Below are 72,089 nucleotides of genomic sequence, written 5' to 3' on the forward strand. Positions count from 1 at the left end.
TGGGGCTTCTTTGAGAGGCTATTTGGGGCCTCTCCCAGGCCTACCTGGGAATTCCTCTGGAGGTGATTTGGGGTCCCTGTAGAGTCCAATTGGGAATTCCTCCACTGGTCATCTAGGCACTTAAGTGAGAAGACATCTGGGAGCTGTTCCATGGGTCAGGTTAGGCCTGCTCAACAGGTCATTTCAGATGTCCCCAGTACATTAATAGAAACCTCATCATGAGGCCATCTGGGACCTCCTCTGGAGGTCAACTTGAGACTTCAAGAGGTCACCTGGAGGGTCCTTTTAAGCCATCTGAGACCTCTTTGAGTGGTCTTTTGTAGCCTCCTTGAAAGTCCATCTGGAACCTCTCCAGATGTCATCTAGATTCTCCTCAGTAGCCCTTATGGGATCTCCTCCAGAGGTCATCTTATACCTCCTCAAGAGGGCATCACTGAGAGATATGGGACATGTGGTTTTAGGGTTTATGGCTATTTTTGTGTGTTGATAGTTCTGTTTCCTGTATATACCTCTGCTTACTCCTTTTTTTTCCAGTATGGGAGTACAAAATGTTAAAGATCCTGTAACTGAAATATCTTCCTTCTGGTGCTATAGGATCCCCCAGAAAAAGACACATCCTCCTAATCTGTGCCATCAGCATCTCTGATGTTCAGTCCCTCCATACCAGAATTAGTTTCTTGAACCAGCCTGAGGTGGTACACAACAGGCACACTGGGGAGATGGTGGGCAAACCAACTTTCTAATACATGTTGCCTTTACAATTAGTGTCATGTATAAGGGGAAATAGCAAAATCCGTCCTTTTCTGAAAAAGCCCAGGGCCTGATCTCTTTACATCAGCTCACCTGGGATGACTGAGGGCAACTTTTATAGCTGCTTTCCAACTGGGAGGAAGGGAGCGAATCTGGCACAGTGGCTTGAAGGTGGTCCTTGGACCAGATCATTCCCCCACTGAATCCACTTTCCTATTGGAGCAAATCTTTCCCCAGACTCAACCAAGCTGGAAGTAGAACAGCAATCAAGGTAAGGATGTGCTTAGCAATATTGCAAGCCTGTTAACAGGGTAAGGGCAGCGGCTAGGAGGCCAACTATTTGAATTAAGATGAATGAGATTATAGTTCCCCAATGAATCCCTAAATATTTTTCTAGAAAGCCTCCAAGAGGCCTATAGGAACTATATGCCTATAGATCCTGAGGCCCAGGATAATTGAAGAACCCTAAATATGGCTTTCACTACAAAGTCACCCCAGATATTAGGAAAAAAGCTTCACAATTTAGAAGAATTTGAGAAAAGGTATTATTTGAGTTGGTAGCAGTTGCCCATCCGGTGTTTCATAACAGTTATACAGTGGAAGACAAAACAGTCTAAGAAAGGGTTTCACATAGCAGCACCAGGACAGGGTCAAGAGACTCAGGGTAAAGACAGTTTAATTCATTTGCAAATATCAATAGGGAAGCTCTAGGACTAGACCTGTGTGCTTACTGGAAGTAAACAGCAAGGGAAAAAGGAAATTCCAAGGAAGAGAAGGATTAAAAAATTACATGTTAAATAGGCAGTTTGCCACTGGCAAACTGTGATTATATCACCTGAGAACAAGGCAAATGAGCTCGGGAGTCTGAAATCCAACTGTGGTAACTTAAAAATCAGCCCACTAAACTTAAGAATAAATGTGGTGATGAAAATTTGAGACATTTCTGTTTGAAAACACAGGCTAAAAAATATTCTAAATCTCAAATACATGCCAATCAAAACCCACAAATAGATTAAAAATGCATTAAACAGCACAGTGGAGAAAACAAAGAATTATCAGATGTGAAGACAAGATTTGAAGACATAAATCATAAAATTGTGAGTCAAAAATAAAACAAAAATTCACAAAATGAAACAGAGAGAAACGCAGAATCAAATGAAATCGAAGTACACAAATCCACAAATCCACAGGTCACAGGCTGAGGAAGAGAAGGACAAAAATGCTTCCATCCTTGCTGACTACAAGCAAGGCAGGGAGAAGATCCTGACACTGTACTTGAAATCAAGGACAGGTAAAAGGAGGTCATGATAAAAAAGTGCATTAAACTTTTACCTTTGAAGGGTGTGAGCAAAAATTCAAAGCACCAGAGGAAGAACTGAAAGGCCAGTTAGAAGAATAGACCCAAAATTTTTGTGTCATTGAGAAGAGGCCAATAAAACTAAGCAGAATAGTAAATGGGTCAAAATACGGATTGTTACTCTTTAGAAAGAGTCAAGAACACTCATATTTTGATGGGAAATACCCGGGAAAAACAGCATTAGGCACAAAAATACAAGAGTTAAACAGTTGAAAGACTTGTCATAAAAATACGAGGAAGTGTAAATCAAGAAAGAGGAACTACTCGAGGAAAACCCAAAGACAATGACAAGGTCCTCACAATAAATGTAATGCAGAAGTAGCATGTCCCAATGAAGCAGATAGTGGTGAAAAAAAAAAACCCTCTCAATAGCTCCTCTGTGAATTGAACGGAGGAGATGAAGAGCAAGCAAAGGGGCTGCTGAAAGAGCAGCAGTTGAAAAGTCAAAGGAACTTTCCTGTGACTCTGACAGAACACTTGCAAGGTCAGGAGGAATTTAAAAAGCAGAATGGGAACATAAAAGCAAGCTTTAAAGAGTGAAAAGGAGGAGGATAAATGGAAGAAGTCTCCAACCTCCAAACAGGTTCAGACTAATAAAAAGGAGTTAAAGAATCTAGAGAACACATAGGTGCAGGGAAACAACTAGGCTGATCAGGTAGTTCAGGAGACCACTCTAAAATCAGGGTGTTTCTAGAGCTACTACTCGTTAAGATTAAAGAATGAAGCAAAAAAGAGTGGTAAAAAGTGTGTAAATGTGGATACTGATCTTGTGAAAAGAATTACATGCTCAAACCTTCTGTCTGTATCTGGTTATTTGACATGCTGGAAATTTTCCACCAGCCACTGCCAAAACTATCTTGAAAATCATTGGGGCCGCTGCCTGACAAACTTGTATATAGAAAGTTTCCAACAGGTAAATTCTGGAAAGCTCCAACATGTAGTTCTCAGAAGGAACTTCAAGTAACTATCTGATCATGATGTCACATCAGTAATTATATATCACAGTGCTGATGAGGTCCCAATGGATTTGGGATGTCACAATGAGCTTGTAATATAACAATGATATGTCCGACTTCAGTTGCTACTAGTTCACAATGAATTCAATGTTCAAAATGTTCAAGGAAGGAGTATGATATCTAAAATATGAGGTCATGATGAAGTATGGAGGTCAGTCTGGCCATCACCTTATTGGCCACATGGTTGATTGTGGGGTCTACCATTTTGCTTTCATGCTGGGGGAAGAAAACCCCTGCATATCACCTAAATCCAAGGTAATGTGCATGACCATATCCCTGGAGACAGGTGTGGGTACTTGGCTGATAGGTAACTGAATTTGATTGGACTGGGAATTTCGTGATGATCTGAACTCTGCACCGACCTACTTAGGTCTGAACCAGCTTAGACATCATTATGTCATGCCAATTGTCTCACTTATCTTGCCCTGTGTCTTGTCTCAATTGTCTGTAATTCACAATGAATATATGGGTATACTAGAGACTATTGTGTCACAAAGGACATGTGTTTTTTAGAAGTGCTTAGTGGTCCTAATAGTTTTAATCAACATCTCTCATAGAAAAAAGTTTTATTTTTTCAATGCAAAGTCCAAGACTTTAGACTCACATGATGTACCATAATATTAAAGAGAGCTTGGTCAGATGTGAAAAATACACGCAGCTTGGTTATGGAGACAGACCTGAGCTCTCAAAATTGTCCTTAGCAGTAGCTACAGCAGCTGCTACCATTGCCACCTCATCAACAAATACAGCCCAGAACACAGTCACCAGAAGTGGTGTGTGTGCAGATTATAGTCACCACCAGCAAAAACTGACAAGGAGCAAACATCTTCATCCTGCTCACCACAGACATTTGCAGACCATAGATGGCCTGGAAACCCATGGAAAGATGTGAGTACCACACAAGGAAGACTTTCTTAATCCTTTCCACAGAGCAAGAGTGAGAAAGTAGATACTCCCCAACCACAGGAGGAGAAATCCACCATTGATACTGACAAGGACATGGCAGAACACCCGATACTAAGACCTTTGAAGAAACCAGTATGAGCCATTTAACAGATCAAAGGAAACTGACATGTCAGATTCAGATCCAGGCAAGGAGAAAGATATACTTTCCAGGCAGAGGAATCTCTGCCCGTAGATGACTGACTTTCATCACTGGATAAGAGGCTATCCCACCACAATGTAGCACAGTAAGTAGACCTAGATGCCTGAGAGTAAAAGAAAAAAAAAATTGGAAAGTCTAAATAAAAATCCTGACAATGGCTCCAGGCTGGGCTCTATGAGTGTCTCAGGAGCTAGCCCTCAGGGAAAAACTATACATTCTGACAAGCCTCAAAAATTACCCTGAGCCTAGCACCATCAGAGCAACCCCAAGCTAGAAGAAACAGCCATCTCTCTCTTTTGTGATACTCAAAGGAAATCACCATTCCATTGCACTAACCTGGGAAGGTGTTATAAAATCTCTAGTAAGGAAGAGTTTGTTTTGCCTGCTGAAACAAACTGACTTAAGAAATCAATGAAGCCTCAGGAAAATCAAAAACTGTAAGCAAACCAGAGCACCAATAAACTGGTTAAGGTCTCAGGGGAGATAGAATATCCTGCCCCCCCCAAAAAAAATGGAAGAACACTTTTGTCCATCTATTTTTAGAATTTTTAAAAAATTGTTTTCTAATTTTTCATCATTTCTAGTTTTTTATTGTTTTTATTTTTTTATCTTGGTACTTTTGTGCTTCCTTTGCTATATTTAATAGCTGTTCAATTCATCTTCAGATATATATCCATATGCAATTATTTGACCTTATTCTTAATTGTGCACATACTAATTAATGTATTGATTACTTAATTCACAAACATTCATTAACTCCCTCAGTTGTACTATTCCTTTATACATTTTAAGTGTTTCATTTTAAAATGTTTCCTTTTTCCTTTTTCCTTTTCCTGTATCTCCCTTCTCCTTTACTTCTATCCATTTCCTCTCTCACATTTTAGGTATTGTGTTTTCTTTCTCCCTTTCCATCCCCATATGTCTCTAATTTTATTTTCTCCTCACAATTCTCCCTGAACTTACTAATTTCTGGTCATCTGACTTCTTCTTTGATTTTCTTAGTCTTTGTATCCCTAGTTGTTTGTTGGGAACTAGATTGTATCTAATGAACTGGATTGTATATGTCCTTATTTTGACTGTGTTAAACAATTTGTGCAACTATAGAGCTTAGTTTGATGATTTCCTAAAGCAGTGTGCTAGCACAGTATTGGTTTGCCTTCATACAAAATTTGGCAGAACACGGTGGAGAAAGACAAGAAAAATGGTATGGCCAGGTATCTCTACTCCCACTAACAATGAGTGGGAGTCCTTATATTGGGGTTCATTTCGCCTAACATCAACTTATCTGACCGTTTCAGCTTGTTTCAGAAGTATACTAGTTAATGCAAATAAGGAAAACCATGAGACCTATTTTTCTTTGAGCCTGGCTTGCTTCACTTAATATAATTTTTTCCAAAGTCTTCTATTTCCTAACAAATGGGGCAATGACATTCTTTCTGAGGGAGGCAGAGAATTCCATTGTGTCTATATTTCACATTTTCTTGATCCATTCATCTATTAAGGGGCATCTGAGGTGGTTCTATATCGTAGTTATCATAAATAATGCTGTAATAAAAATAGTTGTGCTAGTAACTTTAATATGGTCTTGGTCTTGTTTGTGATTCTTCAGGTAAATGCCCAAAAGTGGGATTGCTGGGTCAAGGGGAGGTCTATATGGAGGCTTTTGTGGAACATCAAGTACTACTTTCCAAATTGGTTGAACAAATTTACAAGTCAAGCTCTCATATATTTTTTCTAATATATTTATGATTTTTTTGTTGATTTGCATGCCGCCCTCATTGAAAAACCCCTGTTTTCATTGTATTTGTTCAGGGGAAGGGAAAAATCAATTGTTTAAACAGGGATACAGGTGGACCCATTGCAACAATGAGATGTACAAGACCTAATGTTGAAAAACGAATTTTAAAACATTAGTGCAGAAGTGGTGGTGGGATAGGAAAATATGGGAAGATGAAACAAAGGAGGAGGCAATAATGAGTGATAAGAAATATAATCATTAATTGCTTATGTAATTTTAACCACTCTGTATAATATTTTCACAATAAAAATAATTTAATAAATAAATATAATAATCCAGAGAAGAATTCCCCAAATCCTCTACAAACACTACTGATACATATGTTGAATGAAAAGTTTGAAAGCCTGCAAAAGACTCTAGATGAACGTGATAAGAAAATGCAAGAGCATGATGAGGCCAAGGAAAGAATAATACAAGAGTTAATGAGCCTGAGAGGCTGATCAAAGAGTAATTGAGGAATTGCATGAGCAAGATGAGAAAAAAATGATTAATAGATGCATTAATGGAATCCATAAACAGAAAGTTTGGGCAATCCCTAGAGGCTACAAAGGAAATGCTGGGTGAAGCCCAATGAAAGGAAAGTTTGTCCAATTAACTTATAACCAATCAAGAGATTTTAGAGTACATACTGAAAACATTATTAAGAAGATAAAGAAGTCCATACAAGACGTAAAACAAAGCTCCAACAAAGAATCTGAAGCCATCAAATCTGACCAATTAGAAGAAAAGGAAATAAGAATTCAATAAAAAAAAGTCTAGAGAGTAGGTTAGTCTGTGAAGGGGATTCATTCTCTGGGACTGAAGACAGCCTTGACACTATAAAAAAAAGTACAAATCTAAGAAATATGATAGATCTATTCAATAGTTAGAAGAGACCACTAAAAGGCCTAATTTAAAGCTAATGGTTGTAGAGGAAGGCTAAGAGAAGTGAAACATCTAGGACATTTATTTAACAGGATCCTAGCAGAGAACTTCCCAAACATGCAAAATGATAGGTTCATTAAACACAAGAAGACTTTAGAACACCAGATAGAACAGACCAGAATGAACATCCCTCTGTCACATTGTAATCCACACAGGATGAATTGAGACAAAGGAAAGGCTGATTAAAGCTTTCAGGGAGAAAAATTAATCACCTATAAAGGGAAACCAATCAGAATAATTTCAGAATTCTCAGCAGAGTCAATGAAAGTAAAAGTGGCTCAGGCTCTGGGTTTGATTCCCTAGCACCACATAAACAAAAAGAAAAATACTGGAAGGGGCCCTGTGGCTCAAGTGGTAGAGCACTAGCCTTGAGCTGAAGAGCTGAGAGACAGTGCCAAGGCCCAGAATTCAGCCACCATAAACAGGTGGGAGTTGAAATCCAAATGTCAGGTACAAGGGACTTCAAGTTAAAATTAGCAAGAATAGATAAAGAATATCATTACATATTCATTAAGGGATCTCTCCTTCAGAAGTATATTACAATTTGAAATGTCTGTTCACCAAAAAACAGAGGACCCAAATTAATCCAAGGAACACTACTTGCCCTAAAATCTCATATAAATTGAAAGACATTAATTATTGGGGACTTTTAATCACCACTATCCTAGCTGGATAGAACAACACAGCAAAACTCAAGAGAGAAACCTCAGATATAAAGAACTGCATAGCTCAACTAGACTTAACAGACATGTACAGAATATAGCACCCATCAGCATCTGAATACTTATTCTTCTCAGCAGCTCATGGAACATTCTCCAAAATAGATCACATTTTAGGTTACAAAGAAAATTTGTCCAAATTCAGAGAGATTGAAATTATCCCCTGCATTCTCTCAAACCACAATGGAATAAAAGGAGAATTCAACACCAAAAGCCATCCAAGAAAATCCTGTAACACATGAAGGCTGAACAACACCTTCTTGAACCACCAGTCGGTCATGGAACACATTATAATGGACATTTAAATGCTCATGATATTTAACAAAAATGAACACACAAATTACCAGCTCCTCTGGGACACAGCAAAGGTAGTACTCAGATGCAAGTGTATTGCTGAGTCCATATACCAACAAAGTGGAGAGATTTGAAAACCAATAATTTGACAATTCTGCCAAGGGCTATCTACAAATTTAAGGCCTATCAATATTTCCACATCATTCATCAATGAAATAGAAGAAGCAATCCCCAAATTCACATGCAACACTAAATAACAAAAGCAATCTTTTGCAGAAATAACAGTGCTGGGAGAATATCAATACAAAGTTTCAAATTCCAATACAAAGCTATAGTAATCAAAGCAGCTTTTTTCCTGGCACAAGAATAGACCTGAGGTACAATGGTATTGAACTGAAGACCCAGAAATGAACCCCCAGAACTGTAGCTGCCTAAACTTATATTAGGGAGCTAAAACAATATAATGGATGAAAGACAGCCTCTTCTGTAAATGCTGCTTTCCAAATTTAGTAAACAAAAAAACTGAACCTAAATTCTCATATATCACCCTGTACCAGAATCAACTCCAAATGGATCAAAGACTTCACCATGAAAGCAGACACATGAAAACATTAGAGGAAGGAATAGGAGTTATTCTAGGGTTCCTTGACAATGGACAAATTTTTCTGAAGAAAGACCCAGAAACACAAATACTCAAAGAAAAGGTTGGACAAAAGGGATTTCGTGCAACAGCATACTTCTGCAGGAGAAAGTACATAGCTACCAAAATCAAAGGAAAGCCCAGAGATTGTGAACAAATCTTCATTACCCATCCAACAGACAAGGATCTCTTACCTAAAATATAATTAGAATTCACAAAATTGAAGCCAACACCAACAAATTCTCAAAGAAACAGCCGCCCCACTAATAAATGGGTTAAAGACTTGCAGAGAAACTATAACAAGTAAGAAAAAAACCACTTGTTTCGCTACCTTGGTGTTGATTTCACTTAAAATCATCTTATCTGGTCAATATGTACATAGCATTTGACTTTTTCTGCTTGCTCAGACATACACCAGTTATAGCAAATAAATTGTTTCTTTCTTTTTTTTCTTTTCTTTTTCTTTGTATGTTCCTCCCCTACAGTATAACCCCTGTTTTCACTGTATATAATGTCGGTGCCCTGCATCTTCACTAATTTGGGGAGAGAAAAATAGTTTATATAGGGATACAGTTGCCCATTGTAACAATGACATCTACAAGGCACTTTGTTGAAAAAGGAACTTTACAATAGGTGTGTGGTCGGGGGAGAATGTAGTTGTGGAGGCGGAAGGGATGGTAGGAGAAAAACAAAGGAAGAGGCAATGTTTGGTAGGAAATATACTCATTACCTTGCTCAGGTAACTGTTACCCCTCTGTACAGTATTCTTTCTTTATTGTGAAAATAACGTACAAAAGGTTTACAATTACATGGGCAATGAAATGAGTGCATTTCTACTTAAGCATTGTTGCATCCTTCTTTGTTTCCCCTTCCTATCCCTTCCCATTTCCTCCCACAAAACTCATTCACCCTGCATACCTCTCTGACAAAGTTGAAAACTTCGTTTTTCGACATATCTTGTACATCTCGTTGTTGCAATGGGCCCACGTGTAGTCCAATTTAAACAATTTGTTTTTCCCTTCCCCTCCACAAATTATACTAACATCAAATACAGTGAAAACAGGGGTGATACCGTCTTCAAGAGTCCAACAAAACAACAAAAAATATCTATAAAATATGTTAGAAACAATAGCAAGAAAGAAAAAAAAAACATTTAGGTCCTTATCTTGGAGTTCATTTCGCCTCACATCAACTTGTCTTAACATATCTGCTTGTTTCAGACATACTACATACTACAAATGTGGGAAACAATGGAACCTATTTTTCTTTTATTTTTTTGAATCTATTTTTCTTTGTGCCTGGCTTACTTCACTTAATATAATTTTTTTCCAAGTCTTTGCATTTCTAGCAAATGGAGCAATGTCATTTTTTCTGATGGAAGAATTGAATTCCATTGTATATATATATACCACATTTTCTTGATCCATTCTTCTAATGAGGATCATCTACTTTAGAATACTGTATGGAGGTTCCTCAAAAGACTCCACGTAGAACTCCTCTATGACCCAGCAATCCCACTTTTGGGCATTTACCCAAATGATCACAATCAAGACAATAGTAAATCTACCATCACAACTATGTTTACTGCAGCATTATTTACCCTAGCTAAGATATATACAGTATTCTTACAATAAAAAAAAAAAAAACTTATGGCCAACAGACACGTGAAGAAATGCTCAACTTCTCTAGCCACAAAAGACATGCAAATCAACACAACATTGAGATTCCACATCACCTATGATCAAGAAATCTAATCAAAGATCCTGGAATGGATGTGGTCAAATGTATACCTTATTTCATTTTTGGTGGGAGCATTAACTTGTTCAACTACCTTTGAAAGGAGGATGGAAGCTACTCAAAGACAATGCATAGAGCTCACACATCATCTAGAAATCCCATGTTTGGCCATTGGCACAAATGAACACAAACAAGGCCATAAAACAGCTATCAGCATAAGAATGTTTATCACAGCATTATTCATCCCCAAAACCTCAGTAGATGAACTGATCAAAAAAGTGTGATAGATAGATAGAGAGAGGGAGAATATATTTTATTGAATATATATTTCAAATGTGTAAACATGTGTATATATATATATATATATGTGTTTATATATATATATAAACACATATTTATATATGTATATATGTAAATGTATGTATATAGATGCATATATATGTATATTGAATACATTATTCATATAGTAGATGTGTATATATATTCATATATTGTATATATTGTATATGTAGTGTATATGCATATATAGTGTATATAATATATACTTCTATATATTTGTATATATAATATATACAATATTTGAATATATACATATATTTATATATACAATATGTAGTACATATTATATAATTATAAATGATAATATGACATAAAATATATCAAATATATTATATAAAATACATAATAAACATACTATCATTTCTATATATACATATTTATAGATATAAATATATGTTATATATAATATGTAATACATAATATAATACATAGGTATATATAGATATATACATATAATACATAAGCATATATATTATATATAATATGTATTTGTATATTATATATAAATATGTCATATAATTATATACTTAGATGATATATATTTTATTTAATATATAATATGTAATATATTCTGTATATTTATATAAAATATATATACCTATGTATATATATCTGCCTATATTTATATACCTAAATTTTATAGGTATATATCTGTATATATTCCTTTATATTAACATATATACCTAAATATTATATGTATATGTCTGTATATATACCTATATATTATATATGACATATGTAATATATGTATATATACATATTATATGTATTCATATTATGTATATATCTATATATACGTGTTATATATATTAAATATTTCATAATTGACATTACATATTTATGAATTATATATAATATATTTTATATATAACTATATAATTTTTATTATATAGGTACCTACATGTATATACCTATATATATGCATATAGATATATTTTATAGAATATTTATTATATAGGTTTACATATATTATATATATAATATATAGGTACATATGTATATATTTATATTATCGTAATAATTCTTAATAGTGTACTCATTATTTTACTCATGTAACTCAAACATCTTTGGTTTATTGTTTTTTGAGGTCTAGAAAGAATGTCAATGCCACATTTGTTAGGAAATAAAAAGACTTAGAATAAATTATATAAAGTAATGTAAGCCAGGGCCAAAAAATATAGGTCCCATGGTTTCCCTTATGTGCAATAACTAGTATATTTCTAAGAGAAACAGAAACGGTCAAATAAGTTGATGATAGGTGAAATGAAGTGCAAGATAGGGACCCAAACGTTTTTTTTTTCTTTTTTGCGATTGTTTCTAACACATTTATAAGATGATTTTTTTTTTTTTTTGCTTTGTATGTCCCTCCTCCATAACATCATCCCTGTTTTCATTGTATTTGCTGTTGGTATACTTTGTGGAGGAGAAAGAAAAAAAAATGTTTAAATAGGAATACAGGTGGAAATAGGATATGCAAGATGTTATGTCGAAAATGAACTTTACGACTTGGGACAGGCGTGGGGGTGCGGGTGGGGGATTGGAAAGGGGTAAGCGAGGCAGGCGAGCAGAGTCAGGGAGTGGGGTAAGAAATGGGAAGGGATGGGAAGTTGAAACAAAGGAGGAAGCAACAATGCTTGATAAGAAAGGTACTCATTACCTTGCCCATGTAATTGTAATTCCTGTGTACAGAATTTTCAAAGTAAAAATAAATAAATAGAATAAATATCTTTGGACAATATCTTTACAATGAAGTATATAATGAAATAAGTTAGAACTTCATAACATTGCTTACAACCCATGACTTTGGAGAAATCACAGCCCTTTTGTAAACATTTGTGCATTAATGACAATTGAGTTTTGGCATTCCATTGTGACATCACCTACCAATTGTGGCTTCACATATGTATTGTGATTTCAACATGCTTGTGACACCACCAACTAATTGTGACATTAAAACATTATTATATCATATTTTTACATCACGTTGCCATTATGTTATATCTGCCCATTGTGTTATCACAAACCTAGTATGTTCTCATAATATTTTAAAAATTCCTGGCCTTTGGGACTCCCAGCTCTTTCCTTGAACTCCTGTACTCCTGTACTAGGAGCAAATAAAATTGAAGAAGTACTTGTGTTATGTCAATCTCACTTTTTTAAAATGAAAACACAATTTGACCTAATCACCCGCTCATATAACAAACCCATTATGATGTTACATTGCCATTTTGAAATCATGATCACATTGTGATGATTATAGGTTTGTGAAAACCCCATGGGACAGTAATATCACCCTGACAATGTGATGTCACAATATCATGTCATGATTACTTCTTAGCATATGAATATTTCTTAGCTCCTTGGAATAAACATAAGTCCTCCTTGTCATTGTGAACTAGTGACAATTGAGATCAGATATGCCAGGGTAATATCACAAACCCCTTGTTACATCATCAATATTTGGACATCACATTCCTGGTATGACACCATCAGCTCATTTTGACCTCACAATACTACAATTTCATGATAGTATTATGATATTACATATGCATTGTTGCATCATACATCCAATATGGATGTGTATCATATGAAATCCTATTATTTCAAATGTGACATGTGTCTTGTTATCAGAAACCCATTGTGACTGCATAACCATTGTGGTATCAATAATCCATTGTGACATCACAAACTCCTGTTCTCATAATTTTGGTAAAATGTTACCTTTGTGATATCTTAGGCCATTTGTAAGCTCATTATCTGTTTTCGACTTCCTAACATTTCATGTGTGACATGTCATAGAAAACGACTGTGACACCATGACCTCTAACATCACACTGCCAGATGTCATGAACATTGTGTCACATAGACACATCACAAACCTCTTTGGACTTTATCGCATTTGTGTTGAGACCTGCATTTGGAGATATCTCAATCCCTTTTTGAACTTATGTATTTATTTAGAATAAATGACAATAGAGATCTACCATGACATTTTGATTTCAGCATCCCATTGTGACCTCAGAAACCTGCTGTGACCTCATCACAATTATGGCATCAACAACTATTTATGACATCAAAACAATATGTCATGGTATGGTGACATCACATTTTATTGTGATATCATTGCCCCATTTTGTTTTCACAAACCTATTTTAACTCCATTACATGTTAGAAAACTGATGTACTTTGGGACTTCTAACTCCTTCCTTGAAAGCAGATAATCATTGTAAAATAGTAGCAATTGAAATCAGACCTGTGATTGAAATATTACAAGTGTGGTCACATCATTATCCTATTGTTGATGTCATAACCACTGTGACATCACAAAAACATTTTGACATCATATTGTAATTGTGACATGATTATCACATTGAGACATCCCAACCTGTTAAGACCTCTCAGAACCATTGAAAAAAACACAAGGCCTCCTTTGTGACATCAAAGTCCCTTTATTTACTTATTTCCTCATTGTGGATTAAGGACAATACACCTTCCATTGCAACATCAGAAACCTATAGTGACCTCATCACCAGTATGGCATCACAAGCTTGTCCCCTCATCATAACTTTTGAAATGCTGCCAGTGTGATACTTAGGCCCTTTGTGAGCTCATATTCTGTTTTCAAGCACATAATATTTATGACATGTGATACTGTAAAAACACTGTGACATCATGAAAATTGTGACATAACGTTGTCAGAGGTCATGACCAATTTGCCTCATGTTGACCATCATAAGCTTGTTAGGAATTCATCACATTCCTGCCAACACATGCCTTTGGAGACCTCACAAATCCTTTCTGATCTCATATAAACATTGGCAGTTGACAACCCATAGGGACATCACAAAATTCTTGTGACATCTTCAACATTATGACATCAACAAATAATTGTGACATTACATAATCATGACACATCATATTGCCATTGTGATATTTCTGTTCCATTGGGTTTTCACAAACATTATGACTTTACAACACTTTAGAAAATTCATAGGCTTTGGGACTTTAAGTTCCATATGTACTTGTATGTTATGACCCATAAAATCAAGACAATCCTTGCAGACACCTTTAAGATAACAAATTTATTTACAATAGAATAGGACCTGCAGCTACCTTGTACTGGACTAGATACCCAGAGACATGAGCAGCTGCGACCACCTCAGACCACCAATGGGAAGCTCTTTATTAATTGGTCTTCAAAACAAGAACCGCCCAAATTAAAATCTCCAAAGCTCCAAACTTCAAAGGGCAAGGCTTTTTTCTTTTCCCTTCCTCCCACCTTTTCTACACACCTTTCCTATCTTCCAGGTTCTTCTCCTTTCCCCTTCCACCACTTCCTTCTCTTCACGCCCCTCTACCCTCCACACGATTGACCTGTTCTACCCTAGTGGCCAATTGTCATGCTTCCCTTCCTACTCTCTCTCAACTCTCTTTCCTCCCAGGGCTTTCCCATCCTGCTGTCTCAACAATATCTTCGGATATTTGTGTATTTACAGGTGCTAATAGGTCATAATAGATTTAGGATATCACAATGGGATCATGATGTCATAACAACAACCTGATGTCACAATGCGTTTGTGATGTCACAAATAACTTTGAAATATCACAATTCCATGTCCAAATTCAATTGCTATGAGGATACAAGTTCAAAGAAGGACTGTAAAGTTCCAATGGCGAATTTTCTAAAAGATTATAAGGTCATAATTCATGAAATCACAAAGGGACAGTGATATCATGATGGAAAGTTGTCAAAATACCATTTCATAATAACGTTTTTATGTCACAATGAGTTGGCAATGCCCTAATGGTGATGAAGTTACAATAGGTTTATGAAGTAACAATGTGTTGATGTCACAATGGCATTCTGGATCTCAATTTTCATTAATTCACAATTAGTATATGGGCTCAAAAATGGACTCTGATGGCTCTAAAGACATGTTTTGTTACAAATGTGATGAAGTCCTAACAAGTGTGTGATGCACTAGGTTGCACAGTGATGTCTGACAGTGTGGAGTCACAGTGGGCATGTTACAGTGGATTTCTGAAATCACATATATCAGAAATATTATGAGGCTGAAAATAGATTATGAGCTCACAAAGGCCTAAGATATCATAATGGAACCATTTCAACAAAAATATTGGGATAGGACAGGTTTATGACATCACAGTGTGTTAGTGATATCACAATAGCTTGTAATATCACAAAGAGATTTTGATGTCACAATGGTTATGAGGTTACAGTTGGTTTCTAATATCAACCAATATGCATTACATTTAAAACAGAATGAAATTACTGAATAGGTATTCATAATTAGTCTATGGTCTTACAATGACAACTAGATGTCATCATGGTATGATCTCATTAGAGTTTGACGATATTACAATGAGTTGATGATGTCATAATGACAATGCAATTTGGCACTGATAATGATGTCACAAAAGATTTATGATATTACAATGGCATGTCCTTAGATCACGATGAATATATGGGTAAACAAAGTTACTAAGATATCACAAAGAAGGTGTGTTTGTTCAAAGTTGCTCAGAGGTCATATAAAGTTTGGAGTGTCACAATTTAGTTGTGGTGTCCCAAAGGCAATGTGATTTCAAAATGGGTTTATGAGGTCAGTTTTGGTGAGGTGTTAATGGGTTAGTCACAACTAGTGCTATTACAAACTTTTTATGACATTTGTAATATCACAATGACACGTCCAAATTCAATACATTCTAGTTCAAAACGAGGACACCATGATAACCAAGGTAGTATCTAAATCTGCAGAAACTGAAAATCATCATGGCATTTTGCTCTAGCTGTCTGGAGGGGGCAGGACATGTTGCCACAGGTAGATGGGCATTCTGCTGGAGGGGGTGGGATATCAAGCCCCACATGTTTCGCAATCAAGTAGTGATTGGGCAGTGGGCAGTTTGGGAAGTGACCATTGAAATACCTTAGAAAGGAGATTGGTTGTTGTTGGGTAGGGGTACAGGCTATGTGTTCTGAGCAACTGAATAGGAATAAATGCGGGGAAATACCTGGAAGGAAGGACATGGGGAGACAGCAGGAGGGGAAAGACCTGGGAGGAGAGGAATTGAAGGAAAGCCGTAGGGCAAAAATGGCAACTGGCCACTGGGCCAGAAGGGCAATCCTGTGAAATATGGAAAGTCCTAAAGAGAAGAAGGAAGTGGTAGATATGAAAAAGGGAAAGACCTTAGAATGAAGAACAAGTCAGGAGAGGGAGGGAGGAAGAGAAAAGTAAAAAGCCTTGCCTTTTGAAGTATGGAGATTTGGAGATCATAATTGTGGGGGGCGGTGATTTGCAGACCAATAAACAAAGGGTGGGGCTGCACATTGGAAGTTAGAGATTTGTTGGTCAAGGCTGCTTTTGTCTCACAATCAGGCATTCTCAGGCCCTTTTTGTGTAAATAAATTTGTTTATTCTCTTAAATGTGCCTCTATGCACTGTTTTGTGCTTTAGAGGTTATAATTTTTGGAGGCTCAAGTGAGATGGCTGTGGGGTTGGACTCAAGGAAACCCTCTTAGTTAAGTTTCTCAGGCCTCAGAACTGAAAGTGTCCCTTGAGTGTTTGTTTCCCAAGGACCAACAAAGTTGAGACTTATATAGAAATCCTCTAATGTTGAGTCTTGGTAAGGATGATAGCCTGTTTTGCGGACCTTTCTGGAGGTCATTTGTGGCTTCCTTGAGATGCCATCTGGAACCTCGTCGAGAGGTCATTTGGGCTTCCTTGGGAAGCCATCACTGTGATATCTTAGGATATCATAATCTGATTATCTGTTTTACGCCTTATAATGTTTCAGTTATAACATTGCTTGTGATATTGATATTGGAAATATCATTGTGATATTACAAACTCATGGAGACATCACTAAACCAATGGGAGCCTACCGTCATTCACAAACCCACTGTGAAATCACACTGACATTTTGACATCATGATCACATTGTGACACACCAAACTTATTTTGACCTCCTAGCACTTTTGAAAAAACACATAGTCTTTGTGACTTTATGGTCTGTGTATCCATATCTTCATTTTGACCGGACTTAAGATCACATTTTTAGAGAAGTTTCTCTTTAAATCATTAGCCCACTTATTTATAGGGCAGTTGTTTCTTTGAGGATTTGTTGTTGGGGGATTTAATTTTTTGAGTTCCAAGTATATTTTAGATATGAGACCTTTATCCATTGTATGGCTAGTTAAGATCTTCTCCCAATCCTAGGGCTTTCTATTGATCCTGCTAGCTATGTCCCTTGCCATGCAGAAGCTCTGCAACTTCATGCAATCCCATTTGTCCAACCTTTCTTTGATTTGTTGTGTTTCCAGGTCTGTATTAAGAAAATTTAGGCCGGCGCCAAGGAGACCTAGGGTTTCTCCTATTCCAACCTGTAATGTTTTCAGAGTGTCTGCTTTGACTCCGAGGTCTTTGATTCTGGTGCATAGTGGTATAGAAGGATCTAGCTTTAGTTTTCTACAAGTAGTTAACCAATTTTGCCAGAACCTTTTACTGAAGAGGGTGTCTTTCTTCAATTCTATTTTTTTAGTTCCCTTATCGAATATTAGATGGCTATAGGTCCGTAGGTTCATTTCTGGGTTTTCAATTCTATTCCATTAGTCCTGAGGTCTGGCCAATAGACACATGAAGAAAGGCTCAACCTCCCTATCCATTAAAGAAATGCAAATCATAACAGCATTGAGATACCACCACACCCCAGTTAGGATGGCAAAAATCAAGAACTCTAATAACAGATGCTGGAGGGGATGTGGACAGAAGGGAACCTTACTTCATTGTTGGTGGGAGTGTAAACTTGTTCAAACATTTTGGAAAGACGTCTGGAGGTTCCTCAAAAGCTTCCACATAGAGCTCCACTAAGACCCAGCAGTCCCACTTTTGGGCATTTACTCAAATGTTTACAAACAAGACCACACTAAATTTACCAGCACAACTATGTTTATTGCAGCATTATTTACCATAACTAAGATCTGGAACCAACCTAGTAGATGAATGGATCAAGAAAATGTGGTATATATAAACAATGGATTTCTATGCCTCCATCCGAAAGAATGACATTTCCCCATTTGTTAGGAAATGGAAAGACTTGGAAAAAATTATTTTAAGTGAAGTAAGCCAAGCCCAAAGAAACATAAGTACCATGATTTCCCTTATTTGCAATATCTAGTACATGTATGAGTCAAGCAGGAAAGGTCAGATAATGTGATGTTAGGAAAATTAACCCTAAGATATGTATTTAAATGTTATTTTTCTTTCATTCATTTGTTTCTAACGCAATTATAAGATTATTTCTTTTTTGCTTTGTATGTCCCTTCCCCACAGTATAACCCTTGCTTTCACTGTATTTGATGTCGATATAATTTGTGGAGGGGAAGGGGCAAAACAAGTCGTTTAAATAAGGATACAGGTGGACCTGTTGCAACAATGAGAAGTACAAGTTGTCATGTCAAAAACAAACTTTATAACTTGGTGGGGGGAAGGAGTGGGTGAGGGGAGAGGAAGGATGGGAAGGGTTGGGAAGAGTAAACAAAGGAGAAGGCTACAATGCTTGATAAGATATGTACTCACTATCTGGCCCATGTAATTGAAAACCCTGTGTACAGTATTTTCGCAATAAAAAAAGATCATATTTTTAAAGTTATCATCACAAACCCTTTGTGAAATCATCTCCAGAGTGACGTCAAATTGTTAATATGCTATCAACAGGTCATTGTGACATCACTTAACTACTGTGACAGCATTATCACATCATATTTTTGTTGGGCTGTGATAGACACATTGTGAGTTCATATTCTGTGATTTCATTTCATTTCACATTTCCATGTGGGTTGATCGCAGAAACGCATTGTGTCCCCATAATCATTGTCACATCACAATTTCTTTTTGATATCCCCATTGCATCAGCACTGTAACATTTCAACACATTGTGAAATCACATTGCCATTGTGCTTTCTCAATCACATTGTGACATTGCAAACCCTACTATGAACTGTTAGGTTCTTTGAAAAAACACATTGCCTTTTTGACATCACAATCCCTATCTTTATCATTATCCTCTTTGTGATCTAATAATAATTGAGATGTCATGGTAACATCACAACCCATTTGTGTTATCATCACCAGTATAAAATCACATTTTTGTTATGACAAAATCAGCTTATTGGGACATCAAAAAATTACTGTGACATCATTGCATTCTCATATCACAGTGTCATTATGATGCCATAGACATATTGGGCATGCCTATTCTGGGATTTCATGCTATTTCAAATGTGGCATGTGTTTTGATATCAGAAGTGCAGTGTGACATCAAAACTATTGTGATATCACAGTGCAATTGTGTTAAAACTGACACACTCTGACATCACAAACCTGTCTCTCCTCATAACTTTTATGACATGCTGTTGATGCGATATCAGAAATCCACTGAGATGTCATGACCACACTCACATTACACTGCCAGATTTCATGACCATTGTATCACATGGTGATATCACAAACCTCATAGGACTTCATCACAGTTGTGACAACACATGTATTTTAAGACATCATGATCCCTATGTGAATTCATATATTTATTGATACTACAAATACATTGTGACCTCACAGACATTGTCAATGCATCATCACTGTGGCATGACAAACCCATTGAGACATCACATTGCCGTTGTTATATCAGAAGCACATTGTGACATCCTAAACCTCGTATGACCTCTTAGAGACACAATATCTCCCCAAAAAGGTTTATGTGATTTTTTAAAATTAAATTGCTTTCAAGTTTTTTCATCATTTTCATTGAATTTTTGAATTCTTTTTACTTTATTTCCTATTGGTACTTTTTGTTTTTTGGCTTTACATAATTGCTGTATTCATTCCCAAGTAAACACACATCTTATATAAGACCATTTCCTTCATTGTGTATGCATGCTTAATTCAGATATCTATTACTGAATTCACAAACCCTCAGCCGTGACTCCTTTAACTGTAGTATTATGTCCTTATACTTATATAATTTTTATGTTCCAATGTCGATTTTTTTTTATTAATACGATTTTTTAATTGTGAAAACACAGATTAGTTACAATTACATGAACAATGTAAGGACTCATATTTTTTTCCTTTCTTGCTATTGTTTAACAATTTATGTAATTTTTGTTTCATTTTTAAATTTTTTTTCATTTTCCTTCCTCTGTATCTCTCTTCTTTCCTTCTATTCTTTGTCTCTCTCTGCATATATCTTGGTTATAGTCCCTCTCTCCCATTCCATCTCCACATACGTCTAATCTTATTTTCTTCACACAATTCTCCCTAAGCCTATTAATTTCTGGTCTGCTGACTCCTTCTTTGATTTTCTTAGTCCCTAGTTATTTGTTGTTGAACTAGATGTATCCACTGAACTTGAATATACATGTATTCGTTTTGACTGTTTCAAAAAATCTGTGCCACTAGGGAACTCTGATTACCGAATGCCATAAAATAGTGTCCTTGAATGGTATTGGTTTTGCTTTAATACCCGAAGTGGAAGGAAAAGTGGAGAAACACAAGAAAAATGGCAACTCCAGGCATCTCAACTCCCACTCATGATAATTAGGCAATAGAGCAGTTAATAATCCAAGGGGCCTTCCACAAATGGTCAACAACACTGATTAAAAACTAATAAAAATGCTAAATAAAAAGATTAAACACCTGCAAAAGTCTCTGTATAAAGGTGATAGGAAAAGGCGTGAGTCTGATAGGAAAATTCATGAGCATGATAAGGCTAATCAAAGAATAATTGAATTTTTCAGGTAGAATGGGAATAAATACAAGTTAATAGAGCATTCATGGAGTCCACAAACAGAAATCTGGAAGAATCCGAGGCCAGAAAAGGTATGCTGAATGAAACCCAGCAGATGGAAAGAGAGTCCTTGCATTCACGTGAGATATACATAGTAATTGTCAGACATATTTGCAGATCATCAACAATCCATGCAATATAAGCATATTTATAAAAGCTCAAGCAATACTTCTATCAGAAAATACTCACTGATAGTGCTATTGACTATAGTATTTCACCAAATCTGAAATTAGAAAACAGATAATTCCGTTGAAAACTATCAGAAATCCACATAGAACATCAAATTGCACTCATTTTGTGGAAAGAAATTTAAAAGGTATTTGAATAGATGCATATTCTGCATATTCTGCTAATTGCTTTCATATAAAGGCTTGCTCTCTCACGTCTTTCTTGATCCACCAAGATACTTTTATTTCATGGAACAGCAAACTGAGATGGAAAAAAATAGTTAACTGGCAATCATGTGAGGGCCAACAATAGAACTTAGGTTTGTAGAACCACTAAAATCAAGTTTTTTACGTTGCGAGGGTTAGGCAAGGGTAACAATCATGGGTAGAAAGATTTGGCTTCTTTTTTAAGCAACTCTAAATTCTATTGCTTGTATAATAATGAAAAAGGCTATGTTTCATAAAACCTTATACATCTCAATCAGTGTAGATTTTAAGTCTTGGCAGCCAGCTCCCATGAATGTCAGAGATAATTTGCTCAAATTATATGACTTTTTATGCAATGCTCTGAATATTCTTTTTCCTCTTTCAGAAACAACACCTGTCTTTTCCTGTTTGGATTCTTTTATTCAGAGGTTAATTTTCTTGATCAGGAATCTGCAAATAGTAGTCTATTATCTTTATATCCTGCTTTGATCTGGAGCTAAGAATATTTTTCTACGGTTTTAAGTGATGGAAAAAATAGACAAATAACTGAAAGTACTAATTATTGTAAACTATAGGGAATCTGTATCTTTTATTACATTTTACCATGCCTAACTTTATCCTCTTTCAGGTTGTCTGTAGCTGCTTTAGCACCACAATGTTCGAGACTGAGGTGCAGGTAAGGGACTATGTGGCCTGCCATCCCTAGATTTTTTACAATCTGCATCCTCTATAAAAAGTTCATTGGCTCTGCACTCTGTTCTCTTCTCTTCACATCATGCAATTCCAGAATAACTACTTGACGTAGGTTCTTGTCTCTCTATATGTAATTACTTGAGTTTTCGCTTTGAAACTTCACCAACAGAAGTCCAGAATAGATCAAATCTGTGCTGAAACCTTTTTCACATAATTCAAAAAATTATGACTTTTGAAATAACTTCCCAATTTGGTAAAAATTCATTCACTTTCCTATTTAAAATATAGTAGCTACTTTGTAAGTAAAACATGCTTCCCAAAAAAATTATACCCTTATATGATATTGTTGAAAAATCTGTGTTGGTCTGGGAGCTGACTTGATCATCTCCTGTTCTAACTTTACTCACCTATATTATTTCTATTTTTTTTCTTTTTGAATTTTATTTTTTATTTTTTTATTGTGAAAATACTGTTCAGAGGGGTTACAATTACATGGGCAAGATAGTGAGTACATTTCTTATCAAGCATTGTAGCCTCCTCCTTTGTTTACCTTTCCCATCCTTTCCCATCCTCCCTCCACCCCCACTGTTTTAGACGTGACAACTTGTATTTGTCATTTTTGCAACAGGTCCATCTGTATCCTTATTTAAACGACTTGTTTATGCCCTTCCCCTCCACAAATTATACAGACATCAAATACAGTGAAAGCAGGGGTTATACTGTGTGGGAGGGACATACAAAGCAACCAAGAAATAATGTATATAATTGCGTTAGAAACAAGTTCAAGAAAGAAAAAAAACATTTAAAATACCTATCTTACGGTTAATTTTCCTGACATCACCTTATCTGACCTTTTCTGCTTGACTCATACATATACTAGATATTGCAAAAAATGGAAATCATGAGAAACTTATGTTTCTTTGGGCTTGGCTTACTTCACATATTGCAAAAAATGGAAATCATGAGAAACTTATGTTTATTTGGGCTTGGCTTACTTCACATAATATAATTTTTTCAAGTCTTTCCATTTCCTAACAAATGGGACAATGTCATTCTTTCTGATAGAGACATAGAATTCCATTATGTATATATACCACATTTTTCTTGATCCATTCATCTACTGAAGGGCATGTGGGTTGGTTCTAGATCTTAGCTATGGTTAATAATGCTGCAATAGACATACTTGTGCTGGTAGCTTTCGTGTGGTCTTGTTTGTAAACATTTGGGTAAGTGCCCAAAAGTGGGATTGCTGGGTCATAAGGGAGTTCTTTTTAGTGAAGTCTTTTGAGGAACCTAAAGCCATGGAGAAAATAAAGTGTTTGTGTAGCACAGCTTACTAGGGAGCAAACCTACACATGAGAGCCTCGGCCAAGGCTAAAACTTTACTGGCTTTTATAACTATGATATTTATAGTGGGTTTACATGAACAGAACAGTTTTCCGGCGGGTAATAGTAAGAAAATAATTGATGGTAAGACATAGATAGCATGTGAAATGATTTGAAGTAGGAGAAAGGAGAGATTAAGGCAGGGGCTGAAGCTCGAAGCCTTGCTAGGTGCCAGCTAAGGAAGGTATAGTTACACAAGAGAAGGGCAGTAAATCAGGCATGTTTATGAACAAAAGCACTGGTCTGAAGCCTCAAAATGAGGACCTCTGTCTATGTGGACTGAACAGTCTCTAACATGATGTTTCATTTAAATTAAGAAGCACGATTTCAGATTTTTGCAGAATGGGATTGTGCATAGTCACAGGCAATCTCTGGTATGCCAGCTAATCCAATCTACTCATTCGTGTGTAACCTAATAGCCAGGTTTCAACACAAACCAATACAATGAGATTGTACAAAAGAAATTTTAACTTTTCTCTCCGCTGAATGAAAATTCTGCGAAATAATTTATCTTCCATATATTTACAAAACATTTCTCATCATCTTTTCTACTATTTTGGCTTCATTACTGATGTTCATAGTACTTTTATTTGGCGGCATGTCCGATCGTGGGGCTTGTACTGGGCCTGGACCATGTCCCTCATCTCTTCATCTCAAGGCTAGAGCTCTACCCCTTTAACCACATCGCCACTTCTGGCTTTTTTCTTTCTGCTTATTTGGTGTTGAGAAATAGAACCCAGGGCTTCATGCATGCAAGGCAAGTGCTCTACCACTGAGCCACATTTCTGGGACTTAAACTCAGTGTTTCATGGTCTCCTTAGATTTTTTTGCTAATGAATGATGACACTCTATTCTTTGAGCCATATCCTCACATTCTTCTTCTTGCGGGATAATTGGAGATGTTTTCACATTTTTGTCTGTTTAGGCTGACATTGAACCAAAATCTTCAGGTCTTATCCTCCTGATTTTCTAGGATTCTACACAGGAGGCCACTAACATCAAGCTTTGTGTTACTGTTATTTAAATTATGTAGTAGAAGAATGTGGAATTTTATTTGTGTTAAGTATGTAATTTTCAAAAACAAGTTTGAATCACCTTGTTATAATGTAACTGAGATCAATTTTAACTGTTAAACCAATTAATGTTTCACATTCCCACGGAAATATAATTGAAAAAAAAGGTATATTTGTTTTCTTAAACAAGTATTGGACCATGAATATCTTTCACTTTACATTCATGTTTTATAACTTAATTAGCAGACTTCAATGAATAAAATAAATATATTAATTGTATAACCACAATAAGCAAAGTGATTATAGTTAGGAATAGATATTTCAACACAGCAAAAAGACAAGTATTTGAGCAGTCTCCTAAAAATGAAATGATACTTAAAGCAACTAATGGATATGATGTAGTTTGATCATTACACAACATATAAATGTATGGGCTACCACTAAATTATTCATAACTATGTAAAAAATAATTATGTAGCTAGGGGCCATTGGCTAATGCTTGTAAACATAGCTACAATAGAGGCTCAAAACTAGAAAGGCCAAGGCTTGAAAGTCCATGAGACTCTTTTCTCCAATGAAACACCAAAAAACTGACAGTGGCTTAAGTGGTAGAGCACTAGCCTTGAGCTGAAAAGCTGAGGGAGAGCATCCAGTCGCAGATTTCAAGCCCCATGAATAAAAAAAGTAAAATTAAACAATTAAAAATAAACATATTTTGACATGAATGTTGAAATATATATTGTAAAAAAATTTAAATCCTCACTAGATATACTAGTTTATATAAATGTAGAGATGTGTTTTCTGGTTTTAGGTGTCAGTGAATTGTGTAAATCAAACAATTCTCACTCAATTCACATTTATATGTTTATATGCCATAAGTATAATTGTTAAGTGATACGCATTGCTGTTTTAGGAATCTCCCTTGCCTTTCTAACATTAATATTTCTAAGCTAAAATCGATATGTCCTCCAACCTTGTCAAGGTTTTCATTGACAGTAGTCATTCATCTCATTGGAGTAGGAATGTAACAGCCAAAATCATTGTTTGAAACAACTGTCACATTTTACATGCTTTTCACTTCGCTTAAGATCTAAAACATTGAAGTCATCTTAACCACGCCAGTAATAGCAAAATGTCTTCTGAGCATTTCAATATTTAAGAGATGAAACTCTTTAGTTATACATGTAATTTTTTATCCTCGCTAACATCCTATTCCTTAGGATAATCTTTTTATGTAACCCGTTCCTGATTAGAAGACTGAACAAAGGCAATAATGAAAATAGCCAAGGAAATACGTGAAACCAATTAAAAAGCAATCACAGACACATCTGATTTCACTGACAATATACGGTAAAGTATGCCTTTTTTGTTACCATTTAAAGAACAACAAATATACTTTAATTAGCAGTGAAGAAGTGAAAAGAAAACATTTGAAGACAGTATTTCTTTGAAAATTTTAACATAAGCATACTAAATTTATCTAGGGGAAAAGGCATTTACTTTTTCTTCTTCTTTTTTTTTAATTGTGAGAATACCATACAGAAGAGTTACAATTACATGGGCAAGATAACGAGTAGATTTCTTATCAAGCATTGTTGCCTCCTCTTTGTTTCCCCTTCCCATCCCTACCCTTACCCTCCCTACTTCCCCACACTCCGTCCTAACCCCAACACCAAAGTTGTAGTTGATGTTGGTATAATTTGTGGAGGAGAAGGGAAAAAATAATCATTTAACTAGGGATACAGGTGGACCAATTGCAACAACGACATGTACAAGTCCTAATGTCAAAAAACGAACTTTACAAGGCATTAACTTTCTGTTCCACTTTCCAGAAATTTCACAATATGGTTGTTGTGTTTTCCTTTATTTTTGATTTCACAATCTGATTGTTACCTTTTCCTTCATTTTCAAATGTACCATTCTTACAACTTTGTGATGGTTAGGCCCCAATCTTGCCCTTTCCAACTAAAACTGGGACATTTAAGTACCCATTTGAGTATAGTTCCTCCATGTGATAATTATTCAAATTTGCATTCCTTGGGTAAGGAAAGCTGATTATTTAACTGATATCCCAAATCTACATTTCAGGGATTACATATTTGGGGACAATAGATGATTGGGGAAGGTATTTTTCTGCCTACCACAATGAATTTGTAGCATTCTTTCTACTATGTTCTGTTATATTTTCATTAGATTTGAACAACGTATTTCTTCAATGAAGTCCAACTAAAAAAAAAATAAAATTACTCCCTGAAAATAATACTGATTAAAACATTGTCACCTCCTAGAACCTTTAAATCCCAGAGAGCAGCTCCTGAAACAATTCTGGCACTGTCACTTTTTATACACTCTCTTTAAAAAGTTTCTCTTTTCAAGAGCATTCGAATGCTCTTTTTGGTAATATGGTTTATATTTTTTTGACTTCAATTTTAAAGAATGCATCACTCAATACTTGTTTTCTTTTTCTACCTTTCTTTTGCCTAATCTATTTCTGAAAGAAACATAATTACTTGAATTATTTGAACTGAACTGCTTATTGAAGGTGAATCAGTATGGAGAGGAAAAGAAAAAAAAATGTCTCTTTGTGTATGTCACGTTCAAAATGTACCTACAAGCTATTTATCTTAAAATCATGTACTTTTCATTATGTTTAGATTCTGATAAAATTTAGCCTCTCAACACACAATGTTATTGCAACATTATTTCAGGTCTCTCAGAAGCAAACAAAAATACCTATTTATTCCTTTTAAAAGCTTAGCCAAAGCAAATGGTTTATAAGATATTTAGAGTCATGTTCAGACACAATGTGGAAGGCAGAGAAGAAAAGAAAATCATGTTTTTCTTCTTCTATGAGCCACTGTGATTTATTTAAGCGATTTTGGAAAGAATGAAATTTTTGCATGGATGCCTTTTGCTTAATATCCAGAATGTGTCTTTCATCCTTTATTAATAGGAGAGTTTGGAGAAAGGATGAATATTCATATTAGAAAAAGGAGAAGGTGAATATGAAGGAGAAATATAGGCATTTTGTTTCTCCACATCTCAATCACAATGTCTGGATAATGATTGTGGATATTAGATATCATGCTCAAGATTGATTAAACTCATCTATAGAAAATATAACCCCACATGCAAGTGACCACTTGTAGAATGCTTATTGATAGAAAAAATATAATAGCATCAAGTAGGAAATTTTATCTATTTGTTTACTTCTTTTTTAGAATTTGTTAAATTCTGGTGTTTTATAGTCAATTCTTATGAAGGTATACAAGGATTGTAAGAAACTAACATCTTAAAATTATGTTCCAATATTAGCTTAGTTTTTGCTGTGTTATATGAGGCTGCATTTGAGTTTTGCCTTTATTTCACATGCATTAGTCTTTCAGAGTATAATTTGCAGGAAGACTACTTCTGGAAATACACTACCTTTATTTGTTTTATTTACTTATTTATTTTTAAATTCAGGTCGTGGGCCTGAACTCTGAGCCTGGGCCCTGCCCCTCAGCATTTCAGCTCAAGGCTAGTACTCTACCACTTGAGCCACAAAATATGCTAGATTTATAGATATGGGAAAGCAATCATTTGTTAGGAACAGACAATAAAAATCTTCCTCTAGAAATATTTTTTCAGCGCTTGCTTCTGTTTCAATTTTGTAAGCTGAAGTAAGTCACATGACCTAACTTGACATTCCAGATTAGAGGGAAAACTCACTTACAGGAAGCTGATGTAGGTCATAGAGTTATTTGCAAGGATATGTAACACTTGAGAAAAAGAGAAAGAAGAAGAGTATTATAATGCAATCAACAATACTTTCCATCACATATCTCTGGAGGAAGGAAGCTATTATGTACCTTTGTTTATAATACTATTAGAATTTCAAATCATGTTTCATACCTTGGATGTTACAGGAATTAGAGAATATTGTGATACTGAGTTCATAAAATGTCAAAGCTAACTGGAGCAATCTTTTCAATACTAGGAGAAGAACTTTATACTTTGTAATATAGTATCTTTTCTTTTTATATAAATATATTTTGTTAACTATATGTGACTATCGACAAGAATAAATTTCTACATTTATCTACGTTTTCTGCAGAGGGCATAGTCAATTAGATAAAAATGGGAGATAATCAGTAGCACTTTTTAAAATGCAAAATACGTGGAGAGTAAGCTAATACACATATTTTTCCACTATCGCCTTCCTCCTCCCCCGCCTTCCTTACTAGAAAACACTCTCAACCAAAAAAAAGGGCTTAGGTATTTGCCTCTTGGCCTTGAAAGTGGAAGCAGAATGGTATAGATGTTGGAGCTGACTGTTTATGCTGTTTTACATAATAATGCTACATGCAACAGTTCTATGACTCCTGAAGGTCTTAACTCTATTTTCTTAGTGATGTGACTGGACTTAGTATTGTTTTCTACTTCCTTTTCAGCACCTGGCCAAAATTGTGATACTGTGTAATGGAATGAAAATGTAATAAGTTCTTAAGAAAGTCATTTAGAGCTCTGGAAATGTGGCTTCATGGTACAGTGATTGCCTATTATGCAGGGAACCATGAGTTAAATTCCTCAGTACCAAATAAACAGAAAAGGAAACACTGTAAGTGGTGCTGTGGCTCAAGTGTAGATTGCTAGCCTTGAGGGTTAAAAAAGCCTTGAGTTCAAACCCTAGGACTGACAGAAAAAGGTCATTTCAATAGTAAATGCAAAATAAAGAGCCCATACTTGGAATAAATAATTGCTCCATCCATACTGATACCTGACAAGAGTCCCTAATTCATGTGATTACCTATATTAGGATGCTGTGTTGAAAAAAAAAAGTATTGTTCATTAGTTCATGGCAATTAATGCCAGGAATGTGCTTAGATAATAGGTGAAGATTAATCCGAGAAATCCAAAGATTCCAGGTTTTTGTCTGGTCACTTCTAATTACAATGAAAAGGTTAATCGCAGTGAGATTTAGAAATCTTTTTGGTCAGGCACAGCACCAAAAACTCAGAAGGTAGTAAATAGTTATGACAAAAGAGAAGGAATAATTACAGAAGGAAGGAATAAATGATAGTAAGTAAGGTATACCAGAAACTGTTCCATGGAGCCATTTTTGGATATTGAAGAATTAGTCTTATTTATCTAGGCTTATTCCTCATTGCATTTAGCAATCTTTTACGCTAGTTCTTAACCTCTGTGTACCAAGTTATATCTCCTTCTATGCTGATCTTTCATACCCGATCTCTTTTGCTTTCTAAAAATCTCAGTCTTTCTCTATTTGTCTATGAACATTTTCTGATATAAAGTCCACCATCTAGTAGGCAGAGGATGATTATATAAGGGTCCCAAAGCTAATCAGTCATTAAGGCAACACCAAAAATGAGGACATATTTATTGCTATTTCAATTATTCTGAATAGATGCAATATCATTATTTCATTTAAATTTCCATGATTTGTCTACATAGTGTCAGTAAGTCCACACAAATGCAAATATGAGCTGGGTGCCAGTGACTCATGTCTGTAATCCTAGCTAATCAGGAGGCTGAGACCAGAGGATTGAGGTTCAAAGTCCCTCTGGGAAGGAAAGTCCATGAGAATCTTATCTTCAATTTAGTAAGCAGCAGAAAACTGGAAGCAGTGAGGTACATGAAGTGATAGAGCAATCATCTTGAGCTGAAGATTTGAAGGATAATACCCAGGACCAGAGTTCAAGCCCCAAGACCAAAAATTTAAAAAAGAAAATATGCCTTTGGTATCCCTAAGAGAAACTATGATGTCAATAGTAATCTTCCCAGGCGGAAAAAGAAATGTTTTAGTCCACTTTCTTTTGCTCAGTTAAAGCTATGTCTTCTTTGCTGCACATATTCTCTTTCAAATATTGTCAAATATTAGCTTCATAATAAATTTCTACTAATATTTCTCAGTTCAAAGCAGAATTCTTGATACAATTGGTGTCACTTGTCTTAGTTATTATCTCATTTCACAGCCAACTCAGGATAGAGAACCTGTCAATCTCATACTTGTAATTAAAACCAAGCTCAAGCAGTAGAGTATTACCTTTGGTGGCAGGTGGACAGAGAAGTCAACTCTTCCGGGACAGGGTCCAGAGTCTGAGTTTAATCCCCAGAACCAGCACAAACTAAACAATCCAAAAAACAAAAACAAAAAACCACCAGATATATCTTTGTGACCCTTCTTAAAGCAGCACTGGTCTGAAAGAGTGTCCTTTTGCTAATTATATTCGCTGGATCCTGCTTTTTTGGAAGGGTTGTTGTTATGGAGAACCCAGGGCCAGACTATAGGAATTAATAACTGATTCCTGCCACAAGAGAATCATTTCAGGAGAGAAATATCCATCCAAAAGGCACTTTAAAACCTCCATGTTTTTGTTTTTCTGCAGTAGAACACTTTGAAAACAAAGTTATTTCCTTTTTTTCGATGTTGGCCTTCAAATTGCATAGTTTCCTTTTGTAATACTCTCAACTAGAAGTTTACAGACAAGGTTTATATGAGTAAAGAACACACTCGAACAAGTCAGGAACAAAGTTTCCTTTAAGCCTTCGATTCTTTTCTTGTACAGTAAAAAGGAGAGCACAAATTACCTTGAACTTTGTCATCCTCTATGTTCAATTCCTCTCCTTGATCAGTTTCCACTTCCAGTAACAGTTCCTCCTAGTTACTTCCAATAAGAATTTATGGTGCTGCTCTTTTAAAGGTATTAATATACAATGAATGTTTTCTTGCTTCACTGAGATAGCACAAGGATATCGTTGGACATGAGATAACATGTGTTTCAGAGACAACTTAGTAAAGAGAAAATATGAAATTTAAATGGCTTATAAAACATTAACCAGGAGTACATTGAGTTCAAATTTTGTAAATGCTCTGTAAATTAAGGCTAAATTTAAGTAGGACGAAGATTCTCAGAAAATTGTGTGTGTGTGTGTGTTGTGCATTATTTTCTAAGTGTACATGAGTTAACATTATGGGAACAAGAGGAATAAGAGTAAGAGAAGTACTTTCTTAAAGTATAAGGGTTCAATACACTATAGAATATTCTATAAATAAGACAACATTGAAACAATAAAGCCAAGGCCAGTATATTCATCTATGGGAGTAATATAGAGAAAGCATTACTAAGTGGACATGAAGGATGAAGCCAGCCTCTTTCGTCTCCTGGCTCTAAATCATGGTTGATAATCACACAAATTGGTAAAGAGTAGGAAGGAAGAATAATTCGGGTTCCAAAGCAAGTCAGATATAAGGGCATGGACTTAACTGGAAAAAAGGCCATATTGAAAAAACAAGGATTATACTAGCAATGAATGTGTGGCAAAGATCACAATTCCTTTCCTTTCCTTCTCTTTCCTTTTCTTTTCTTTTGTTGCTTCAGGGCCCTGAAGTGTGGGCTTTGATGTTGTCCCTCAGCTCTGCAGCTCAAGGCCAAAGTCCTACCATTTGAGCCACAGTGCCACTTTCAGGTTTCTTGTGATTAATTGGAGATAACAGTCTCATGGAGCTGGGTACCTGTGGCTCACGCCTTTAATCCTAGCTACTTAGGAGGCTGAGAAGTGAGGATCTTGGTCCAAAGTCTGTCCAGGCTAGAAAGTCTGTGACACTCTTATCTCCAATAAACCACTTAGAAATCCGGAAGTAGCACTGAGGCTCAAGAGGTAGAGTGATGCCTCAAGCTGAAGAGCTGAGGGGCAGTGCCCAAGCCTAGAATTCAAGGTCCAGGAGATGTTAATCTTTCCAATCAAGGAGCATGGGTTTTCCCATTTTCTAAGTTCTGTTTTGATTTCCTTTTTCAAGATATTAAAGTTTTCATCATAAAGGTCCTTCACTTCTTTGGTTAAGTTAATTCAACCTCCCTAGCCATAAAAGAAATGCATATCAAAACAACATTGACATACCACCTCACCACAGTAAGAATGTCTATAATTAAGAAATCTAATAACAACAGTTGCTAGTGGGGATGTGGACAGAAGGGAACCATAATGCATTGTTGGTGAGAGTGTAAACTTGTTCAAACACTTTGGAAAATAGTAAGAAGGTGCCTCAAAAATCTGCACATAGAGCTCCCCTCTGACTCAGCAATCCCACTTGTGGGCATTTACCCAAATGATCACAAACAAGACCATACTAAAGCTCCCAGCACAACTATGTTTATTGTAGCTTTATATATCATAGCTAAGATATGGGACCAACCCAGATGCCCCTCAGTAGGTGAATGGATCAAGAAAATACGGTATATATATACACAATGGAATTCTATGCTTCCATCAGAGAGAATGGCATTACCCCATTTGTTAGGAAATGGAAAGACTTGGAAAAAGTTATGTTAAGAGAAGTGAGGCAGGCTCAAAGAAAGACAGGTCTCATGGTTTCCCTTATTTGCAATAACCAGTGTATGTCTGAGTCAAGCAGAAAAGATCAGATAAGTTGATGTTAGGGGAATTAACCCCAAAATAAGTATTCAATCATTTTTCTTTCATCCAATTGTCTTTAACATGTTTTTAAGATGATTTCTTTGTTGCTTTGTATGTCCCTCCCCCATTGTGTAACCCTTGCTTTCACTTTATTTGATGTTGGCATAATATGTGTAGGGAAGGGGAAAAAATTGTTTAAATAGGGATACTGGTGGACCTATTGCAACAATGAAATGTACAAGTCGTTATTTCCAAAAACGAACTTTACAACTTTGGTAGGGGGGATGATCGAGTAGGGTGGCAGGTGGGGGGTGGTTAATGGGAAGGGATTGGAAGGATAAACAAAGGAGGAGGCAACAATGTTGGATAAGAAATGCACTCATTATTTTTCCCATGTAATTCTAACTCCTATGTATGGTATTTTCACAATTAAAAAAAGATAAATAATAGCTTATTCTAATGAACAAGAGCTTACTCTTGAGGAATTATTACAGATGTTTCTGTTTCCTCTACCAGAATGTGGCTATTTTTCCATCGAATTCTCAATATGTAACACCTGATGGGAAACAGCATCTATTGCAGAATTACATAACATGCAAACAGGTGATGTTTTGAATCTTTCTGGTATGGAATGTGGAGAATTTGAAAATAAGTAGTTAGCAGATAAAGGAATTTTGAAGAAAATATCTATTCTTAACAACTTATCTATTTTTTAAAGATGAATGTTTTTTTCAAAAATGTCAAGTGTGAAAATATTGTATAATTTGATACAATTCAAGTTGATAAGCCTCTGATAAAGAAGGGGGGATTAATTCAAATTAGATGGCAAATAGTATCAATTTTTAATAGGTAATACATTTAGAATAATATTTACTAAACCAATAGAGTGAAATTATATTTTATGTACCTAATTTTTTAACTTTAATTTTATTTTCAAGGTGATGTACAGAGGGGTTACAGTAAGAAAGTTCGTGAATACATAGCTTTTTAAATTTGTTACCACCATCCTCATTCTTCACACTTTTCCTTCAGCATTCTGAATATTGTTATTGTACTGCTTTCCTCTTTTTCCTTTTTGCACGATTTCGTTGTTCTTCTTCCCTTCTCTAATTAAGATCAGTATATATGCCATACACAGTGTGCCAAAATCAAATACAGCAGACGATAAAGCAAAGGGGGAAAACACACACACACACACACACGCACACACACACACACAATCACATATTACACCAAAAACAACTGCAAAGAAAAACCTCGGTTAACCTATCTTGGAGTTTATTTTGCTCAGCATCATCCTATCGCATCATATATACATAGGTATGGAGCCATTCTGCTCATCTGCTAGACTCTCTTAAACATTTCCTAATTAATACAACCGAGGAAAACCATGCAATCTGTTTTTGTGTCTTGCTTGTTTTATTCAATAGGATTTTTCCATGTCTTTCCATTTCCTTACGAATGGTGCTATATCATTCTTTCTGATGGAAGCATAGAATTCCACTGTGAATATATATATATATATATATATATATATATATGTATATATATATATATATATATATATATATACATATATATCACATTTTCTCGATTCATCCATTGAGAGGCAGATGAGTTTAAAAGGTGGTTTCCTGAAAATATCACTTAGGAACATTCAGAAAGGACAGATGCCAATTTCACAGACATTCTAAAACATGATTTCTAAGTCAGATAGGATTATGTGGTGGTAGAAGCATTGAGATATCTGAACGATTCTAATGTATATGTTGCACTGAATTACACAAGAAGATATCCAATATAATATAGGATAAAATTTGAAGTGATAAAATATTCACTTGAGAAAGATATAGGAGCCTCCAGAAGGATAAAGTTCATATAATATTGAAGAATTTAGAAAGGACAGCTCAACTATCTCTTTAAATAAAAATCATGTACATGAAAGGGCAAAAGAAGGGGAGGAGAAGAAAATAAATGACAGCAGATCATTGTCCCTAATTAGAGTATAAAAAACAAACAAACATAATCTATAGATTCCAGGTTAAAAAGAGACCAATATTACATGTCCCCCTTAATTTAGGTACATTTGAAATATTTACTTGGTTTTCCCAAAATAAATGAATACATAAAAATAAAATAAATGACATAAAAGATTTTTTTTTCCAAATCTTTCCCTTTCCTAACGAATGGAGTAATGTCATAGAAATCATTAGAATTCCATTGTGTATATATAGCAGATTTACTTGATTCAATCATCTACTGAGGAGCTGGGTTGGTTCCATATCTTTGCTCTGGTAAATAAAGCTTCAATGAACATAGTTTTGGAGGTAGATTTAGTGTGGTCTTCTTTGTGAACATTTGGGTAAATATCCAAAAGTTGGATTGCTGCATCATAGGGGAGCTCTATGTGTCTTCTGAGGAAACTCCATACTGCTTTCCAAAGTGGTTGAACAAGTTTACATTCCTATCAACAATGCAATAAAGTTCCCTTCTCTCCACATCCCCTCCAGCAGCTGTTGTTCTTAGAGTTCTTGATTTTAGCCATTCTAATTGGTTGTTTTGATTGGCATTTCTTTTAAGGCTAGAGAAGTTGAGCATTTCTTCATGTGTCTATTGGCCATCCTTCTTTCCTCTTCAGAGAAGTTTCTCTTTCAGTCTTTAGACCACTTATTTATTGGGCAGTTGTTTCTTTGAAGATTTGTTGTTGGGGGGGTTAATTTTTTGGGTTGCAGGTATATTTTAGATATGAGACCCTTGTCAATTGTATGGCTAGTGAAGACCTTCTCTGAATCCGTAGGCTTTCTATTGATTTTGCTAGCTATGTCTTTTGCCATGCAGAAGCTCTGCAATTTCATGCAATCCCATTTGTGCAACTTTCTTTGTATTTCTGGGTCTCTATTAAGAAAATTTTGGCCTGTGCCAAGGAGACCTAGGGTTTCTCCTATTCCATTTTGTAATGTTTTCAGAGTGTCTGCTTTGACTCTGAGGATTTTTATCCATTTGGAGTTGATCCTGATGCAGGGTGATGCATAAGAGTCTAGCTTTAGTTTTCTACAAGTAGTTAACTAATTTTGCCAGCACCATATACTGAAGAGGCTGCCTTTCTTCCATTTTTTTAGCTTGCTTATTGAAGATTAGATGGCTATAAGTCTTTCTGTTCTTTTCGCGATTTATATGGAACAATAAAAGGCCCCAAATAGAAAAAAACTATCCTTAACAGAAAAAAACAGTTCTGCAGGAATATCTATAAAATTTTAAACTCTACTGTAAAGCCATAGTATTCAAAACAGCTTGCTACTGGCACAAGAACAGACCCCAGTACCATTTTTTTAAGAATTTTTTTTTTTTTAGTATTTAATGTCTCCTTTCTATCCCTCCCCTACTCTCATCCAATCCCTGCTCTTCTCTCAATTTAATCTTTTAAATTAGATAATTTTTCACTTTTTCACTTTTTAAATTTAAAATTTTGTTTTTCAATTTTTTTTCTTGTCTCTCTTTATCATTCTGTCCAATCCATTTCTCTCTTTGAGATTAGGACTTGGTTAATTTCACTCTCCTTTTACCTTTCCACATCCCTCTAATCCTATTTTTCCGATTTCTCCCTAAGCTAAAAATTTCTGGTTTGCTAAATTCTTCTTTGTTGTTCTTAGCCCATTAATACATAGTTGTCTGATGTTGAATAGATTGGTATCTGTTGAACTAGATTGTATCTGCAGCCCTTTAACTGTGTATTTACAGGACTTTGGTTGAAACTTGCCTTAAAATAGTTTGCTAGCAAAAACTCGTGTCAGTTTCATACCAAATGGACAGAACACACCAGAGAAACACAAGAAAAATGGCAAGTAAGGGTATCTCAACTCCAACTCATGATAATCAGGGAACAGAACAGATAATGAATACCAGAGAGGAGAGTTCCCAAAAAGCTCTACAAACACTAATGATAAACATGGTGAATGAAAAGATTGAAAACCCATAAAGGACTCAGTGTGAGCATAATAGGGAGAGAGAGGAGGCAAACCAAAGGTCAATACAGGAATATCATGAGTGTGAGGAAGCTCTCAATGTTTGATACAGGATTTGTGTGAGGAGTTTTAGAACACTCAGAGAGAACTAAAAGAATTGCGTGAGCAGTCTGAGTACAGACAAAGAGATAGACCAGAAATACGTGAGCAGCCTGAGAACAGACATAGAGAAAGTCAGGTATGGCGTGAGCAGGCTGAGAACAGTCAAGGAGAACTACAGGAATTGGGTGAACATGAGGAAGATAATCAAAGAATAATGCAGGATCTGCAAGAGCAGTATGAGAATAGGCAAAGATCAATAGAGACATTTATGGGATCCATAAACAGAGAGACAAAAGAATTCAGGGAGACAAAAGGAATGCTGAATGAGCCCGACAGAAGAAATGGGAGTCCAAGGAAACCATAACCAATCAACTAAGTGATTTTAGAATAAATATTGAACACCAAATTAAGGAAGTGTAGAAGTTAACACAAGAGTTAAAACAAAATTAAAAAAAAAATGAAGCCATTAAAGCTGACCAATTAGAAGGAAAAGAAATTTTCAAAAAAAAGTATAAAGTCTTGACAGTAGGTTAGACCATGCAGAAGATAAATTTGGGGATTGAAGACAGTCTAGATATTATCAAGAAAGAACATACAGCTATCCAAGACAAATTCAAGAAATATTATAGATGTATTCAACATTTGGAAGACACCATCAGAAAGCATAATCTGAGGATAATTGGTGTAGAGGAGCACCTAGAGACCGAAGTCAATGGGCTAGGAAGTTTGTTTAGCAGGATCCTAGTAGCGAACTTCCCAAACATGCAAAAGATAGGCCTATTCAGATACAAGAAGCTTTTGGGAACTCAAAGAGACCAGACCAGAAGAGGACATCCCACTGTCACATTATAAAGATCAATTCAGACCAAAGAAAAATGCTTAAAGATATCAGTGAGAAAAGATCATTTATAATCACCATTTATAATCACCTCAGATTTCTCAGTAGAGACAATTAAGTGCCTGGAATGATGTATAGAATGCCCTACAGACAAAGAACTATAAACAAAGAATAATGTACCCAGCTAAACTCTCCTTCATAACTAAAATAAAAACCTTCCACAGCAAAGAAAAAGTGAAACCACATATCTCAACCAAACATCCTACAAAAGATATACAGATCTCCTACACATAGAAAACCAACAATACCACACTAAAGGCCAAGAAATCACACTCAAACCGAGAATCCAAGAACCATAGGAAGAAGCCAGTTGCCACAGCCCCAGGAAGATGGATAAAATGGCTGGAACTTCCAAATGCCTCTTAGTCTTATCTCTCAATATAAACAGACAACTCTCCAATTAAACGACATAATATGTCTAGTTGGATTAAAAACCAGATCCTTCTATCTGCTGCATTCAGGAGTTACACCGTGCCCATAAAAACAAACACAGTTTGAAAGTGAAAGGTAAGAACAAAATCAATCAAACAAATCGCCCCCATAAACAGGCAGTAGTTGCAATCCTAATATCAGATAAAATAGACTTCAAATTAAAATTAGTGAGAAGAGATAAAGAAGGTCGCTACATACTAATTTAGGGATCTGTCCTTAAGGAGGATATTACAATTCTATATTTCTATTTGCCAAACATCAGAGTACAGAAATTTATACAAACCTCACATGGATCCAAAGACATTAATTGTTGGGGACTTTAACACACCACTATCCCCACTAGCTAGGTCAACTCTGCAAATCTAAACAGAAAAACCGCACATCTAAACAACTGCAAAGATCAACTAGATTTAACAGACTTCTAACGAATTTGTCACCAAGCAGCATCAAAATACAGGTTTCTCTCAACAGCACATGCAACATTTTCCAAACTGTACCACATTTTAGGTCAAAAAAGCAATCTTGTCCACATTAAGAAACATTGAAGTTATACCTTGCATTCTCTCACACCACAAGGAAATAAAGTTCGAACTCCAGAGAAAAATCCAATAAAGAAAGTCTTGTAACATATAGAGGCTGAACAACACACTGCTGAATCACGAGTGGGTCATACAAGAGATTAGAAAGAAATTCAACTGTGCATGATATTCAGTAAAAATGAACACACAAATAACCAGCTCCTATGGGACAGAGCAAAGGCAGTATTCAGAGGCAAGTTTATCGCTCTAAGTTCCTACATAAACAAATTGGACAGAACTGAAACCAAAAATTTAATGAGACATCTGAACCTTCTTGAAAAAGAGCAGCAAAATAAACCACAATCCAGTACCCGGAAAGAAATAATTGAAAATCAATCCGAATTACATGAACTAGAATTTTAAAAAATACACAGAAAGAATTAACAAAACCAAGAGTTGGTTCTTTAGAAAAATTAACCATATTGACAGACCCTTAGGAAATCTTATCAGAAAAAGAATAGAACACACCGAAATAAATAAACTCAGAGATGACAATGGAAACAACCACAGAAACAACCAAGATTCAGATGCTAATAAGTTTGAGAACTTGGCAGAAATGGACTTTTTCCTAGCAAAGATGAGTTAAACCATCTTAACAGGCCTATATTAAGCATTGAAATAGAAACAGCAATAAGAGACCTCAAGTGAAGAAAAGTCCAGGACCAGATGGTTTTACAGCGGAATTCTTCAAGGCCTTCAAAGCAGAGCTCACACCAATACTCCTCCAACTCTTCAATGAAATTGAAAGAGAAAGTTCACTACTGAACACATTCTATGAAGCCATCATAACCCTCATCCCAAAACCAGGCAGGGACTCATCAATGAAAGAGAACTATAGACCCAATTCTTTGATGAACATTGATGCAAAACTTCTCAACAAAATTTTGGCCAATCGACTTCAATATCTCATACAAAAAATCATACACCATGATCAAAGAGGATTCATTTCAGGGATGCAAAGCTGGTTCAATATACCCAAATCTATTAATATAATTCATCACATCAACAAGACCAAGGATAAGAACCATAGGGTTATCTCAATAGATTCAGAAAAAAAATTGACAAGATCCAACACTCTTTTATGATGAAGGTTCTGGAAAAATTAGGAATCTAGGGAAAATTCCACAATAAAATAAAAGCTGTATATGACAAAACTGCTGCAAGTATTATACTCCGAGGTGAATAACTAAAGCCATTTCCTCTTAACTCAGGAACAAGACAAGGATGTCCTCTCTTTCCACTTCTCTTCAATCTAGTTTTAGAATGCCTATCTACAGCAATTAGAAAATATGTGAACATAAAAGGGTTCCAAAAACGGAAAGATGAACTAAAACTCTCCCTGTTTGCAGATAACATGATTTTGTATTAAACAATCCCAGGGACTCCACTCCCATATTACTCAAACTGATTCAAAACTTTGAAAATGGCCAGATATAACATTAACCCTCAAAAATCAATGGATTTTCTGTATTCCAACAATGAGGAAAGCATGACTGAAATCTGGAAACTCTATTCATAATGGTTCAACAAAAAATAAAATACCTAGAAATCAACTTAACCAAAGAAATGAAGGACCTGTACGATGAAAACTTTAAAAACCTGAAAAAGGAAATCAATAAATTTAGAAAGTGCCAAAACCGTCCATGCACCTTCATTGGAAGGATCACCATCGTGAAAATGGCAATACTTCTCAAGGCTATCTACAAATTCAGTGCTATACTTATCAATATTACAACCTCATTCTGCAAGGAAATAGAAGAGGCAATCCTAAAATAAATATGGAACAATAAAAGACCCTGAATAGCAAAAACGATCCTCAACATAAAGAACTATGCTGGAAGAATATCAATACCAAATTTCAAACTCTAATACAAAGCCATAGTCTTCAAAATAGCTTATTACTGGCACAAGAACAGACCTCAGGACCAATGGAACAGACTTGAAAGCCAAGAAATGAACCTTCGATACTATAGCCAACTAGATTTCTATAAGGGAGCTAAAAAAAAAAAAAAAAAAAACAGAATAGAAGAAAGACAGCTTCTTCAGTAAATGGTGCTGGCAAAATTGATTAACTACTTGTAGAAAACTAATGCTAGATCCTTATATATGACCCTGCACCAGAATCAAAGACAAATGCATCAAAGACCTCGGTGTCAAAGAGACACTCTGAAAGCATTACAGAATGGAATAGGAGAAACCCTAGGTCTTCTCAGCAAAAGCTGAAAATTTCTTAATAGTGAAACAGAAAAACAAAAAATCAAAGAAAGTTTGGCCAAATGGGATTGCATGAAATTACAGAGCTGCGTACCAATGGACATGGCTTATAAGATCAATAGAAATCCCACGAACTGGGAGAAGATCTTCACTGGCCATACAATGGACAAGAGACTCACTTATAAAATATATCTGGAACTAAAAAAATTAAATCCCCCAACAACAAATCTTCAAGGAAACAACTGTCCAATAAATAAGTTGCTAAAGACTTAAAGAGAAGCTTCTCTGAAGAGGAAAGAAGGATGGTCAATAGACACATGAAGAAATGCTCAACTTTCCTACCCATAAAAGAAATGCAAATCAAAACAACATGGAGATACCACCTCACCCCAGTTAGAATGGCTATAATCAACAACTCTAATAACAACAGATGCCAAAATTGGTAAAGTTTATCATCTTTAATATAAGCAGTAATTCATTGAAGTGACAATAAAATGAAAGAAAGTAACTGAGGTATAGTGTTAAAATTGTGATTCATACTTGGATAAAGAACTTCTCAGGAACTTTGTTCTATATACCATTCTTTTTTGGTGGTGTGTGTGGGTGAAAGTTGAACTTGCCCATAGTTGTAATGGGATGTAAAATGTTTTCTAAAATTTATGAATTTCACCACATAGTATAAATATATATATTGCTAGGTTCAATAGAGGTCTTCACAAATCACCTTATTAAAATATTTGACATGTGTTCTATTTGTAGCTCGTATTTTACTTCGAGTAATTACTGCAATCTAAAGTGATCATACAACTTTCACCATTTACTCAGTGATCACCTGTGATAGAATAATTCTGTCAAAACCCTGGCAGTTTATTCATATTTAAAATTTGCTCATTTCCTAAGCTCTTGCACATCACAGTGTGAAGGGATCTGGGTGAAAATACTAAGATGAATTCATCAAGAATTATATCAATATTCAAAAAATTTTCAAGTGAAGTGATATGATACAAAGTCTTTAACATAATAACAACAGATGTGTCATGCATAACGATGCCCATATGTTTAATCTTTATACATGTGAAACATGCAAATTTTTAAAGTATTAACGTCACATACATAGTGATAATAGGGAGAGATATATAACGGTGTAGGATTAATTTTACTTTCATAAATATATTAATATCTTTCGATGTGAGTATTGCAATTGGACAGTGAAACATTAGGAGTTTCTAAAGACTGGCTCTTGTTAAAAAATTTTTTTAACTCACCTGTATCAACAGAACTCTGGTGAAAGGGAATATCAATATGTGTAAGCTCTCTATGTGTTAGAGAAATTAATAGTTATTCTAATTGCATGATAAGAAGTGAGGAGTATAGGCAGAAGTCATGCAAATAATGATTTACTTTAAACTTTATGGCAAGGTGCCAAATTGCATATATGTACTTTTGTGTTGATCACATTAAAATAACGGGAACATTCATGCTTCCCAAATTAATGTAACAAAAATTTTGTTTTTACATCCAAGGAGGCATAAGTTGTAACAAGATTGCACAAGGTCCAACCAAATGCTTCAGAAATATGCATGAGAGAATTCCATGAAGAAACTGACACATAGAAAGGTTTGAATATAGGGGGCTGGAAGTTGGCTCGGTGGTAGAGCCTTGCCTTGCATGCCTGAGGCTCTGGGTTCGATTCCTAAGTACCTAATAAGCAAAAAGAAAAAAGCCAGAGTTGTCACTGTGGCTCAAATGGTTGAGCACTAGCCTTGAGCTGCAGAGCTGAGGGACAGAGTTCAGGCCCCACGACTGGACCCCGCACCCCCAAAAAAAGAAAGCCTCAGAGATTTTCCTGCTCGAGCTTGCTTTGTGTCGGGATCCTCAGATCTCAGCCTCCTGATTAGCTAGAATTACAGGCATGAGACACCTGCGTTCATCACACAAGAATATTTTAAAGCAGATTCTTAAAGGAATGGAAAGTAAAATTTGGGAATATTGACAATCAAAAGCTTTTGTTAGAACTTTCTTTTAAATGTAACAAACTTCTTAATATGCAAATCAAGTGACTGAATTGCACACGAGAAGACATATGAACATCTTGTTTTCAAAACTATAACATAAATATTAGTAACATTTCCATTTATACGAGTTTGAGAAGGCAATTTTCTAAACTGATAGAAACAGAAGCATTGTGGTGTTGCTGTACATATAGGACAAAACCTGCAATTTTTAGAAACTGCCATCAAAACACACATGGGAAAGTGGAAATAGAAGAATAATATCATTTGTTAAGGTAGAAACAACCAAGAACCAAATGACCTATAGAAATAGTATTTGGAAGGTGCACAAATGATACATTTTTGTTGATATCACCTAAAGTAAAGCAGGATCCTCCCAGAAGAAGGAAGAAAACATCCTCATTGCCTGGGTTACAACCAATTGTATCCTTTTTGACTATGTCCTTGAGTTTTGTCTTTTTCATTGTGATAGGGAAAAGACTGGCCATTTCCTTTTAATGACCTCAGAACTCTCAGATCAACTTGTGCTTCAGTCAACTGAAACATAAAACAACCTAACAAGGTTGGTCACTATTCTTTTATTCAATGAATTTCATGGCAAGTGTGTTATTTTAAGGAGATGTGTGCCTTGTTTGAATTTTCTGTGTTGTTCACGATTCTCCTAGCAGATATTATACCTTTCCATGGATTATTTATTGCTATGCACAAGTTACACCCCATTATTCTCTTCCATTTTTTGTCTAGAAATAAAATCAGAGGAGGGAAATTTACAGTTATGTTATAGCATTTATCACAGCAAAAAAAAAAAAAAAAGCTTGAGGAGTATGGTTTAGAATTCTAATGTATGTGGAGAGAGACAATCGGAATACTAGTCTCTGCATGAAACTTGCCAACCAACTTTGACACAGAACAATTGGGCCTCAAGTGTTAAGTAGTCTGGATGATACTTGAAATCATCAAATTCTCAATTGAAGCTGGAATAGAAGGGAAAAAAGAAAAGCCGTGTCTTCAATTCTGGCAACATATAAATGACAATAATTGGATGAAATTTGGCAAGTATATATTATTATTAAAATATTTCACACTGCATATATGTCATTCTTCTTGCCAATAAAGACTTAATTTACTTCAATAACTAATATATAGAATATATTCCTTTTTTCAACTAGGCATCCATCCAGATATGCTCTCAATAGCTAAATATCATTTTATTGTTCATTATAATTTTTATCTTGGAGTTATATGCTTGAATGTATATTGATCAGTACTCTGTTATACTAAATCATATTTTTTCATGTGAAATTATGTGAAGGTTCTTTAGAGTTATTAATGCAGATGATTGTCTGAAGTGCCTTATTCTGAAGTAATATTAGAATGTAATAATAAAGAAAAATAATATCACCTATTGATGAATATAAAAATATATGGCATTCTTTGTATAGTTTCATGAAACTCTAGGACCACATCTAAAATTTTGAGGCTAAATTATTTGACTAGAATATGTAACTCCTACATCAAGAAGAGAAAAAATGTTACAGATAGAAAAGTAGACAATAAAATCTGAAACTCTATTGGGAATGTGTACTCCTAGGTAGGAGAAGTTGTCAGTTTGAGGCTACCATACTATCTCTATCTTTCTTTTTTCCCATGATTGATTGAGAAGTTGCAAGAATTATATTAGTGTTAGTTACAGAGAATTTTCATCAAAAACATTGAGTGTATTTTGACTTCATAGAAGTTAAAATGTTGATAATGGAACTCTCTTTCAATTTGTAGAAACATTCTTAATTGCATTGCTTTATGGAAGTAACTAGACCCTGTAAAAGGAGAAATATGAATATCTTGTTTTGTAATATGACAGCATATATCCTAGTATTTCTAGGACCAAACAATTTTGAAATTCCTCTATGGTGAATTTAGAAAAATCTGTCAATTAGTTAATGTATGAATTGGACAATTGCAGCACCATTCAGATAGTGATGGCAAAAGAAATGACTGCATGATTTGGAAGGCCACAGTTCTTCTGTAGAATGTTCGCTTTCTATATGTAATAGCAAAACTTAATAAAGTTTAATGACAAGTCATCAAAATAAATCTTAGAATGATCTTTGTTTCTATCTCCTCAAATTCTCTGGTTTAAACTAAATAGATGTGGAAGAGGAAATAAATCCACCACGGGAATACATGGACCGAACTGCTTCTAATTAAAATGGAATTAAAAATGACAATCATCAAAATGATAACAAGGACTGAATAAGCCAGCAGTAAGTTAGGTGGAAAAAAAAATAAAAAACTGACAAACCCTTAGCAAATCTGAAAGCAGAGGCAGTCTGAGAGAAGAGGGACAGAGAGAGAGAATGTACACAAATGAGTAACACCGGAGATGAGATATTTAACCTCATGACAGAGTCAAGATACAGAAGAGGATAAGAGAATATTGCGAAAAGCTAGTAAAATAAAACCCTACACAAAATTAGAAAAATTAGAAAAAAAAATTAGACAAAAAGGTTTACAGGTCATTTCTGGAAGTCCTTCAAAGGCTAACCCAATATAAGCCTCTTAAAATCTTCTATATAGCAGACAGTGAACTTATACAATGAACTTGATGTATGATGCCAGCATATTGCTTAACCAAAAACCTCATATGGATTCATCAGTAAAAGAACTATAGAAACATTTCTTGCTTGAACTTCAGTGCAAACTTTCTCAATAAATTTCTATAGAACTGACATGAAGAACTAATAAAAATAACCCACAAATTCTGACCGAAGGGGAATCATAGCAGAGGGGAAAGTTGCTTCAACTTTCAAGTCAACCCATGTAATTCAGTTCATCAGTAGGAAGAAGCACACGAATCACAAGATCATGCGTATAGCTGTCAAAAGTCATTTGATAAGATCCCATGAAACCTTATCATGACAATTAGGGAGATAAAAGAAACATATGAAATATTCCTCGATATAATAAAGAATCTCTATGACAATCTGACTGTTCCCTTACACTTAATGGTGAAAGGAAAATACATGTCCAGAATTAGGAATGAGAGAATGAATCCCTGCTCCGCAAAGCTTTTCTGTATACAATAGGAATTCCTAACTGAAATAATACTGGTATAATTTGGGGAGAGGAAGGGAAAAAAACAAATTATTTAAATGGAGATACAGGTAAACCACTTGCAAAAATGAGATGTATAAGACGTTATGTTCAAAAAGGAACTTCACAACTTTGGGTGGGGGTGGGGAGAATGGAACGATAGGGATGGTAAGGGGAAACGAAGGAGGAGGCAACAATGCTTGATAAGAAAATTACTCATTAGCTTGCTCATGTAATTGTATCCCCTCTCTATTTCTTTGCAGATACTTGATTCTCTATTGAAAGACTTATACACTACAATCACAATCCTTTGGCTGTTCTAATCTTTTGGCAAAGTAACAGAGTTTACAATGAACTCAAATAAATCATTTCACTATGCCCAAAATGAGAAGAATGAAGCTTAAACCACACGCAAAAAAAACTTCTTTTGTGATAGCCTCCAAAAAAATACCTATGACTTCACGTAAGCAGGGAAGTGAAGGACTTTGGGAAGTACGCATCAATCATCTGAAAATAGAAATTCAAGGATATTTAATAGCATGAGAAAACCTTACACACTTCTGTATTTGAAGTATTGACATTGAGAAATTTGAGAAATTCTCAAAAGCTACTACCTATAAATTCAAAGCAGTACTGATCAACATCCCTAAAACATAATTTAATGGAAGAGAAGAAGTAATCAAAAAAGTCACATAGAAATTAGGCAAACCAGAAAGCAACTTTTAACAGGAAATTCATAGCAAGAATACCAATACTCCACTGGAAACTCTATTATTAAACACAGAGTAAAACCTCAAAATACACAAAAACTCACTCACACACATACAATACAGATATTTGCAAACATATGCACATATATACACAGATGTGTGTATACAGACATATACATACATACACATATAAAATGAGAATTGGCACATAAACAGGCCTGAAGACCAATGGAATAGCATTAAAGACACAGAAATCATCCCAGAGATTCATAGCCACCTAAATTTTGATAAAGGTGCCAAAAGCATCAGATAGAGGAAAGGGAAACTCCTCTCAATATGGTGCAGATAAAAATCGCTATACATGTATGAATAATTTAAAGTAGAACTTTATATTTCAACTTAAGTTGGAGCCAAGTCTAAATGAAACAAAGACCTCAAAGTAGGTTTATGTATCATGAAATATGATAGTATGGATTAGGGGATGACGTATTGAACTTCGAAATCAGGTCAAAATTTACTACATAACAATCCAGTCACAACGAATCAAAGGAGGGCAGAATATAAGGGATTGTGTTCAACTGGAGAATTTTGCATGGCAATATTCAGAGGTAGCAAGAGAAATATGTGTAATAAACCCACCATTTGGGAGACAATCTATTGAACCCTAACTATAAAACATGCAAGGGTGACAGAGCTCCCAAAATTAAATTTCCTCAATAACAAATTCACAAATCCTCAGAGAGAAAACTGCCTGATAATTAAGTGGGATAAAGACACAAGAGACATTTCTCTGAAGAGGAAATATCAATGACCAGTACACACATGAAGAAATGTTCAACCTCTATAGCCATAAAACAAATTCAAACAAACAGCATTGAGATTCCACCTCATCCCAATTGGAATGACTATAATCAAGAACTTTAATAACAACAAATGCTGGAAGGGTTGTGGCAAAAGGAAATTCTACTATATTGTAGGTGGGAGTATAAACTTGTTAAACCAATTTTGAAAGCAGTATGGAGGATCCTAAATCTCCGAATAGAGTTGCCCTATGACCCAGCACATGATCACAAACAAGACCGTACTAATCCTACCAGAACAACTTTGTTTAAAGCAGCATTATTTACGATAGATAAGAAAAGAAATCAACACAGATCCCCCTCAGTAAATGAATGGGTCAGGAAAATGTGGTACACACACACACACACACACACACACACACACACACACACAATGGAATTTTATGCCTCCATCAGAAAACATTTGTTAGGAAAAGAAAAGGCAAGGAAAAAATTATATTAAGTGAAGTAAGCCAGGCCCAAAGAAACATACGTCCCATCGTTTCCTTTACTTGCAATGAATAGTACATGTCTGGGACAGGCAAAAGTTCAAAAGCTATGTACATTTGACAAGATTAAATGATGTTAAGTGAAATGAACTCCAAGATAGGGACACAAGTGGTTTTTTCTTACTTACTAGTGTTTCTAACAGATTCATAAGGTACCATGTGATTTTTTTTGTTGCTTTTTTGTTCCTTCCCACATTATTATCCATGTTTTCACTCTATTTGATGTCAGTGTCGTGCATCTTCTCTATTTGAGGAGGGGAAGGAAAAAAAAAAAGAGAATGATTAAGGAGGGATATAAGTTGGCCCATTGTATGAATGAGATGTACAAGACTGTTGAAAAACAATTTTTACAATTTAGGCTGGAGGGGGAGGGGTTTACTTGTGGATGTGGGAGCAAGGAATGGTAGGGGAAAAACAAAGAAGGAGGGAACAATGCTTGATAGGAAATGTATTCATTACCTTGCTCATGTAACTGAAACCCCTCTGTACAGTATTTTTAAAATAAAAAATCTTAAAAAAATTCATTAAGAAACAACCACCCCATTTATAAGTTTTCTATATTATCCAAGAGATTCTGATCGGTATGAAATAAAAATGACCAATAGATGTATGCGGAAATATTTAATATCTCTTGCCAAAATCGAAATGCAAATAACTACAGTGTACATCAAACGTGCTGTGCTTATCATGAGCAAGAATACTGTAAAAATACTGTACGAAGGAGTGACAGTTACATGAGTAAGGTAATTAGTACATTTTTATCGAGCATTATTGCCTCCTTTGTTTTGCTCCTACCATTGCTTCTTTCCTGACCTCCCCAACTCTTCCCCACACTGAAGTTGTAAAGTTCATTTTCAACATAAGGCATTCGACATTTCCTTGTTACATTGGTTCAACCTGTATGCCAATTTAAGCATTCTGATTTTTTTCCCTTCCCCTCCCCAAATTAGAAAAATATATATACAACAGCCAGGATACTGGAATCAAATTCAGTGAAAAGAAGGGTTATATTGTGTGTGTGGGCGGGGGGGGGGGGGAACATACCAAAGAAACAAAAAAGCGCATACTACGTTTTAAACACATTAAAAACAATAGCACGTGTTCCTATCTTCAGGTTCATTTCTCTTAACAAAATCATATATCTCTATTTACTTATATATGTAAATATATAGATATATATATCATAACTATACGTATATATATCATATATATGTATATATGTGTGTGTTTGTGTGTGTGAGTCTCTCTCTCTCTATGCCTATACATGTTTATTTAGCTTCAGACCTTTTTGCTTGTCCTAAATTTATACTAGTTATTCCAAATAAAGGAAACCATGTGACCTATGTTCTTTGGGCCTGACTTACTTCACTTAATATAATTTTTTCCAAGTCTTTCTGTTTCCTACCTAATGGGGTGGTCATTCTTTCTAATGAAGGCATAAAATTCATATATATATATATATATATATATATGCAGATAGACATATATGTACATATATGTATAATATACATATATATGTATATTAGATATGTATATATGCCACACTTTCTTGATCCATTCATTTACTGAGTGACATCTGGCTTGCTTTCTTATCTTAGCTATGGTAAATAATTCTGTGAGAAACATAGTTGTGTGGTAGGCATAGTATGGTCTTATTCATGATCATTTGGGTAAATTCTCAAAAGTGGGATTGATGGGTCATAGGGGAGCTCTATGTGCAGTCTTTTCTTTCTTTTAATTTTTTATTGTAAAGATACTATATAGAGGGTTACAGTTACATGAGAAAGGTAATGAGTACACTACCTATTGAGCATTGTTACCCCCTCCATTGTTTTCCCCCTACTAACCCTTCCCTCCCTACCTTCCCCGAGGTTTTTTTTTAATTGTGATTAAGTGATTACATAATTTCCCAAATTTCACAGTATTGTGGAATAATGATGCTCATTTAAAGTCACAAGTTCATTCTAACTTTCCTGGAACAAATTGTCTATCACAGTCTATAACATATAATGGTGTATCCATATACACCATACAAGTGATCAGCTGCATGGGGATATTTAGTAGTTGTTATAGAAGTTGTGCATTTCTTCACATGTATATTGGCCTTTCTAATTTCCCCTTCAGTGAAGTTTCACTTCAAGTATTTGGCCTACTTCTTGACCAGGCAGTTGTTTCTTTCGTTCTTTTTTTAAAAAATTTTATTGTGAAAATTCCATACAGAGGGGTTTCAATTACATGGGCAAGGTAATGAGTACATTTCTTATGAAGCATTGTTGCCTCCTCCATTGTTTCCCCTTAACATCCCTTCCCATCTGCCCTGCCACCTCAACTCCCCCACTCCCACACTACCAAAGTTATAAAGTTCGTTTTTCAACATAACTAATTCTCATTGTTTCAAGGGGTCCTCCTGTATCCCTATTGAAACAGTTTCTTTTTTCCCTTGCCCTACAGAAATTACACCAACAACAAATACAGTGAAAGCAGGAGTTATACCGTGGGGGAGGGACATACAAAGCATCAAGGAAATAATGTTATAAATATATTAGAAACAATCGCAAGAAAGAAAAAATTTGAATATTTATCTTGGGTTCATTTCACCTAACATGAACTTATCTGAACTTTTCTGCTTGTCTCAGACATATACTAGTTATTGCAAATAAGGGAAACCATGGAACCTGTTCCTTTGGCCTGAAAGATTGAAATCGGGGCTATGTCCATTTCACAATTTACTAACTACTAATTCTGCTTCTGTAAATTTGCTTGCTCTAGCACAGGCCCTCCCGGGAAATAAGTAAAATGTTTCAGAGTCCAGATGCAGGCTCTGGGACAAGGTCTGCAAACATAGATAAAGAACAAAAGAGTATGTTCTTCTAAATTCCTGTGTAAAAACTCTCAGCAAGGGACTCAAGATAAAGACCATCTGGCAAGCCCAGCAAACTAGGTCAAATGTCAACCAATCACGAGCCTGTAACTATGTGGACTCCCCACCAGGGAAGCCTCCCCCTAGAGAGCCAACCAGTTTACGACAGTGTTACAAGACTTCCCACACAACAACATGATTGCTGGAGTATATGATAATTTTTAAATTAAGCCAATCCCGGTGTTTTATGCTAATCCTGTGGTTTTTGCCTTTAAAAGTGCCTGTATCCACTGCTCGGGGCTCCCTGTCTGCCCTGGACAGAGAGTCCGTTTGCGCAAATGCCAAATAAACTCCTCTTGTTTGTTGCATCTGCTGGTTTGGGGTCTTGGTTCCTGGGATGCCCTCCCGTTGAAGAAAGTATCCCAGTGAGTCTGGGGTCTTTCAGGTTGGGGGCTCGTCTGGGATCAGGCACCCCCAGACCCAAAATTTCAAGACCAGTTGGAGGTAAGACAGAGCTCTAACTTTCTGTGTTTTCCATGCTTGTCCTCTTTGTTTTACTTTTTGGGGATCCAAAAGCACCTGTACAGGACTTGTATTTGAATTTGTATTTGGGCCAGAGGGAAAAGCAGACGTGCCCTGTACCTTGGTCCCACCCTGAAGTACTGCTCTAGGGTCGTTTGGAGGAGGGACAAGATCTGAGTGTCTCTTTGTTCTGGGGAGTTAAGGCATGGCCAGCCTCTCCCTTCTGAAGTTTCCCTCCTCATTTGTACTCACTCGGGCACCACTCGGCCTTTGTCTAGTCTCGTCTGTGTCTGTTTAGCGTTGATTGTCTTTGTTGTCTGTCTTGTGGCCTTCAAAGAAATGGGAGAACAACTAACAACCCCTTTAAGCCTGACTCTAGATCACTGGAAAGAAGTCTCGGCCCGGGCGCACAACCTGTTGTTGGAGGTCTGGAAAAAGAAGTGGATTACTTTCTGTTCCTCCGAATGGCCTGCCCTCAACGTGGGGTGGCCTAAGGAGGGTTCTTTCAATCTTGATGTTGTTTTACAGGTGAATGCTCGAGTTTTCCAGTCCAGCCCTCACGGATACCCTGATCAGGTCCCCTACAGAGTTACTTGGGAAAACCTTGCCCAAGATCCCCCGAAATGGATTAAGCCTTTTCTCTCCCATTCTCCCATCTCCCTTCCAGCCCCTCCACCCTCTGCCTCTCCCCTGTCCCTCTTCCTCCTGCCCCCACCCAGCCCATCTGTCCTCCCCCGCCTGCCCCCTCCCCACCCACTCCCCTCACTCCTCTTCTCCCTCCCTTATCCCAGTCCTCCCTCTACCCCCTAAAGGAATTGTCCGAGCTTAGAGCAAAGGACTCTTCCCCCTCCTCTTCGAGTCCCCCCCCTTCTGTCTGATAATCAGACGGACTTATTTTTGTTAGAACGCCCACAAATGCCAGACCCTCTGCCGCCTTATCCCCAGCCTGCTCCAGTGGAAGAACACGGAGGGCTGCTAGGGGGCTCCCTTACCCCACCTGTTCCCTCACCCGACTCCACTGAGCCATCAGCGCCCAGAGCGCCCTCACCACCTCCCAGCAGCCGCCTGCACCTCCGCCGTGATCGGGACGGAGAAAGCAAAGGAGTCGGGACGGAGAAAGCAAAGGAGTCTGGACGTCTCATGCCTTCCCTCTCCTGACAGTGGCCAGCCAAGTTCAGTATTGGCCTTTTTCTGCTTCAGACTTATATAATTGGAAAACCCATAACCCACCCTTTTCCCAAGACCCTCAAGCCCTGAGGGGCTTGATTGAATCCATCTTGCTAACCCACCAGCCCACCTGGGACGATTGTCAGCAACTCTTACAGACCCTCCTTACTACAGACAAACGCCAGCGGGTGTTCCTAGAGGCTTGTAAAAATGTTCCAGGACAAGATGACAGACCAACACAGTTGCCGGATGAGATCGATGAAGTGTTCCCTTTGACTCGCCCTAACTGGGACTTCAACACTGTTGCTGGTAGGAAGCGGCTCTGTCTTTATCACCAGGTTCTGTTGGCGGGTCTCAAAGGGGCAGGAAGTCGCCCGACTAATTTGGCCAAGGTACGTGCGATAGTGCAAGGTTCAGAGGAAATGCCTGTGGGATTTTTAGAAAGACTAATGGAAGGGTACCGTATGTATACGCCCTTTTACCCCTCTGCTGCAGACAGACAATCCGATGTCATTAAGTCATTTATCGGGCAGTCGGCCACGGACATTTGGACTAAGCTGCAGCGGTTGGAGGGGCTTCAGGGGTATACTTTGCAAGACTTGGTCAAGGAAGCAGAAAAAATTTTTAATAAGAGGGAAACCCAGGAAGAAAAAGAAGAAAGATTGTGTAAGTTGCAGGAGGATAGAGAGGACAAGCGAGAAAAGAAACGTACCAAAGAGTTAAGTAGAATCTTGGCCACCATAGTTCGACACCCAGGAGAGAGAGAGACTAGGCCAGTGAGGGACCTGGGAGACGAAAAGAGACCCCAATTGAGCCGGGAACAATGTGCGTATTGCAAAGAAATTGGACACTGGGCCAAAGACTGTCCTAAAAACAACAGACAGGCCAGAGGGTCCTGAAGATGGGCACAGGTGTTGTCACTGGAAGGTGATGACTAGGACAGTCAGGCCAGGAGCCCCCCCCCCCCCCTGCCCCGGGTAACTCGTCGAGTGGGCGGGAAACCAGTAACCTTCTTGGTTGACACAGGTGCCCAATACTCGGTACTGACTGACCCAACCAAAAGGTCCCCTAAGTACTAAAACGTCCTGGGTACAGGGAGCCACTGGAGGAAAACTGTATCAGTGGACGACCGAGCAAAAAGTACATCTCGGAACAGGGCTGGTCACACACCCGTTTCTCCTGGTCCCAGACTGCCCCTATCCATTGTTGGGGAGAGACCTCCTCTCAAAGGTAGGAGCCCAGATCCATTTTCAAGAAAAAGGGGCCTCTGTTAGGGGTCCCCAAGGACAGCCTCTCCAGGTCCTAACTTTATGCCTGGAAGATGAACATCATTTACATGAAAGCCCCCAGTGGCCCCGATCGACACCCAGTGGTTGTCAGATTTTCCCCAGGCTTGGGCGGAGACAGCAGGAATAGGGTTGGCTGCAAACCAGCCTCCTCTGGTCATCGGACTTAAGGCCTCGGCTGTCCCGGTGATGATACGTCAGTATCCACTAAGCAGGGAAGCTAAAAATGGAATTAGGCCACAAATACAAAGACTGTTACAATTGGGTATCCTAAAACCCTGCTAATTCCCATGGAACACTCCCTTATTACCCGCCAAAAAACCCAGAAGGGGAGACTACCATCCGGCGCAAGACTTGAGAGAAGTAAACTGGAGGGCCTCGGAGATACATCCTACAGTGCCTAACCCCTACAACTTGCTGAGTACGCTGCCTCCGAGTCGCACATGGTATACAGTGCTAGATTTAAAGGATGCCTTCTTTTGCATGAGACTGAGCCCTCAGAGTCAGCCGATCTTCGCCTTTGAATGGAGAGATCCAGAGTCGGGTTTCTCAGGACAGCTCACCTGGACGAGATTGCTGCAGGGATTCAAAAACTGCCCGACCCTGTTTGATGAGTCTCTACACCAGGACCTGGCTGATTTCAGAGTCAACCATCCCAAATTCACCCTTCTACAGTATGTAGATGATCTACTTCTAGCAGATGAGACTGGAGATGATCATCTAAAAGGTACTTGGACCCTTTTAAAGAGACTGGGGGAGTTAGGGTATAGAGCCTCAGCCAACAAGGCCCAAATCTGTATCCAACAAGTAACCTATCTAGGCTACAAGCTAAAAGGAGGGCAGAGGTGGCTAACAGAGAGCTGCAAACCAGCCATCACCCAGATCCCTCCGCCCACAAGTGCTCGAACACTGAGGGAGTTCTTAGGGAGTGCTGGATTTTGTTGCTTGTGGATACCAGGGTTCGCTGAACTGGCAGCTCCTCTGTACCCTCTTACCAAGGCTAATACCCCATTCTGATGGGAAAAGGAACAACAACAGGCTTTTGATCAAATTAAAAAGGCCTTATTGTCAGCTCTGGCCTTGGGCCTTCCGGATGTGACCAAGCCCTTCACTCTATGTGTGGATGAGTGACAAAGAATTGCAAAAGGAGTCCTGACCCAGAAATTAGGGCCCTGGAAAAGACCAGTGGCCTATTTCTCAAAAAAATTGTGGCGGCTGGATGGCCCCTATGTCTTCGTATTATTGCAGCTGTGGCCGTGTTGGTAAAAGACTCTGATAAGCTAACCTTGGGACAGCCCTTAACTGTGATGGCCCCCCATGCTATAGAGACAGTTATTCGCCAGCCCCCTGACTGCTGGCTTTCAAATGCCCGGATCACTCATTTCCAAACAATGCTGTTAAATCCCGACCGAATTCAGTTCGGGGCAGCACGCTCTCTCAACCCAGCAACCCTACTCCCGGACTCAGATTCCCACCTCACCATCGAACATAATTGCCATCAAATCCTGGCGGAGATGCACGGAACCCGTGAGGACTTAACTGACTAGCCCCTACCGGACGCTAAACACACCTGGTATATGGATGGGAGCAGTTTCCTACATAATGGTGAGCGAAAAGCGGGGGCGCCAGTGGTGGATGGGACCATGGTCATCTGGGCATCGACCCTAGAGCCCGGAACATCAGCGCAGAGGGCTGAACTCATTGCCCTGACACAGGCGTTGACAAAGGCCCGGGAAAAGAAAGTTAATATCTACACAGACAGTCGGTATGCCTTTGCTACCGCATGTCCATGGAGAGATCTATAGGAGGCGAGGTCTGTTGACTTCGGCAGGAAAAGACATTAAAAACAAAAAGAAAATCTTAGACCTCTTACAAGCCCTTTTCCTGTAGCGGCAGGAAACAGGATGGCAGATGAAACTGCTAAGGCAGCGGCCTTACAGAACCAAACCTTTGCTTTAGTCACATCACAAGAACGGCAGCCAAAAAAAAAAAAAAACAAAAAAAACCTCTCTTCCAGTATTCAGATCAGGACATAGAGGTGGCCAAAAAGCTAAAGGCAACTTTTAGCGACTCGACTGGGACTTGGGAATATGAAAACAGGACTATATTGCCCCGAAAGGATGCGAAAAGGCTGGTCACCCACTTACACAGATGGAGTCACTTGGGGTACAAAAAGTTGGAGACTATGCTACAGAGAGAGGAACAGTTTCCTTACATTCCAGATCTGTCAAACATAATTAAACAGGTTATAGACTCTTGTGTTCCCTGTGCCAAGGTTAATGCAGGCCGATTCCAAGCACCCGCTGGAGTCAGGATGAGAGGCCAATGGACCAGCACCAATAGGGGGGTCGATTTCACCAAAATCAAGTCTGGCAAGTATGGGGCTAAATATCTCCTAGTCTTTGTAGATACCTTCTCTGGCTGGACGCAAGCCTTCCCCACAAAACCAGAGACAGCACAAGTAGTAGTCAAAAAGATTTTGGAAGAGATTTTTCCTCAATTTGGGCTCCCTAAGGTAATAGGGTCAGATAATGGCCCTGCTTTCGTCTCCCAGGTAAGTCAGATGGTGGCCACACTTTTGGGGATAGATTGGAAATTACATTGTGCTTATAGACCCCAAAGTTCAGGACAGGTAGACCGGATGAATAGAACAATCAAAGAGACCCTAACTAAATTAGCCTTAGAAACTGGCACTAAAGATTGGGTCCAACTCCTCCCCATGGCTTTGTTTCGAGCTCGGAACACTCCAGCAAGCCATGGACTGACCCCCTATGAAATCCTATATGGGGGGCCCCCTCCCATAGCGGACTTCCTTGACCCTGCCATTGATTCTTTTGCAAATACCCAAAGTTTACAGGCGCGGCTGCAAGCTCTGCAACTCATCCAGAGACAAGTGTGGAAGACTTTGGCCTTTGCCTACAGCACAGAGAGCTCCACTGTCGCACATCCTTTCCAGATTGGCGACGAGTTGTATGTGAGGAGGCACCAATCCAAGACCCTCGAAACATGGTGGAAGGGCCCGTACATTGTGCTGCTGACCACACCCACTGTGCTAAAGGTAGACAGAATCGCCGCCTGGATCCACGCCTCCCAAGTCAAGCGGATGCCGCCTGAAGACAAAAAGAACCCCCCCCCCCAGAGCCACTGAAATGGAAGGTGCAGCGCACTCAAAACCCTCTCAAGATAAGACTCTTAAAAACTGTTTAATATTCCTTGTTACTATAATTTTAAAAGCAGTGGAGGGACAAAAATTCCACCCCCTGGGTGGGCACAAACCCACACTCTCCCTATAACCAGACTTGGCAAGTGATAGATGAACATGGGGGCATCATATGGTCTGCCTCCAATATAGCCCCCCTTTGGACATGGTGGCCCAACCTAACACCAAACTTTTGCATTTCTGTTTCTAATCAGGCGGATGCCTTACATGGAAAGGCAGTCCGCCAAGGCTACCCTGTCTATGCCTGCCCCGTCAACCACCAGGACCCTTCTCTCACGTGCAAATATGAAGGAGAAAAAGATTATTTTTATAAAGCCTGGGGTTGTGAAACTAGTGGGGACACCTACTGGAATCCTTCCTCCTCTTCGGACTATATTACAGTCAAAAGGGCCAGTGCAACAACAAAAGGGATCAGATAGAGTTGGGGCTATAAAGTTGGCCCTTGATATGATGAAGGAAATGAAAAGTGCGCCGACTCAGGATATTACCGGTGGTGCGTAAAGCTTACTATAAAATTCACCACCAAGGGGCAAATGCCTAACTTAGGCTGGGTGACTGGATTCACCGGGGGAGTCAGGCTGCGCACAAATAATTGGGGTTATGATAATAGCGGGCTTATGATGATCCGCCTCCAAGTGCAGAGTGCTGGTCCCAACCTCCTGGAACCCAACCCTACCCTAGAAAAGAGGCCCTTTTCCATAAATCAGGCGCCTGACCTCACCCGCCCACGGGTCATCCCTAACCCAAGCCTGCCCTTAATGCCCCCTTTATACAACTTAATAGAGGGAGACTATTCTGCCCTCAACTCTACCAAAAGTAACCTCACTTGGTCCTGTTGGCTCTGCCTTTCTGAGGCCCCCCCTTATTATGAAGGGACAGCTTACAATGGTACCTACAACTATTCTGACTCATGCCATTGGGGATGACAGGGCACCAAGTTGACTCTAGCTGAGGTATCGGGTCAAGGGCTATGTCTCGGCACTCCTCCCCCCAAAAAGAGTCAGCTCTGCGCTCTCACGGAAAAGTTTCAGGTTTTTGCCGGCAAATACCTGACACCCACGGATGGGGGATGGTGGGCATGTGACACCGGGTTAACCCCGTGCATCTCACCAATGTTGATAGACCAGACTGGTTTCTGTGTTCTAGTGCACCTCTATCCTCTGGTCATATACCATGACTCCCAATCCTTTGAAGAATTGGCGGAAGGCCTGACCCACAGATACAAAAGGGAACCCGTCAGTGTAACATTAGCTGTCCTCATGGGATTTGGAACCGCCGTAGGTATAGCGGGAGTGGGGGTGGGAGGGGCTGCATATGTGGGAGGTCAACAAAACCTAAAGCAATTAAAAGCTGCTGTAACACAGGACTTGAAGGCCATCGAAAAATCTGTCTCGGCATTAACAATCTCCCTCACCTCCCTATCAGAGGTAGTGCTTCAAAACCGTAGAGGCTTAGACTTAGTTTTTATCAAGGATGGAGGGTTGTGCTCAGCCCTAAAAGAAGAATGCTGTTTTTATGCTGATCACACCGGGGTAGCGCGCGATTCCATGGCCAAGTTCCGTGAGCATCTGGAGGAGCTAAATTGGGAAAAGATTGATCAAAGCAGTCGGTTTGAAAGTTTGTGGTCTAAATCCCCCTGGCTCACTACATTGTTGTTTATGATAGCAGGACCTGTCATCATCCTACTATTGCTTCTCACTTTTGGCCCTTGCATTCTTAACAAGCTATTGCAGTTTATCCATGAGAGGCTATCCGTTTTGCAGGGCATGGTATTAGCCCAACAATACCAAGCATTACAGACAATTGACACACCTGTAAACGATATAGAAACTCCCTAAATTTTAAGATTAAAATTAGTCCAAAGACAAGAGGAGGGAATGAAAGATTGAAATCTGGGCTATGTCCATTTCACAATTTACTAACTGCTAATTCTGCTTCTGTAAATTTGCTTGCGCTAGCACAGACCCTCCCAGGAAATAAGTAAAAAGTTTCAGAGTCCAGATGCAGGCCCTGGGACAAGGTCTGCAAACATAGATAAAGAACAAAAGAGTATGTTCTTCTAAATTCCTGTGTAAAAACTCTCAGCAAGGGACTCAAGATAAAGACTATCTGGCAAGCCCAGCAAACTAGGTCAAATGTCAATCAATCATGAGCCTGTAACTATGTGGACTCCCCTCCAGGGAAGCCTCCCCTAGAGAGCCAACCAGTTTACCACGAGTGTTACAAGACTTCCCGCACAACAAAAAGATTGCTGGAGTACATGATGATTTTTAAATTAAGCCAATCCTGGTGTTTTATGCTAATCCTGTGGTTTTTGCCTTTAAAAGTGCCTGTATCCACTGCTCGGGGCTCCCTGTCTGCCCTGGAAAGAGAGTCCGTTTTTTGTAACTTCCAAATAAACTCCTCTTGCTTGTTGCATCTGCTGGTTTGGGGTTTGGTTCCTGGGGTGCCCTCCCATTGAAGAAAGTATCCCAGTGAGTCTGGGGTCTTTCAGGCCTGGCCTACATCACTTAATATAATTTTTTCCAAGTCTTTCCATTTCCTACAAATGAGGCAATGTCATTCTTTCTGATGAAGGCATAGAATTCCATTGTGTATATATACCACATTTTCTTGATCCATTCATCTATGGAGGGGCATCTTGGTGGATTTCCAATCTTGGCTATGGTAAATAATGCTCCAATAAACATAGTTGTGCTGGTGGATTTAATATGGTTTTGTTTGTAATCATTATGGTAAATGACCAAATGTGGGATTGCTGAGTCATAGAGGAGCTGTATGTGAAGTCTTTTGAGCTACCTCGACACTACTTTTGAAACAACTGCCAAATAAATAAGTGGACTAAAGACTTAAAGAGAAACTTCTCTGAAGAGCAAAGAAGGATGGCCAATAAACACGTTAAGAAACGCGCAACATCTCAACCCAGAAAAGAAATGCAAATCAAAACAACATTGAGATAACACCTCACACCAGTTACAATGTCTATAAACAAAAACTCTAATAACAACAAATGCTGGAGGGATTGTGGACAGAAGGAAACCCAACTCCATTGTTGGTGGGAATGTAACCTTGTTCAACCACTTTGAAATTCAGTTGTTTTTTTAAGGACATGTTGTTGGAGGATTGAATTTTTTGAGTTCTAAGTATATTTTAGATCCGAGACCCTTGTCCATCAAATGGCTAGTAAAGATTTTCTCACAATCCGTTTGCTTTCTATTGATCTTGCTATCTATGTCCTTTGTCATGCAGAAGCTTTGTGCCTTCAATCACCATGAATTTATATGCATGAAATCTGATAAGAAATATGAGGGTTTGTTATGGCTGTAAGACATGATTTACTTTTAATTTTGGTAAGATATTTATTCAACCCCAAACTCAAGTGAACTGTTTTGAGTACAATGGCTGATAATTATTCTTTCCTCACAGTTGATTTTTGTGAATTTAACCTTAATTTGTCCTCTTTGATGCACCTTGTATTGAATTAATATTTTATATTAATGATGTCTCTTTTAAGATTTTATTTTATTGTCCTATGTCTTGATATCGTCTGTTATCCTTGAATGTGGCTAGTAATATGCAAATGCCTACTAAGGAAAAAAGAATCAATGTGGATAATAATAATGGTTAGATATTAGCTTGCTCAGGTAGCAAATGAATCTTTCTTACCCTAAAAGATTGATAATATAGAGCAAAGGAACTTCCTTACATTAACATCAAGTTTGACTGCAAATTTGAAACAAAGTCAGGAATAAAAGAATGCAAATGAAAACTACACTGAGATTCCTACTACCTCACGTTAAAAAAAGAAATCATATCAGAAGCTGGCACATATGTGACCAAATGGGAACGCTGCTATTCTGTTGTATTAATGTAGACTAGATTCAACCACCTTGGAAATCATTTTGGAGGTTCCTCATATATTAAAAACAGAGCTGCTGTATCAATCAGCAATCCTGTTCCTTTGCATTGACCCAAAGGATTGCATACTAGTATACAATAAACATACCAACATGACTATGAATATTGTTATATTTACTTAATATAGCTAATGAATGGAACAAACTCTGGTAGATCAGTCCCCTTTGGCCTACTGCATATAACCATTTCTTGAAATGTGTACATCCTGTAAATTCCATAAAGCTTTTAGAGGCTAAATGGGTTGAAGTCGATAATGGTAATTAGGAAGATGTTAAAAAAGACTTGTAACAACTGTTCGAATTTGTCAGCTTTTTCCTTCTTATAAAAATGTAATTGTTTTGTCTGTCATTGGGCTGAAATCTGGGCATTAACACTGTCCTTCAATACTTCAGCTCAAGGCTAGATCTCTACAAGGAATAAAACCCAGAGTCTCATGCATACTTGGCAAGAACTCTAATATTTAGCCACTTTCCCAGCCAAAAAAAATTGTCTTGACTCCAACCTATAATACTTTTACCAAATGATAAATTAGGTCATACACATTTTTTAGTTTGATTTCACAACCTAGTATCTGATCAGAACATTTCAGCCATACACACACACACACACACACACACACACTCACATTGTCCTACCAAAAATTCACACTGAAAGAATGAAGCTATAAGCAGCATGTTACTAACATAAGTTACTCTAGGAAGGAATCCCAGTTTGAAAATTTTTTCATACATTCCCTCATATTGTCCTGTGCCTTGAATTATTTACATTAAACTTATTCAACTATAGAAGACCAGTTATCACAGATGAACACAGACAAATAACAAAACACGATACACTTTAATTACCTTTGATATATTATAAAATTTAGACCAAATACATTTGTGCACATACTTGAATCAACCCCATCTTTATGTACTCCCAAACCAATGAAGACTGATGCTGATTTTGAAAAATTTTCCCATTGAAAGAATTTGAAATTAGGATGTGGCTGGGTTTCACAGTAGTCATTGTGTAATTGGACAATGTCTACACAACCTTGAGAAAAAAAAACAACTTGATTGCTTTCATTATTTTGAACATTAGATTATGTATGTACAAAGGACTTGATTTTAAAATTGTAATACTTCATTATGAAGGGGTGTTGGATCTTGTCAAATGCTTTCTGCATCTTTTGAGATGCGTATATTGAACCTGCTTTGCATACCTGAAATGAAACCTGTTCGATCGTGGTGTAGGATTTTTTGGATGGATTGCTGAGGTCAATTGGCCAAAATTTTGTTGAGAAGCTTTGCATCAATGTTCATCAAAGAAACCTGCCTGGTTTTGGGATGAGGATTATGATGGCTTCATAGAATGTGTTCGGTAGTGAACTTTCTCTTTCAATTTCATTGAAGAGTTGGAGGAGTATTGGTGTGAGCTCTGCTTTGAAGTCCTTGTAGAATTCTGCTGTAAAACCATCTGGTCCTGGACATTTCTTAGATGGAGGGTCTCTTATTCCCAACCTCATTTTTCAAGGAAATAGAAGAAGCAATCCAAAAATTCACATGAAACAATAAAAGACCCAGAAGAGCAAAAACGATCCTCAACAGAAAGAATAAGGCTGGAGGAATATCAATACCAAATTTCAAACTCTACTATAAAGCCATAGTATTCAAAATAGCTTGGTACTGGCACAAGAACAGACCTCAGGATCAATGGAATGGAATGGAAAATACAGAAATGAACCTACAGACCTATAGCCATCTCATCTTCGATAAGAGAGCTAAAAAAATAGAATGGAAGAAAGAGAGTCTCTTCAGTAAATGGTGCTGGAAAAATTGGTTAACTACTTGTAGAAAACTAAAGCTAGATCCTTATATATCACCTTGCACCAGAATCAACTCCAAATGGATCAAAGACCTCAGAGTCAAAGCAGACACTCTGAAAACATTACAGGATGGATTAAGAGAAACCCTTGGTCTTCTTGGCACTGGCCGAAATTTTCTTAATAGAGACTCAGAAACACAACCATCAAAGAAAAGTTGGACAAATGGGATTACATGAAGTTGCAGAGCTTCTGCATGGCAAAGGACATAGCTAGCAAGATCAATATAAAGCCCTCTAAATGGAAGAAGATCTTCACTAGCCATACAACGGACAAGGGTCTCATATCTTAAATATACCTGGAACTCAAAAAATTAAATCCCCCAACAACAAATCTTTAAAGAAACAACTGCCCAATAAATAAGTGGGCTAAAGACTTAAAGAGAATCTTCTCTGAAGAGGAAAGAAGGATGGCCAATAGACATATGAAGAAATGCTCAACCTCCCTAGCCATAAAATAAATGCAAATCAAAACGACATTGAGATACCCCCTCATTCCATTTAGAATGGCTAAAATCAAGAACTCTAAAAAGAACAGATGCTGGAGGGGATGTACATAGAAGGCAACCATACTTCATTGTTGGTGGGAGTGTAAACTTGTTCAACCACTTTGGAAAGTAGTATGGAGGTTCCTCAAAAGACTTCACATAGAGCTCCCCTATGACCCAGCAATCCCACTTTTGGGCATTTACCCAAATGTTTACAAACAAGACTACACTAAAGCTACCAGCACGACTATGTTTATTACAGCACTATTTACTATAGCTAGGATATGGAACCAACCCAAATACCCCTCAGTAGATGATTGGATCAAGAAAATGTGGTATATATATACACAATGGAATTCTATGCCTATATCAGAGAGAATGGCATTGCCCCAGTTGTTCGGAAATGAAAAGACTTGGAAATACTTATATTAAGTGAAGTAAGCCAGGCCCAAAGAAACAGAGGTTCCATGGTTTCCCCTATTTGCAACATCTAATATATGTCTGAGTCAAGCAGAAAAGATAAGATAAGGTGATGTTAGGGAAATGAACCCTAAGATATGTATTCCAATGTTTTTTTTTTCTTTCATGTGATTGTTTCTAACACATTTATAAGATTATTTCTTTGTTGCTTTGTAGGTCCCTCTCCCACTGTATAACCCCTGCTTTCACTGTATTTGATGTCGGTATAATTTGTGGAGTAGAAGGGAAAAACAAATCGTTTAAATAGGGATACAGGTGGATCCATTGGAACAATGAGATGTACAAGTCGTTACGTCGAAAAATGAACTTTACAACTAAGTGAGGGGGGAGGGCGTGTAACAGGGAGGATTGTGTTGGGGGGCGGGGACAGGATGGGAATGGATGGGAAGGGGAAACAAAGGAGAAGACTACAATGCTTGATAAGAAATGTACTCATTATCTTGCCCATGTAATTTTAATCCCTCTGAGTACAGTAGTTTCACAATAAAAAATAAAAATTAAAAAAATAAAATTATCATACTATAGCCACTGTGCATCTGTCTATATGGAATATGTGAAATTCCGTTGTTATCACATATCCTAATTCAGTATTTTATAGTGTAACATGTATTACAGAAAATGAAGTATCTTCTTCACAGGCAAAACAAGAAAATGAATGGAATATTGTTTACAATAAAGCAATCATGAATGCATTCTGATGATTTTCTTAACAATTCCTAACATAGTAAATATTCTTGCAAAGTGCATATATGAATTTAACCAAGTCAGAAATATCTGCAGTTGTTTGTGTCTTCAACTACTATTAAAGAATAATTATCTACATACTTACCTATAAAATCATATATATTCATAGAAAATTAGATAGAGTTAGTAGAGAAAATAAAAACCGATTTTTCTGATTCCATTCAGCATACAGTTATTTAAATTGCATTTGAGTCAATAAAAATCAGGTTAAAATTATGGGTAAAGTTTGCAAATGGAGGCATTTTGACAAAGGAATTCAATTAAGGCCAAGTTACATTTTTTTTTAAATAAAATAATGTCAAATGTATTTCTCTAGTTTGGCAATAAATAACCTGAATATTCATGGATTGATATAAAGGTACATGAAATTAGAAAATGACGCTGGCAAATATACTCAAATAATTATGTATTCTATTCAAATTATTAATCCATGAAAAGTTGATAATTGCCAAATGAGAAATTGAAGAGTAATCTTCACACATTGTGTTCCGCAACAAGTCCCCAGGGTTTCTATGATATAGTGCCCCTTTGAAACTTTTTATCATAGTTCAAAATTGAAAATAGTATACTCCTGTAAGGTGTTCATGTTCATGTGAATAGTTTTCATTCAATACAATTCTTTTATCTTTTATATAGTATAGACATTTATTATAAACACACAATTTTTTGTCAAAAATATATGAACAATACTTCATTGATTCTAATTGGATAAGAGGAATGATCAGAGAAATCCAGAAAAATATTTCCATGTTTACTTGGATAGTATCATTGAGTTGATGGGTAAATTTGAAAAGTGTAAAGAGTTTAAAGTGTAGGAATATGTAGATATTCCCTCTTGAAAATAGAAATTGTTCAACCAAGAATGAGAAGGATTTTCGGTATACTCATTACCTTTAAAATCTTCTGGTTATAGTGATCATCACCCCACATAGATTATTTTTCTTTAATTAGAGAATCAGCATTCATTCCAAAACGGTGCTGATTGTTCGGAAGGCAGAAGTTTATTGAGAATATTACACTTGTTAATGTAATTTTATATAGTTTGTTTATTTTCTTCTCACCCAGGTACATGAGATCCAGATGAAAAATGCATTTCCGTTGCCTGTTGTGACAGTATTTCATTGTGTTCCCAAATTTTGGGGCTAAGGTATACCCAAACATAATTGCTATTTAAGATACGGCTACTGATTTTAGGTGCTAGATGAGGTCTGATTTCAGGCATTTTGCAGTCTTAATTTACTTTCCACAAGATATAAACTGGTGTATTGAAGAAACTAAACTATTACCATGAAACAGTGATTCAGTAATTACAAATAGTTGTAAAGCTTCAAGATGAAAATTTAAAAATGCCTCTTTTAGACATGCTTCGTTCATTGGATTAGAATTGCCAGGCTTCAAGTACTATGGTGATAGGATTTAAAGATTTTCACATGTAAGAATAAAATTATTGAGCAAAATATTCAATAAGTGAACATGACAGATAAAGGTGTCATCATTATTTAAAGGGAGATTTATGCATGAAACAAATTGTTTAAATAGAGATACAGGTGGACCCATTGCAAAAATGAGATTGTTGTACAAGATGTTATGTCGAAAAACGACATTTATAACTTTGGCCCCCACGGTGGGGGACAGTGTTTGGGGGCAAGGGAGAAGCAGGAGGAGAGATGGGATGGGATGGCAATGGGAAACAAAGGAGGACGCAACAATGTTTGATAAGAAATGTACTCATTGCCTTGCTCATGTAATAATAACACTTCAGTACAGTATCTTCAAGGAGCTCTTTATACTAAACTCAGTCATCTTAAGAGAAAGGACACTGCAATGTTACCAAGTGTTGACTACATGAGCAGGGAAATAATCATCAAGCATTGCAAAGGTGTAAAGGTGCTTATAATTGTAGGCCTTGTGCTAGAAATGAAGCTTAAATATACTTTCCTTATTAAACATAGTATATGCTTATTGGTTTGAATCCATGGAACTCAATGGTGAGCATTGAGAGGAAACAGCTAAATTTGCAGAAATGACAACATGATTCTATGCAACCAATTTTCTCATATAAAGATATTGAACATTTTATATTTTGATGACTGCAGTTTGTTTCTAGATTATGGATTACACATTAAATAATTGAAAATTACTCCACAAAATTCCGAATCACACACTGTAGACCTATAAAGGCCCTTTTACCAGTATGATGTCATTTACCCAAACTATAGCACAGGCTTGTAACTTGATTAACAACAACAAGTCCAACTTACCAAATTCTTATGAAAGATTTAATGTATAAATGTGGGGAAAGTGAGCGAATATTTAGATTCACTTTCAGAGATTTGAAATGTACTTCACAGGAAGAAAACATTTTAATTGTGTAGTTAGTTGCATGGACATATAGTAGTATATAGGAGTCAAAAGTGCAGTGGTCACTTGCTTGCAGTGTGCATTCAGGATGGGGCTATAGTTATTCTATTATTGATAAAAATATTATCTCTTAGTCATGATTACTCACTTTATTGAACATCATCCCACATTATTGCAAGTCAATGCTACCCTGCAGGTACAAATGATAAAAGCGAAGTTTGCACAGCATGCTCTATTTTTTCCCCTTTTGATTTTCTGAGAACTCTGCTATTGCCCAGTAGAATTGAACTCTTGGTGGCTTTCCTACCCTCTGTAACTCATATATAAAAAGATAGTTCTGCTTATATCTACTTGATGTGTCTACCCTCTGTCTGGTTTGAGTGATGCACTAATTGCCAGTGCAGGTTTTATACTGTTTTATGGCAGTTTTCATAAGAACAGGAAATCAGATATTAATACATTATAAATTAGACCTAAAATTGTATGCATATAGCATAATAGAAGACTTTGCTTCATAATGACCCCTGAAATTTCTTGATCACTTACTGAAGACATGTACTTATATGAAGAAGGTTTTATCATTATCATGCCATTTATCCAATACTTACCATGCTCTTCCGCCTGGATTATGAGGCAGCAGGAACAACTTCAGTTTCTTTTTAAAAAACTATTGTAAAAATAGTGTACAGAGGGGTTACAATTACATGAGTAAGGTAATGAGTACATTTCCTATTAAGCATTATCACCTCCTCCTTTGTTTTTCCCTACAATCCCTTTCCACCCCACCTCCTCAACCCTCTCACACCTCCAAATTGTTAAGGTGTTTTTCATGATAATATCTTATACATCTCATTGCTACAACATGTCAACCAGTATCCTGTTTCAGCATTTGTTATTTCCCTAACTCCACAAATTAGAAAAATGTATTTAAAAGACACAGGGCACTGTCATCAGGGGTTATAACTTGGGGGAAGAACATACAAGAGAAACAAATCATGTAAGACAGTTTAGAATCATAAAAGCAATTCAAGAAAGTAGAAACAACTTAAGTCCCTATCTAGGGATTCAGTTCATTTATCATCTTCTTGTATGGTCATATGTATATAGTTTTTGGACTTTTCTGCTCCTCCTCTATTTATATTATTTATTGTAAATAGGGGAAACCATAGGACCCATGTTTCTTAGGGCCTGGCTTACTTCACTTAATATAATATTTTCCAGAAAAACAAATCGTTTAAATAGGGATACAGGTGGATCCATTGCAACAATGAGATGTACAAGTCGTATGTCGAAAATGAACTTTACAACTTTGGATGGGGGGGCGGGGAGGATTGGGTAAGGAAGTAGGGGGAGGCTGGGAAGCGATGGGAAGGCGAAACAAAGGAGGAGGCTACAATGCTTGATAAGAAATATACTCATTATCTTGCCCATGTATTTGTAACCCCTCTGTACAGTATTTTCACAATAAATAAATAAAAAAGGAAAAAATTAATTTTTTCCAAGTCTTACCATTTCCTAAAAATGGGGTGATGTCATTCTTTCTGATGGAGGCATTGAATTCATTTCTAAATGAGGGTTAGAAGGATAAATGTGGGGATAGTGAGGAAGAGTGAATGTTGTGAATTAACAAGTTTTGTCGTCTTGAATAAAAGTAATTGTTTACAAAGTAATTTTCTTCAGAAAGGGAATATTAAATGAGAAAGATATTTCACTGTGTAGATAAAAAATAGAGTGTAGAAATGTGTCTAATCTTATAAACAAATGGTTAAAAATGAAAAACACTGGGTTTTAATGTATTCTCACTTAAATGAATTCTGTGCAAATGAAAGACGATTTTCCTACAAAATTTTCAATATTTTGTGAGTGTAGTTATTAATTTTAGATCTACATTCTGATAATTTTCCTTTTCCTTATTCCTTTATGGCTGTGTTTCCTCTACAGGAGGAAGCAACATAAAAATGGAGTGGAACATTTCAATTCACATTTTCTTTGCAGAGATGCTGTCAAATTTCTTCGATGTTGTTTAAATACCGGTGGATAATTTTTAAGTTAGTAATATTATGGTACTTTATTAGAGAAGAGTAAGAACAGATGAGAACCAGTGGCTCAGGTATGTAATCCTAAGTACTCAGGAAGGTGAGATCTGATGATAAGGTTCAAAGTCAGCATTGGCAGGAAAGTCCATGAGAATTTTTTCTACAAATGACCACCAGAAAAGTGAAAGTGGCAGTCTCTCTCAAAGGGCAGAGCACAAGCCTGGAGGTAAATTATGCAGAGAAAACGTTCAACCTCACAGTACAAACTCCAAGACAGACAAAAAAGCCAGAAGAGAAGCATTTGCAATATTTCTGTGTAATTTTGAAGGTCTAGGAAGCATAGTATTTGACAGAAGTGTTTTAAATTACTCACTGTCTTATTATGAGATGACATTTTTGCAGGAATTATATAATATATTTGGCAGAAGTGTTTCAAATTATTCACTGCCTTATGACGGCATGACATTTTTGCAGGAATTGTATAGGTAGCTTTGCCAAAGTTCAGAATCTATCAATTCAAAATTTTCCTTCAAAAACATCTCAATCTCATTACAAAGGGGTTATCATGTAAGGAAGAATGTGTGATATTGATATTAATGGCCGTTCCCTACATATACTTTCATTCTATTTTTTTTTTTTTTTGTCGGTCATGGGGCTTGAACTCTGGGCCTGGGCTCTGTCCCTCAGCTCTTCAGCTCAAGGTGAGCGCTCTACCACTTGAGCTACAGCGCCACTTCCGGTTTTCTGGTGGTTTATTGGAGATAGGAGTCTCACAGTCTCTCCTGCCTGGGCTGGCTTTGAACGGCGATCCTCAGATCTCAGCCTCCTCAGTAGCTAGGATTACAGGTGTGAGCCACCAGCGCCCGGCTTATACTTTCATTCTTAACAATGTGTTATGTACTATCAAGACTCTTCCATGAATGTCTTACTGACAGTAGATATTTACCAATGTACCAAGGAATCTTTGGGAATACTGACAAGCCATCACTGAATTTGGAATTAATTCTCTCCTGAGAATCCAAAAGTTATAACACTGTTTTGTACTCTAATGACAGGGATATGAGTTCCAGGGATTTGTCAAGGCAAATATAAAAGAATCAACTTTTTTTCTGAACTTAGGGTGAATCAAGAATCTTGACTATTTAAAAAAAATGAATAATTGTGCCTAATTGGAGAACATTCAATCAAACAAAATATGGGAATGAAGGGCATAAAAGTCATAAGCCAGTCTATCAGGGACAACTTGGATTTAGCCTAGTGTCCATTAGCATGCCTAGGTTGTTGGGTGAAGAAAGAAACCTGAGGTAAGGACTGTTTCCTAAGTTCTAAATGTAAGTTCACCCCTCACAATAGCTACTTTTGTCTGGGAATATTATGTTCCATTTCACTCATTAATAATGTAGAATATAAGAAAAATATAAGAAAACTAAAATAATATGTGGTTCCTAATACAAATTTCCCAATAATTTCTGTGTTCCAAAGAGGAGAATGGGTAGGAAAATTTTACCGATTTTTTAAACCACCTAATTTTGCAATGTATTTGTCAAGGCACAAGATTCTAAATCATCTCAATATTTTTCATGTGTAATCTAATCTGCAGAAGAAATCTGTGAGTTCTTCCGATTTTCTGTGGCAGGGAAAAATAGATTCTTGCAGGAGTACAAACAGCTGACATTTGTTAGTTTTGGGGGACAATGTGCACTCTTTGAAGATACCATATTTTTTACAGAGAAACTGTGATTTATTAGACAAGAATTTGTTCTGAGAAGATGAATCTGTAAGTTATGATTTTAATTCATGATCCGTTCATGAAACCTTATATCATGAATATTTGTTTTCGACTTGTGTATAAATTACCCCTCATATATATGCCCCCAACCATTTTTTAGTTCATTTGTCATTCTTGGCCCACAACATTCCTATTGCTAAATGGAATAAACTTTCAAGTGTATTTTAGAAAGATCTCCCTTGCCAAAAATATTTATTACTGTTTAGATTCCTATGTAATCAAAAGAGATGAAGTATTTGACTACAGATAAGGAAGTTTCACATCAGAGAGTCTTGCTTACATTTATGATAGCTGTGAAAATGTGGAGGTTTCTGTTTTGGAGCATATTTGAGCATTAGTATCTCTTGGTTTGCAATGTCAAATGACTATTTGAATTCCTACCAAAATATTTGAAAAAAAAACCGATTTCAACATTAATTTGTCAATGTGGGCTAGAAACCTGGTGACCTAGGCAAACCTGTCTGCTTATAGAAACGTCAAGAAATCAGACCTGTGTGTACTATTGACTTAATTATCTACAGGTAAACATGAGAATTGAGAAGAGTGGATGAATCAATCCTCTTCTTTCTAATGGAAT

General features: G+C 36.9%; 1 pseudogene; it reads left to right on the forward strand.

Moving 5' to 3' along the window:
- Positions 1-3,730: 3,730 nt before the first annotated feature.
- LOC122119351 lies at positions 3,731-56,503 on the forward strand (annotated as a pseudogene).
- Positions 56,504-72,089: the final 15,586 nt, after the last annotated feature.

This window comes from Dipodomys spectabilis, unplaced genomic scaffold, assembly GCF_019054845.1.
Source record: "Dipodomys spectabilis isolate Male_0828 unplaced genomic scaffold, ASM1905484v1 ptg000164l, whole genome shotgun sequence".
NCBI lineage: Eukaryota > Metazoa > Chordata > Mammalia > Rodentia > Heteromyidae > Dipodomys > Dipodomys spectabilis.